At 53.0% G+C, this 70,156-nt stretch overlaps 3 protein-coding genes across 4 annotated transcripts in view; 1 reads left to right on the top strand and 2 right to left on the bottom strand.

The window, feature by feature from the left end:
- Nucleotides 1-10,923: 10,923 nt before the first annotated feature.
- Nucleotides 10,924-11,420, bottom strand: UBL4B (ubiquitin like 4B). Its single transcript, XM_055402108.2, is given in 2 exon segments — nt 10,924-10,952; nt 10,955-11,420. Coding segments are annotated over 2 exon segments (495 nt in total).
- A 43,323-nt stretch (nt 11,421-54,743) lies between these two features.
- On the top strand, nt 54,744-64,952 carry ALX3 (ALX homeobox 3). The gene is made up of 4 exons (XM_055402684.2): nt 54,744-55,020; nt 60,090-60,406; nt 63,237-63,365; nt 63,742-64,952. Exons 1-4 carry the CDS (start codon nt 54,744-54,746, stop codon nt 64,048-64,050), a joined length of 1,032 nt encoding a protein of 343 aa, XP_055258659.1. The 3' UTR covers nt 64,051-64,952.
- Nucleotides 64,953-68,680: 3,728 nt separating this feature from the next.
- STRIP1 (striatin interacting protein 1) overlaps nt 68,681-70,156 on the bottom strand; it is a 17,692-nt gene continuing 16,216 nt past the window's right edge. For both annotated transcript variants that reach the window (XM_088835558.1, XM_055403766.2), the window contains one exon: nt 68,681-69,621. In XM_088835558.1, the coding sequence (XP_088691684.1) occupies nt 69,374-69,621 (248 nt within the window). In that variant the 3' untranslated portion in view covers nt 68,681-69,373. The remainder of the gene's footprint in view (nt 69,622-70,156) is intronic.

Here is a 70,156-nt window from a genome sequence, read left to right as displayed (position 1 = left end):
GAAGGCAGGGGAGCAAACTCATCACCCTTCTCCCAGAGCTCTGACTCCAGCACTGGGACCTGACCCCAGCGAGGCACATGACCCACTCAAGCAGTTCCAAAGGCAACAAGCAAAATGGGCAGTGCTTCTGAGTGGGTCCTTGGGACCATCCACTCGCTTCTGCCACTCATTGGCTGAGTCACTTTCATTCTCTGAGTGCTGATTCTGATTCTTTATCTCAAAGGTGAGAATAACAATGCCTGCCTAACCCACTGTTTAAAGGTCCTGATGTGACCCTGTGTTTACAGCTAGAGACTTGCAGAAGCTCCACAAATCCTGCAGCCTTGCAGGCAGAGGCAGAGCTCCCCCAACACACCCACCTGACACCCTGGGACCACCAAACACACCTCCCCACTCTCTCACCCATGCCTCCTGCCCTGCTGTGTGCCAGCAGGAGCACCCTATGTCAACCAATGAGTCAGACCCAATAGGAGATGTGTATGGGTTTGTGACAGGAAGGAGCTTACGTGAGCGTGGAGCTGGCCAAGAGGGTCCAAGATCTGTGGGGCAGGCAGCAGGAAGGGAAGATCATGGGTAGACTGAAATCCATAGGCACTAGCTGAAGCTGCTGGCCACAGGCCTGAGTCCCTCTCAGGAAAGACCCGAGTCGTCTCTTTTTAAAAAAATATTTATTTATGTATTCATTTATTTGGCTGCTCTGGGTTTTAATTGCAACATGCTGGATCTTTAGTTGGGTCATGTCGGGTTTAGTTCGCTGACCAGGGATTGAATCCGAGCCCCCTGCATTGGGAGTTCAGAGTCTTTAGCCACTGGACCACCAGGGAAGTCCCCCAAGCAGGGTTTCCCAACCTCTGGGATTCAATGCCTGGTGATATAAAGTGGAGTTAATTAATAATAGAAATAAAGTGCACAATACATGCAATGTGCTTGAATCAACCTGAAACCATTCTCCACCACCCCAGTTCTTGGACAAATTGTCTTCCACGAAACTGGTCTCTGGTGCCAAAAAGGGCTTCCAACAGAGTGAGCCAGACCCACCAGCATTTTCTCCATAATTTAAAGTCAACTGATTAGGGGCTTGAATCACCTGTGTAAAAGCCCTTTAAAGCAGCACCTGAGTTAGTGTTTGATTTAGTAACTGGTAGATGGGAAGTGCGGAGAAGGCAATGGCATCCCACTCCAGTACTCTTGCCTGGAAAATCCCATGGACAGAGGAGCCTGGTAGGCTGCAGTCCCATGGACTAGGTCCATGGGGGGGCGGTCGCTAGGAGTCGGACACAGCTAAGTGACTTCACTTTCACTTTTCACTTTCATGCATTGGAGAAGGCAATGGCAACCCACTCCAGGGTTCTTGCCTGGAGAATCCCAGGGACGGGTAAGCCTGGTGGGCTGCTGTCTATGGGGTCACACAGAGTTGGACATGACTGAAGTGACTTAGCAGCAGCAGCAGCAGCAGATGGGAAGTGTATGCTACAAAATAGCTGCTGATTCCTTTCTGTTGTCCAACTCCCTGAAAGACTAGCACACGGGGATTCTAGCCAAGCCAGGCTACCAGGAAGCCATCACATATCCCACTTGCTTAAATCTGTATAAAGACACTTCTTGTCAACATACAGTCATGGTTTACAAAGCACATTTAAATTCCATTGTCTCATGTAATCCTCATGACAGCTCTTCGAAGGGAATTTATTTTATTGTTGACTTACCTAACCTCACACACAGCTGCTAAGTGACAGAGTTGGGACTTGAGCTTGTGTTGACCTGATTCATTCACATCCTCACCAGAGAGTGAGTTTGATAAGCGAAGGGAGGAGAGAAAAATTCTTCAGTTTCTGGCTGCATTTTAGAAAAGGGCAAAGGAATAGAGACCCAGATTTGTGAAACAATCTTTGCCTAAATGTTGGTTTTGCTGGGGGCCATTCTGGATGACAACAAGATAAGAAGTCACAAACAGGGGATTTTACTCTCCTGCATATGGTACTTAAAAAGTCCCATTTCTTTCCCCCAGTTAAATTTAATCTGTCCCAAGCCTCTATCCTACCAGTCCAGAGGGAATTCAAGGGGTTGTTATTGGAGCTTCCTTGTCCACTATCCATTAGAGGTGAGCAAAGATTCTGGAGTCTCCCACATCACAGCACATTCAGGGAAGGGCCCGCTGGCCTCTGTGCGCACTGGCCACACAGCTCTGCTCATGACCAGTCCTCATCTGGTCTCTGCCGAGAGTCGACTTTCTCAGGCCACCCTGCTGCCATTGTCCTCCGGCTCCTCCCAACCTCCTGGGGAGCCCCATTCCTTGCCTTTAGCCTGTTTTCCTCCAAACTTCCCTTCCACCATCTCCTTCAGCATAATCCCCTCAATGAACCTGTATTTCTTTTTTTGTTTGTTTGTTTTGGCTATGATTTTTTGCTTATTTGTTTTAATTGAAGGATAATTGCTTTACAGAATTTTGTTTTCTGTCAAACCTCAACATGAATCAGCCATATGAACCTGTATTTTTACAAAACAAAATCCAGAAAAAGGTAAGAGTGGTCTTCTAGGTGCCCTGACAACAAACTGTTGTAGCGACAATAACAAACTTACTGAATATTTATTGTCTACGAATCACTTATGTTGCCTCATTTAATCCTAAGATGCTATTATTATTAACCACTTTTATATACGAGGGAAACAGAGGCCTGAAGTCACATGTCCAAAGTCAGCTCAGCTCACAAGCATCTCCCAGCTTTCTGACTCCAGAACCTGTGCTCCAACCTCTGCTCTGTGCCATCTTTCCCTAAAACTGGTGTAAGGAAAGGTGGCGCAAAAGCCTGCCTGTGTGACCTCGGGATAGAGGAAGGACAATTAGCCACAGAAGCAAAATCAAGTCACAAAAGAGTTGCAATAAATTATCTCATGCAGGTGGGTGGGCAGTGGGGAAGGGGAGTAAAGGACTCAGATTCTGGATCTGCTGTCTACCAGCTCCCTGACTTATCCTGTCAGTCTCCTCCCTTCCAAAATGAGGTTGGTAAGCCCAACCTTCCAAGCTTGATGAAAGGATCAAAAGACAAAAAGTATGTAAGAGCTCTTTGTAAACTCTGAATTCTGTAGATGTTTCATGTTAAGGGTATGGGCAGAACATATGCCTTGCCAGTGCTGGGCTTAATAACATCAGTCGTGATAGCCCTAAACAAAAGATAGCCCAGTGCCAAGGTTAGGTCACTGTTCTGGGAGCTAGGGAGCCAGGCAAAAAATTCTCTTAAAGACTGAAACAGAGAGTTTACTTTCCTGTGCTAAAGATGCTGGAAAACATAGAACTACATTTCCTAGACTTCTTTGCAGCTAGGGCCCATGAGTGACCGAGTTCCACCAGGAAAATTCCTACATGAGACTTGGAAGGACTGGGGAAGATAGGTGTGGAGGCAGAAAGAAATGTAAGGCAGAAGCGGGGTCAGGGGAGATGAAGCCTCTTGGGTGAACGGTGGAGGTTTCCAGTGCCTGCTCCCTGGGTACAGGCAGCAGAGCTGTGTCTCCACCAGGGCAGCCCCTTGGGATGCTCGTGGAATTCTCCTGGCTCCGTGATGTCTTGGCCCTCTCCAAGGTTCTATAAACTACCTAATATCCTCTAATAAATTCCTTTCTGCTTAAATCAGCCAGAGTGGAATCTGTTCTCCCAGACTGGTATTGGAAGAGATTCCAAGCAAGAAACCCTTGAGGATATGAGAATCTGGGACTGGTTTCCGAACACGTTGCATTTCCAGACAACAGAGAGTCAATCAGCACCAGAAGACAGGATTTCAGTGGTGGTCAGCGCATCACGATGAAAGAGCTACTGCTGTCACTCTAAGGGCCCCACAGTAAGGAGTCCGTGAGAGGCAAGTCTTCAGCAACCTAGCTGCTGCTGAAGTAAACCTCTAAAATAAACTTTTATTATAAACAATTTCAAACCAACACAAAAATAGAGTAGTGTGCTCAACCCTCGTGTGCCCACTTTCTACAGTCACCCTATCACTCTGTCACTGCAGGAACTCCCTCTGTCCCAGTTCACTGGATTGTTCTGAGAAAAATCTAATGTAACGTTTCACCCCGAAGTTCTTCAGCGTTCTTCTCTAAAAGGTGACTTTTAAAAATATAACCATGGCAACATCTCACAGCCTAGAAATTGACACTAATTCCTTAATACCATCAAATATCCAGTCAGTGTTTATATTCCCCCATGGTCTTGCCTTCTTAAAAATATTTTTTCATATGGACCATTTTTTAATGTCTTTATCAAATGTATTACAATACTGCTTCTATTTTATGTTTTAGGTTTTTTGGCCACAAGGCATGAAGGATCTTAGCTCCCTGACCAGGGATCGAACCTTCATCCCCTGCATTGGAAAGTGAAGTCTTAATCCCTGGACCACCGAAGGCAAGGAAGTCCCTTGTCTTTCACTTTTTAACAGTTTGTTTGTTCAAATCAGGATCTAACTAACTCTATACATTGCGATTAGTTGATACACCTCTTAAATTTCTTTTCATCTATAAATTTCTCTCCCTCTTTCTTGCTCATTTTTTTCTTCCTGTTGAAGAAATTGGGTCATTTGTTCCATAAAATTTCCCATAGATCAACCTTCCCAACTAACTTCTTGGAAAGTTAAAATCCACGTGTCCAAGACTCTCTTTCAACTAAGGTTTCGTCACAACCTGGCTTCTTCCAGGCAGACCACTCACCTGGTATTTGTAGGTGGAATTGGACCAGCTCAGAAGAGGCAGCTCTTCAGAGTGGGGCTGGAGATAGCAGAGTCCCAGGCACACCTGTCATGGAGACTCTGGATCATCCCTGGAACCCAAAGAGCCAAGTGGTAGGTGAGACGGCAGTCTGGGTGTCCCTCCTGGTTAAGTGTCCAAACCTGGTCGCTTGGCCCTCCCAGGGATCCTATATACCATAACCCCTCCACACAATACACCCTTTTAGGTGTGAACTGGTTGGAGTGCATTCTGCTAACTGTAGTAGAAATCAATGTGGGTGGAGGGCAGGGGTAGAATAAGCCTTAATTCTGCAGAGCACTTCAGGGTTCATAAAACACTTTCACATCCATTGGGTGCTCTTAACTACCCCAAAAGAGGGCATTGAACAGATGAGTCAGACCGAGCAACCAAACCTCCCACTTAAGGAGTATCTCAAGCTCAATCTCAAATCTTCAGATTCCAGGCCTCACACTGTTCTCACCATCTGCCTCCATCTCCTCACGGGCTGCCAAACTCACAGCACAGATGAGGGGTGTCTGGGGCTATGATGGCCCAGGAAATAAGCCAATAAGAGAGATGCAGAGGCTGTAGAAAGACTCCTCCCTTTGGGTAAGACAAATGTGCATCCTCCCCTAAACTCTCTTCCCAGTGATGTCAGGGTCACGTGGACAAAGTGCTGGGGTCTGAGCACCCAAACACCCCTTCTTTCAGCCAGGCCGTGCTGGAGAGAAGGGCAGCAGTGGTCAGGAAAAACAGCCCTCCAGGCTAAAGCCCACTCTGTCGCCCCAGCTGTCACCAAAGCCTTTCAGAGTCTAGTGTGTAGACTCTGTTCCAGTGTGTGTGTTTTTAAGGGGGTGCACTGGGAATTGGTCAGGGAAATAAAGTGGAAGGGGGTTCAGGGGGCCCTGAGAGGACCAAGGCTTTCTCCAATGCACGTCACTCAAGTTTAAGCAGTGGCAGTGGCCTGAAATTATCTAGATGAGAGGAGAGGCTGAGGAGGGGGCTCCGAGGGCCTCCCTCCTGCCCTTTCTGATGGACAGCAGCTTTGATCCTGGAGTCTGAGGCTCATAAATAATATCCCAGGCATGGGTGCCCTGGGGCTTCTCCAAGGGCAGCTGGCTGACAAGACCGACTCTGCCAGGCCTTGCAGGCAGGCCTGGCCCCACTGCAGCCGGCCGTGACGGGTTTATGGCCAGCAACCGACAGTAGTTACCTCAGATTTATCACCCATCTACAAGGGCAGGGGGAGCCACTAAAGGCTGCCCGGGAGCTGTTGAATCACCGTGATGGGAAGTGCAATCAGAGGCGGCGAAGAGCAAGGAGGTAGGAGCATCCTGGGAACCTGGGCTTCCTGCTGGCTCCTTGGGTTACAGTCTGTTCCTGAGGGGGATTTACAGTCCTGGAGCCCACAGGAGTCAAACCACCCTCCGAGAGGGAGACGGAGCTGAAGGAGAATGAGGGTGCCAATACAGTTGGACTGGCCCAGACAGAGCCTTGAGGGGAAGCACGGGGGCCCAGCACCCAACCCGCTGGCCACAGTGCCTGTGACAGGCAGCTTGCCACCCTGGGCCAACACTGCCTGACCGCCTCCCTGGGCAGTTTTGCCTTCCTGGCAGCACGTCTGTCTTCGAGCAAGGCTGTTCGTGGCAACCCTGAATATGCAAATACCTGTGCCCTTTCTCTGGATGTGTGTCTCTTTGGGGGTTTACATCAGCAAGAAAGGTGCATGCATGCAATGAGGCCATTTCCCATCGTGCTCGCGCGCCGGCCTGGATGCTATGTCTATGAATTAGTATCACACCTATGCACAGGTAGGGTGGAGGGCAGGGACATCATCAAAGGCAGAGGGTTCTGGGTCCTCGTCCATGCCTGCTAATGGGTGAGTCAGTAGATACAAGAATACAAGAGAGAGGACACAGGAGGACAGGGAGAAGTGCTGGTGGGGTTTAATAGAAGGGTGAGTATGGACGAAACGGATGGGAGGAGAGAGAAGCTAGGCAGGGGTGGATGGAAAGAGACTTGAAGACTAGAGGGAGAGCCAAAAAGCGCCCAGATGTCCACACAATGCAGCCCAGCTCAGCCCCAAATGTGGTCACGAACAGGAGGGAAAGGGTGGAAAAGAGGTACAGGAAGAAAAGCAGAAAGGACAAGGGAGGAGGAAGGCAACCCGAGAGGGAGGGGCAGGGTGAGGCAGCCGGTGGGAACATCATCTGCTCCAGGAGCCCGGGACCTGGCTGGGAAACTTTAACACCTCAGCCATCCCCACCAGCTATAGCTGGCTCGGCAACTGGACCTGAGCGCAGGGCAGCCTGCCCTCTGGCCACGCCACAACCACCCAGACCCAGTCAGAGCCCAGAGAGAGTGATCCAGGCCTGGGCTGGGTAAGAAGCAAGCTTGCCACCTTGGAGAGTTCACGCAGGGAAAGGAGTCTCTGCCCTCATTCATGAGTGGGCTGATGTCAGTACAAGCATGGAGCACTGTTGCAAGTCTCAGCTGCTACCCAGCACACAAGTGTGTGCACCCACATGGTCACTGCCATGTTCCTACAAGTCCTATGAGCACTTGGGTCCTGACCATATAAGGCATCACTTGAATAGCGCGGAGTTTGTCCAGACCACCTCTTCCTGCAGCCCTAGGAATTCCTAGGTTCAGCTCTGCGAAGTCTTCTCTTTCTGTCCTTGCATTTGCTATGAGGGATCTTCTGGCTGGACTGCTTGGGCTCCAGCAGCCTGAACCCCAAAAGGCCAGGTGTGAACCCTGTCACTGCCGGTGGAACAGAGCCTAAAGCTCATTTCTGCAAACCTGGTTCTGCCACTACAGACCACAGTCTACAGGTGTGAGGTGTTGAGGGGGTGTCTGTGTGGTTGCCGGTGTGCTCCTTGGGTATGTCACATGACTCTGGGTATCATGGGGCACCCAGCAGGTCAGATGCTGGCTGTGCTGAGCCAAGCAACAGTTCTCCAAGTGTGCCGTGTAGAGCCCTGGGTGTCAGGAAAAGTCCTTGAGGTGCCCTTCAACTCTTTCCCTTTCCTATCCTCCACTGGTGTCCGGCCCTTTGTGAGATCCCCTTTCTCGGAATGTGGGCAAGACCTGTGACTTGGTTCTACTGTAGCATCAGGCATCCAGCGTCTCTGGAGCCGTAGGAACACTGTAAGCCCTCTCCTTCACCAACATCTACAAGAATGTTCATCCTGACAGACTGTTCCCTGCCCTACCACTCAGGGCTAAGGGTAAAAATCATTCAGCCAGTTACACACACATCCCCCACATCTCAATCCTGGGCTGTGTGGCAGGGCTTCCCTGAGACCCTCTGCTGCACCAAGCAACCATGGACAGCAGGGGGCGCACTTCTCTCTACACTGTCTTCTCAGGGAGGCCAACCTAGGTCCCCAGCACAAAGCATAGCCCATGCTAAGACCACCGTCAACCTGTATTCATCAAAGAATAAAGGACTTATGAAATAGCACATGAACCAGGGTGCTGTTCCTGTTTCCATCAGAAAGACGATTTCGCCAGGGACCAGAGGATAGAGGTGGCCTGTGGTGATGCAGGAAGGAGCTCGGAGGAGAAGGCAGATTTCTATGTGGCTGAGAACACAAAGCTGGAAACCTAGACACCGTGGCTGCCCTGAGATGACTCCTACTTGAGCAAAGCTGTTACCTCTAAAGGGATCTGTGTGTCCTTTTGTAGCAGGAGAGAGATGCTGTGGGGAAGTGGCAGAGCTACATGCCCAGGGCTGCAGTTTAAGAAGAGTGCCCCCTCCCATTCCCATGGTCCCTCAGATGGTGAGAGCAGAGGAGGGAGCCTTCAGTGGGTTTGCTGGCACAGGTTCCAATTCACCTTTGAAATGAGTTGAAACTGAGACAAGGAAGACCTCCAGGGCAGGATAGAAGCCAAGTTTCTCCATACAGGGGAGGATTCTAACCCACTGCAGGAGTGTGAGTGGCCACCCTGCCCCCAGCCTCCCAATATTCCCTAATACCTGTAAGTTCATCCATTAGGGGACAAACCCCACAGTGAGAAGCGCAGCATTGAATAAAATATCCCTGGGAGAGAGAACAGAGGCAAGTTCTTGCTCAGTTCCACGAGGCAGTGCATTCTCCCCTGGGCTCAGCTGTGTGGGGAGGGCTGGGAGCAGGGCCCCCCGGGAAGGGTGGAGTCAGAAATGGGAGACCATCACAGGCACTCGAGAGCAGAACAACTCTCATTCCTTCCATCTGGGACCTGGAGTCCCTCCCCCGCAGCGCTGGGGACTAGCAGCAGAGGTGGCTGCTCCCAGCCAGCCCTGACACTCCCACTAACCAGGGAGACAACAAAACTGTCCCCCATCCCCTCATCCCAGTTCCTCTTGGCAAAAGGAATAAAACGGCCCACTTATTTTTATCACTCACAGATTTCCCAGGAAATGGGCTGTTAGTTCCCCTAATGTAATGATAACAGGCTTGTCCCCCTCCATACGTGGCACAGCCTGGCATGAACATACTTGAAGCTCCATCAGGAGGTCTCTCCGGCAGAGGATGGGGTGCCTGGGAGCAGGACCTAGAAAGGAGCCAGAAGCTGGGGTTCCCCCACCCCCAATGGCAGAGACACAGTTTCAGGAGTCTCTCCCTGCCCTGTAGCTGACTCCACCCTACTCTCAATTATAATCTTCATGTTTTACCCTCACAAACACCTATGGGGTCAGTAAACACTACTATAACACACCCCAACAAATAGGATGTGGGTGCCCCATAGGCCAAGGACAGGACGCTCCCCAGGGACCTGTAATGCCTGTGTGTGCTAAGTCTCTCCAGTTGTGTCCAACTCTTTGTGACCCAGTGGACTGTAGCCCACCAGGCTCCTCTATCCAGGGGATTCTCCAGGCAAGAATACTGGAGTGGGTTGCCATGCCCTCCTCCACATGATCTTCCCGACCCAGGGGTTGAACTCGTGTCTCTTATGTCTCCTGCACTGGTAAAGACTCCAGGTTCTTTACCACTAGCGCCACCTGGGACGCCCTGGAACTTGGGTGCCGCCAGTTCCTTTCTAGATTGTACTTCATCCATGTCCCTTCCTCTCCACAGACCCACTGCGGTAACAGCCCTGCCAGGACTTCAGAGCACTAGGCTCTCAGTGAGTTCCCTGCGCTCTCACACACGGGCTGTGGGAGCTCCTCAGCCCTTGATGAGGGCCATTCTCACACAAGAACAGAGAAGGGTGCCTGGCTTTCCTGTAGTCTGTGAGGACTGCACCCTGCAAGGTGGTGGCCGGCGCCTGGGCAGGTAGTTACACGGGCTGCACTCTGCTTTTATGCTGATGCTTTACTTGTCACACGGATGACCTCTCTTTCCACCGAAGCTGCACGCTCTGTGAGAGCAAGGGCCCTGACTGGTACTCTCTCTGCTCCCAGGAAGCCTGGGCAGTGATGGGCAGGAAATGGGAGCTCAGTGAACCCCAGTGATTGATGAGATTTGGGGCAGGGCACAGGGGGGCGTGGCCCTGGGCTGCTAATGCTGACCACAGTGAGTGTGCAATGATGCAAACTGTCTTTTCAGCCTAAGCCTCAGCTTCCTGCTCTCCTGGTGGGGGGGTGTCCCTGAGAACACCAGGCCTGCACTCAGTAGATGCCCTCCCCCTACTCCTACCTCTGCTGCCCCTGCCCCTTATGCTGTGGAAGCACAAGCAGGCAGAAAGTAAGGACAGCCTCTCCTAGAGGGCAACGGCCAGCTACTGGGCACTCCTTTCCCCTTGGCCGTTGGAGGTCTGGGGGTGGGCGCCATGGCCTGGGGATGCAAGAAATGAACTCACATTTATCTGTCTTTCTGCCCCCAAGGAGAAAGACAGTCTGTCTAGAGACATGGAGACTCTGAGCCAGGAAGTGTGCTGGCAGCCTGGGCTGTTGCCGGACAAGCAGGGGCAAAGCCGCCCAGCCCAGGAGGAGCTGTCCCACCAGAGGGGCAGAGGGTGGGGGCAGCCTGTGACCACCCCTTTTGGGCTGCCCATGGAGCGACCAGAGCCACTTCTAGTGATGGGGAGGGAATCCCTCTGGGTTTCAGAGGGGAATCCACAGGCCCAAGAGAGGAGAAAAAGGTCCAAAATCCCTCCAGTTGCTTTGAAATTTCAAAAAGGGGTGAAGATACATCTATGCCAGCAGGAATTTGTGGGGAGTCACTGGGGAAAACTGAAGGATGAGGCGGGGCGAATTTGAGTGTGCAAACAAGTAGGATGGCCGATTTACTGAACAGCCTCCTTTTCCTCCTCCTATGGGGACTCAGAGCCTCAGGCTCCCTCTCCCCAGCGAACTCTGCGAGCTACTCCTTGGTCAGAAGGTACCGCACCAGCTGCTCCAGGTCCCCCAGGCTTATCCTCTGCAGGCACTCCTCATGCTCCCGCCTCAGCAGCTGCAGCACTGCCTCGGTGTCCTGGGGCCCAAAGTGTTTAGCCAGGACCTGGCCCAGATGGTGCCACAGGGGCTGGGGCTGGCGGGCGTCCTCAGGTGCCGGCTTCTTCAGGGGCCACATGATCACACTGATGGAGGCGCTGGGCCCGATGCAGTAGTCCGAGAGCCGCTTGTCATCTGCCAGCAGCTGGCCACAGAAGAGCGGGTGCTACTGCTCCTCCAGCACATGCAGCCGCTCGGACACCAGCTTCTTCAGCATGGTCACGTTCTCCTGTCCTGACACCTTCAGGCTACATCTCCGGCCCAGGAGCAGCTTGACTGTGAGGAACATCAGGCTGCCAGCAGATTCAGAAGGGATCCATGCTCTGGAGGCTGCCCTGAGGGTGAAGGGGTTCTGGAGGAGAAGGTTTATGTGTGTGGCTTCTCCTTATCAATGGAGGGCAGTGGTCCCAGAAGGCCGAGGGCCGGACCCAAGAGGACAGCCATTGGCTGATGCGTGGTGATGTCACAATGCCCCTTATCAGAGGGCTCATTCCCAGAGTGGGACTTTAGGGAAATGAGAGGGGCGTTTGGGACACAGAACATCCCTTTCTCCTTTAGGGGAGAAATGAGGGGAGAAGAGGGGAAAAAAAGGAGGGTAGGGAAAGCAAGCATGGGACTAGGAGAAAGGAGAGCAGGAGGGCCCAAAAGACAGGGTGGCGGAAGGAAATACGTCCATGTTGCCTCATGCAGCACTATTTCACGCCCTTTCTGCCCGGACCCATCCCCGAGGAGAGATCATATCATGATCGATACTTGCTGCTCTAATTTATCAAGGGTCCTCCTTCTGTCACACACTTGGATTGGGTTTCCCAGACACAGAGACAGGGATTCTCAAGCACATACCTAGTTGGGAGGTAACCCCAAGATGCTCCTGTAATCAGGAGCCAGAAAGAGAGGCAGATAAGGGTGGGCAGCCCACACTGCACCAGTGAGCAGGTGGCCTTTGTGGTCAACTAGGCACTCTTCGTCCCACCGGGCACCTTGGGAGGCCACATGGAATACACCAGCCGTGCTGCCGGGGAAGTAAAGAAGCTGGATCCGTGTGCTGTCAGTCCTGCCTTTGGTCAGTGGGGTGCTAACTTGGTACTTGTGGTCTGAATGCGTGCAGAGCAAGCTCCAGTGACCAAAGAAGACCCTTAGGCAGAGATTTGCGGGAGCTGGCAGTAACTTTAACTCTCTCCACTCCCATCTCACCCACATCCCCTGCTCACAAAGAATTCTCTCTCGTCGCAGTCAAAGCCCACTCAGCCAAGAGTGAGACACCCTGAGGGAGGCACCAGGACACGGACGTTGCTGTAAAACCTGGCGACGGTGGCTAGCCGCTCCCACCCCAGCGTCAGACCACCTGGAATGATACACTCTCCTCTCATGGGCTGAGACAAGATAAAACCCTAGAACCTAAAGAAATCCTTCGTGACCTTTGAATTCCCGAGCCAGCTAACCCCACCCAGGCCCCAGCCGCTTTTGCAGAAATGAATCTGCCGGAACCCATCTTAAGCAACGGGGAGCACAGAGGGGCTCAGGCTGGGCCGCCGGCAGCGTCTGCTGCAAGGCCCGAACTTAGTGAATCCTCCCGGCCTCTGGGGCAGGTACCGTCTACCCTCCACCTGCCAGAGGAGACGGTGGGGCTGCTTACTGTCACCGCCAGCAGGCAGCACACGAGTTTGGCCTCCTGTGACGTCTGCTCTGTACCCTCCGTGTGCCCGAGGGGGCCCGGGGCTCCGAAGCCAATTAGGAAGGAACATGCTGGGGCCTCTGGTGTCAGCAACTTTTGTGGCCTCGGTAGTTTTCTGCTCAACTTGAAGGTCTCCTGGGCTGAGCCCTGTGAATGTGCTAACACATTTAAGTCCATGAGGAAGGCAGTGGGTGCACTTTGGAAATGAGTGAGCATGGAGGCCTGGCTGACGTCCCACAGCTGGTGGGGAACATTGTCAGGGGTGCACTCACTTCTCCTGACACTTTGTGCTCCACGGCTGCTCTCGGCAAGAACCTGTTCTTTCCTCTCCTCCCTCCTCTTCCCCCTTTCCTTCCTCTCCCTGGGGCCTGGACTACACTTGATTGAGACTGTTGCCAACAGCCCTGGACTTTCCAGACCTCACCCTTCCACAGCGGGCTGATTCCCTACCCAGGTTGCGCCTGCCTCCACCCCTCTCCTCTTGACTCTGGCAGCTTTGGACAGCAGAAGAAAACACCCATGAAGGCCACAGACTCAGCTGCCCTCTTCCTTCCTCCGAACCCAAGTTCTCACCTCCAGCAGGTGACCAAATTCTAGTCCATCAAGAAACTGAGCTAAAAAGTCAGGAATATCAGCGCAAGAATGAATGGCCCCGCCGGGGTGGGGCTGGAAGGAGGAGATGCACTATGAATTCTGAGCCACCGGCTGGAAGAAAGTGAGGGTCTGAACTGGGCTGGGATTGGTGGAGATGCAAAGGAGGGGCAGATTTTGGATTTTGTTCCAAGGAAGAACAGAAATAATAAGAGGGCTCCTGTGGTCAGGAAAGGAGAGGAGGAGGGAGGTGGGGAAGGGGCAGCTGACTGGGCGGCACTCTTCTGAGTGACACCATCTGGTTTCACCCTTTTGCTTCTGGAATCAAACTGAGCTCCTCAGTCTGGCATCCAAGGGCATCACGACCTGGCTCTGCTTCCCCCCAGCCTTTCCCACTTGGCATCCTCCACTCCAGCCACACCCACCAGCCTTTTCCTCTATTTCCCAGTTTCATTACAATGCTTCAGCTCATCCTTCTGAATGCTGGTTAAAAACCACTTCCTCCGTGAAGCCTTCCCACTTTCCCCAGTCCTAGGTGAAGGTAAGCCTACCTGCCTCTGTGCAGTCATTCCCCTCCTTGAACATTACTTGTGTTGATGTACCTATACATGTCAGAGTCTCCCTCACGGACTCTCAGTGGCAGAGAATGGGTCTCATCTGTTTCTGTAACCCTGCCTCCAGCATACAAAGACTGGTACACAGAAGACCTCACATGCATGTTTGTTGAATGAAGATGACAAATTTCAACACGCTGAGCCAAGCAGGCGGATGCAGGGTCCAGAACAGCAGGCTGTGGAAGTGAATGAACCTGCCTGCAGCCTCTCCATCTCCCCCAGAGAAATGAAAATCCAAAATTACATAAAAAAATAAATCAGAAAGTGATTGCAGTCTTTGCCAAGGATCTTCCATAGTATTCTTTAAACAGCCACCTCCCTTGGTGCATTTGAAATAAGATAGAATTTGCAGATGTTCATACAGTGCAGGGGGCCCCGTGGACTCCATGATGGCAGGACGTCTGTCTTGCTGAGGGAGCTGAGGATGGATGAGGCTTCTCCTCGGCCATCTGAGAGTTCCCAGCCTCTGGAAGGAAGGACCCTGTGATGGACAAACCATGAGACGGACAAGGTTGTGGCAGGGGTAGCTACTGTGAAAGATGCCTAGAAAGGCTTCCTGGGGGCAAGGTTTAAGTCGTCTTCTGCTGGAGATGGAAGGAAAGTGAAACGGGGAGGGGAGTGGCCTGCAATCTCTCTCCCAGGCTATGGAATTTATGAGGAAAGAGTAGGGCCTCGAGTCCTGGGCTTGGAGGAAGAAGAGAACCAGCTACCTGCCTCAGCCAGACCTCCTAGACTTGCCCCAGCCACTGGGGAAGAAAGGTTGGGCCTGGGTTTCTAGAAATAGGTGAGGCCACAGCTCAGGCTCCGGCTCTGCAAAGCTAGTGGCCACTTGCAGCCTGGCACCTCTGTGACCAAGGCTTCAAGGGTCAGGGCTGCTGGGTCACACTTTTCAAATCCACTTCCTGATCTAGAGAGTCCCAGTGTGCTAGGGGGCCATAAGGACAGAGGCCTTAGAATTAGCGGTGTCCCCATTAGGAGAGATGGTCTCCACTGACCCCTGCCTCTGGGTTGGAGCCCCCATTGCCCTCCCCAGTGAGGGTAATGGAGGAACCTTGCTGGGCCCTCAAATCATATTTGGAGCTTAGAAATTTCATAATTTTTTCCCAGGCGATTGCTTGTCTTCATTATGCAATTAGCATGAGAAAATGCAGTTGTGTAATCAGAGCAGGCAATCAGACAACGATTGCCATAATTAGGGAGGAAGATTAGTGGAAATGAGTGGGTTTTGTGACTTGAGGGAAAGGAACAAATGTGTACAGAGAGAACGCTGGTCAGTGGTGGGTCCCAGCCCCTCTGACAAACAACTTTAAGTGCAATTGTGTCACAGGAAAAGCAGCATAAAGTCTTCAGGAGAGGAGGGGGAGGGAGAACACTTGGGTGCCCTTGGTGTAGGACTCTGGGACATTGGCACGCAAGGGCTTGAACTCCGTAGGATAAAAGCCAAGGGTCCAACGGCCAGCCTGGGGCCACCTTGAGCAGCCTGCTCCTTGAATCTCATTTGCTGCCTCTAATGCCTCCCCTCCCTTGTGAAGGTCTCAAGAGACAGGTCATGCTCCCAGGACCCAGGACAGTGCCTGACCCATAAAGACAGTCAGTGTGTGTTTATAAAAACTTGGAAATGTGAGTTGTTACCCTCAACTGTCAGGGGAAGACCCCATTGCATGAAGCTACATGCCCACGTGTGATGCCCCACAGGTGGGCTGAGCCCTCCTGCTGGCACAGGTAGGCAGCCCAGTAGCCTCTGCAGACCCAGCAGGCCAAGGGCAGGAAGGGGCCAGGAGATGCTGGCTGACAGCTGGCAGTGGCAGTGCCCTGAGCTTTGGCTAATCTATAACCACTGACTGGGGCTGCTCAAAAGGCTTATGAGCAAGGGGCATTATGCCTCTGCCCACCTCACTCTCTGGGTAAGTTATCAAGTTATTATTACACTTCAGAAATGTCAGGCTGGCCTTCCAGGGGAGGTGGGGCGGCGGAGGTGGGATGCTAGCTGGAGCGGGACTGAGAGATATTGAGAAGTGGGGGGATGGAGACAAAGCAAGCAGAAGAAAGGCAGGTGGAGCCATAGAAACAGTGGAGAGAGGAGCAGGTGGAGAACGCGAGGGCTGAGCATAGACCACGCTCAGAAAGGAGAGAAGTCCTGAGGGATAAGAGGAGTGAGGGGCGGCCAAAGGAGCCATACAGAGGCGGCAGGGAGAAGGGACAAAAGGACATTTGTGCCAGGAAAGGAAGGAAGGGGAGAAGGAGAAACAGGAAGGAATTCTTACTGCAAAAACAGGACCATGAATACCTCTGCAGGCCTCCCTCCTGAGAACAGTGTCCCTCTTCCCCTCTCCTTACAGTCTGGAAATGGTTCACGGGAAAAACTCTAGCAGAGAAAGTGGAGTCCAGACGTGGAGAGCCTGAAGTCCTGGTTCCAGCAGCCCCTGCCTCCTCCATCCCAGGCAGCCCCACCTTCAGCACTTCCTGAGCACACATGCGGCGCTCTGCGAGGCCCGCAGGAGACAGAGCTGACCAGCAGGCAGGCAGAACACAGGCCAGTTCCCAGACACAGCCCCGCACTGGACCTGCCCTCAGGCCACCACTGTGGAGCCTGTGCCTCTGCCTGTAGCAGTGATCAGGGAACCCCTGCCCTTTGAGAAGGGGTCTCCCAGAGCTGCTCGGGCCAGGCTAGTGAGGGCTGGCCTGGGACCAAGCAGGCAGCTCTTTAGGTGGCCCCGGCCTTGGGTGCTCTCCAGGATGCCCAGCACGCAGGTGTTCAGTAGGTAAATGAGGCCCGTCATTCGTCCCTCATCCGCTGGGTGGCACTGGCTGTCTCAGCAGCCGTACCCAAGTGGTCTGTGGCTGCTCCAGTGGGGACCCAAAGCACCCTGACACTGTTTTAGGGGTTGAGACAGATAGGCCCACGCCTGGGCAGGCAGGGAGAGGGAGCTGGAGCAGATGGAGAGCGGGGATTGCAGCGGGCCTTGGGAGCCCAGGGGATGTGGCTGCCGCTTCTGTGCGCTGCCAAGCCTCTCTCCAGGCCTCTGTCCTCGCACCCCACAGCTTAGGTCCTGCCCTGCACTGCTGGCCCGCTGCCCTGGAGATGTCACACTGGCTGGGAGCCCCTCAGAAGCCCAGCGCAGTGCATACATCGTGCCACTCAGACTCACACTTTCTTGAAACCCTTGTGGGGCTGCAGCCTACTGTGACCACTAGATGTCACTGGTGACCTCCCTGGCCAGCTCCAGCAGTCCTAACCAACCAGACCTCGGGCCTCCACCCTCTCTGGGCCTGGGCACACAGTCCTGGGACAGGGTCCAGAGCCTCATGTGGAGATGAGCCCTGACCTCCTACAGATGGCAGTCACCTCCCCTCCACCCTCAGGGGTCATGCTCTGGGCAGCCGTGCTCCGGGCACAGACATCGGTGCCCACCCTGAGCTGGGCACTGTGCCAGGCGCTGAGGCAAGGAGAGAGGATAGGAAGACACGTCCCTGTGTAGGGGACACAGACACAGAAACCTGTCATTTTAGCACTGGGCATAAGCATGACCATGGAGAGGAAGGGACACCCCACTCCAGCAGGAGGGAGGTCTAGGTCAGAGAAGCTTCACCCGGGAGGGCGCTTGATGTGTCTGAAAGGGGAGCAGGAGCTTGACTGAAAGCCCGGCAGGCACAAGCCCGTGTGTAAGAGTGTGGGACTCACTCTAGCTGGAGCAGGTAGGGGTGGGGTAGGCAGGGGGCGAGAGACGGGGCAGGATAACTGGGCAGGGGCCAGTCACCTTCAGCAAGAATTCTTGACTGCAGCCAAAACTGAGTTATCCACGTCACACCCTAAATCCTTGCAGTGCGTGTAGGCGCCCCACAGGAGCAGCCCTCAGCCACTGTTCACTCTTACACACACACACACACACAGCCAACCTAAGCTGGGGTCCGCAAAGGGCTTTCTTTCCCACACCATCTCTGCTCTGCCAGGGCTGTAGGAGCGCCCAACCAGCACTGCTGCTGCGTGGGTGTTCTCTCCTTCCCAGGCCCTTCCCTGGTGGAGACCCAGTCTGCCATGTGGCTGGTGGCCTGTCATCGCAGTTGGGGGCGCTTCCACCATGAGCCACACCGGGCGTCCTCTCAGCCCATCTGCACCCCTGGCTGCGTGGTTTCAGATGATAAAAAACAGTCAGCTTCAGGCTGTAGCCATGGTACCTGACACTCATTTAAACGTACTAAATGTGCTCTGAACTTCAGAGGGGTGCATTACAAAGCCTCAGAAATCAGCAAAATGACTCCTCGGAGATGGAGCCATCAGCGGGTCCTGGGACTGAGGGTGGCGGGGGGCAGGGGGGTCAGCTGCTTGGAGCCAGGGCTGGTTATTCATGCTGCATCCACGCCTGCGTTCCACAAACATTCCTCACACACTAAATCTGTGCCAGACGTCTGCGCTAGACAGTGGGGAGGAACTCTGTGTTGCCAATTTGCCCGGAGCAAGAGGTGGGGCTCAGGCTGGACTCAGACCTGGCAGATGGGGCAACTAGAAGGGCAGGTGAGATGGGGAGAAGCAGTGTTCTTCTGTCCTAGAAAAAGGACAGATATGGGGCTCTGGGGAGAAAGCTCAGGCAGAAAAAGCCATTACCAGCTTCTCAGTGTCTGACAGGGCAGCATGCAGGGGCTAACCATGAAAAGCGTTGTCCCAGGCCAATGTTAAAGTCCTCTGGGAGGCTGTGGGCAGCACCCAATCAGATGGTGTCAGAGGCCTGGGGCGGGGTTGTTGTTGCTTAGTGGCTAAGCTGTGTCTGACTGCTTGTGACCCCATGGACTGTAGCCCACCTCCTCTCTCCATGGGATTTCCCAGGCAAGAATACTGGAGTGGGTTGCCATTTCCTTCTCCAGGGGATCTTCCCGACCCAGGGATCAAATCCACATCTCCTGCATTGCAGGCGGATTCTTTGCCGCTGAGCCACCAGGGAAGCCCTTAGATCAGGGTGGGGGAGAATGTGTGGGGCCCAGTAGGAATCTGCCTTCCTCATCTGGGGTCAGGGAGTAGGGAAAGCTACAGGGTCCTGGTGGCTGAGGTGGGGGCTGATATGCCAGGCCAAGTACAGTGTTACGGGGCAGATTCTGGTTCCACTAGGACTGAAGCTCTGTAACCCATTATGTGTCTTCCAGTTCCTGAGCCCCATTCACCCCCTTAGCTTCCTAAAACAAAACAAAATTATAGTATTGTCTTGGCTGCAACAATAAATAAAAGATTTCTCCACATCTAAGCCAGATTAAGTGGAGAAGCAAAAGGGCTCCAGGATCAGGCAGAATGGTGGCAGCTACAGAGACCTGGCTGAGGGACAGAGGGGTCCCGGAGGGCCTAAAATTGGTGGATACCCTCCTGGGAACAGCTTTGATTAATCTTCCCTCCCTCTAGGGATGACAGCTCCTTTGAAGATCTGTGTCATCAATCAGAGTGACAGGAACCCTCCACTACGCAGCGAAGATCAAACATGATGTGTTAAAAGTGAAGACAGAGGAGGTGCTCACAGAGTCCTGCCCTGAACCCCGCCTGTTCTTGCTGGTTTCATGACTCTTCCATGGGGTCAGGGTGGAGAAGTCTGTAGGCATCACTAAAGATGCTGCCGCACCCATTCTGCAGGACCAAAGGGGCCCCTTGTTGCTCCCGGGGAGATGCCAAGGCTGGTCCTCCAACAGGGCAGCTTGTGCCACCCTCTCAGCCTGGCTGTTGACCTGAGGATGCTCAGGCCAGCCGTGAGTTGAGATTCTTGCCCACCTACCCATTGTCTGAGTTGAATTATAGGCAGGCTTTTGCCAGGGAGGATGGCATATAACCACCCATGTGACTGTTGCTCCAAAAATGCTGGGACCAAAATGGAGGTCCAGAGAGAAAAGAAGAAAGGAAGCTGGGAACAGACCAGGTGAGCTTGGGCTTGGGGGAACCAAATGACTCAGCAGGCAGGCCTCTGTCAGGAAGAGAGGTGTTCAACTACAGCCGACAAAGCAGCTGGTCAACTTGGATTTGATTTGGGCTTGGATGACTCTGAGGAGTTTCAACTGGCAGGTGGGGCATTGGGCTGGGCAGACTGCTGATCTTGTAGTGGGTGACTTCTTGCTCCTCTAGCTGACAGCACTAACCACATGCAGCTGGTCATTAGAAAAGGCAGGAGCCAAAAGAAAGAGGGAAATTTTCTAATCCAACCCACAGCTGGTTGGATGTTCCAGGGAACAGCATGGGGGTATATCAACCATTGGAAGAACTCAGGCCCAATCAGGGGCTGCCTCACCTCCTAGGAGATGATCAGAACTGAGTCAGCCTGGGTATCGAAACCCAGGAGACCAGCTGCTGGACTGGCGGCCTGAACTCCCAGGTGATAGCCTTCCCGAGGTCACCAACAAGGGCTCAAGAGCTTCTCAGCTGTAAAAATACCATGCTGGACATTAAGTTCATTCACTAACAAGTGATCCTGGGGCTCCTAGACAAGGCAACCCATTATTCTCACTCACAGGGACCTGATTAAGAGTTAAGTGTCTCGAATGGCAGGGTTAGGGTTAGGGCAGGGGCTCTTTGTCTTGAAGAGAACTAGAGAATACCCAGGGGGCCACGAGCAAGCTGTCAGACCTGTCCTTCCCTTGGCCTCTCCAAAATACTGCCCTCCATTGACACTCAGTATATTAATATCCATGTATTCCCGCTTAGCAGAACCCTGCACCTCAGATTCAGTAACTGAATCTGAAAATTGGCATTTTCAGTTGGTCTGGACACAGGTGCTTCAAAGAGGCCTGGGAGGCAGTGGGCAGTGTCCAGGAGATGGAAGAGTCAGGCTGATTGGAGGCTGAGAGCTGGTCTTACAGCCCGAGAGCTGGTCTTACAGCCCGAGAGCTGGTCTTGTAGCCCTAACTCTGGACACTGGCTTGCAGATGCCCATCAGATGCCAGTGTCTATAGGAGTGGTGTGTCTGCAGTGACAGCCCGGGACCAGGAAGCAGGGTGTAGGAGCCAAGAGGAGAAAAGGAAGCCTCCAGCCTGGAGAGTTGTGGGGAAATGGAATCGAGGCCCTGGCTTCTGACAAAGTTTATGTGCTGAGATCTGGTCTTCAGCCCTGAGACCCTCTGGCCCCTTGGCCAGACAGAAGTAACCAGGCTGGGTTCTTTGCCAGACAGAAACCAGTAGCCCAAGAATGGGGTCTGGTGGGAATCTCATGGGTTGGCAGAGAGGTTCTTTTCCCCTCAATTGCTTCAGGGGTCACAGAGTGGTCAGCACAGGAATCTCCTGAGTTGTCCAAAACCACAGAGCATCCTCTCTAACTCATGACTGGAGAGAAGGGTAAAAGGGGATCTTGGTGCATAAGAATTTAGGGTAACAATTAGGGAAATTTCTGATGTAAAGCTGGTATGCTGCTTCCTGTTAACTTTTAGCAATAAAGAGAATGTGCATGTGTGCATGCTAAGTCACTTCAGTCATGTCTGACTCTTTGCAACCCTATGGATTTTGCAACCCTATGGACTGTAGACAGGCTCCTCTGTCCATGGGATTCTCCAGGCAAGAATACTAGAGTGGGTTGCCATGCTGGCCTCCAGGAGATCTTCCCGACCCAGGGATCGAAACTGCGTCTCTTATGTCTCCTGCACTGGAAGCCAGATTCTTTACCACTAGTGTCCCCTGGAAAGCCCAATAAAGAGAAAAAGCCTTGTTTAATTGAACCAGTTAGCCAGAAGCAGGAGGATAGGCAAAATGACCTTGACACATGGATGCTTTTCATAAGCCTTTGTGGTAAACTCAAGCAGAGGTGCCTAGACAGAACCCTGAGCTCCCAGTCCACCAGGCCTCACAACAATGCAACAGGAAGAGGACAACTGAGGTGTAACCCTCCTGTTCTACTCAACGGAAGAGGTGATGAGACGGTCCTACTGGGGCCTAGCCTGTGGACCCCAGGGTGGTAGACTCATAGATTACCAGAGGAAAGGGAACTCAGAGAGCAAGACCTGCTACTCCCAACAAGAAACTGGGGCCAGAGAGGTAGCTTGCTGCTTTCAGCCCTCTTCTGGAGGATCTCCACGGCTGTGGACCCCTGGGAGAATGCCTTTCAGGAGAATAGCCGGCGCCTAGCCCAAGGAAGTCAGGGGGGACAGCCATGGGGAGCCGGGTGTGGGGAATGGTCCCCATGGCCCTAGCCAAGCTTCTGGGCCCCAGATGAAGAGTGCATTGCTGGTTCCCCCTGGAGGGGAGTAGTCAGTCACCCTGTAAAAGTTTATTTTTATACATGTCTGATCTATTTCACATCCGCTCAGATATTTTGACACATATACAGGAAATGTAACTCTCTCCCATATGGCAGTGTGTGTTTGGCCAGACCTGGGGAAACTCAATAGGGTCACAGAGGAGCAGAGGGGAGCTGCAGCGTCAGGGAAGAATGCCAGAGGCCTGAGGCCACAATGGGCACCTGGGGCCAGCAGGCTGGGGACAGGGGTCAGAGCAAGGTCAATGCGGAAATCCCCCTGCCTGGGTACAGGGCCCCAGGGTCTCACGCCCAGGGGGCTGAGAGTGCTGTGGCTGCTGCTCCCCAGGAGGGATGAAGTGATCCAGGAGAGGGCAGCTAGAGCAAGGGGATGGGACTGTTAGAAAAACAAAGACAAGTCAGGCCTGAGGGCCAAAAGCTGAGACTCCTCAGACATCAGCAGAGGAGTGGGGCTCTTCTCTCCACTCCCACATGCTGGCATCTGAGCACAAGCATAGCGGGAGACCCACAGCTCAAGTGAAACAAAGGGAGGGGTAAGGCACTCTGGGCTGGGTGCTACCCACCTGGACTTTCCCTCCTGTGGGCCTCCATTTCCGCATAACCAAATCAGGGTTGATATTACTTAGCTGGAAGGTCGGGAGGATGAAAGGGGAGAATGCACATATTGTTTCTCGAATGGGTCTGATGCAGGAGAAGGGGTTGGCACTTGCTAGTTCTCTGTTCTGAACTATAAAATGGGGAGGATGCTGGTGTCTCCCTCACAGATCAGTGGGAGATTGAAATGGGACAATATGGGCCGATGTGAGTGAATCACCAGGCACAATGCCTGGCTCCAGGGGTGTGCTTTCCAGGTGGCACAGTGGTGAAGAATCCACCTGCCAATGCAGGAGACACAGGAGAGGTGGCTTAGATCCCTGGGTTGGGAAGATCCTCTGGAATAGGAACGGTAACCCACTCCAGTATTCTTGCCTGGAGAATCCCATGGACAGAGGAGCCTGGCAGGCTGCAGTCCATGGAATCACAAAGAGTCAGACATAACTGAGTACACACATGCACAGCAGTGGGTTTTTGGTTCTTTCCTTCGGAACAGGCTGGGTCTTCACATGATGTTGGCAGGCCCCATGTGGGTGTGAGCACAGCATGCTCTGGAAGAACACAGAGGGGCACCTTGTCCCTCCACACAGGTCAGGGAGGGTCCTTCTCAGCTCTTGTAGAGAGGAAAGAAAACTCATTTTTCCATGACGGATGGTAGCCAGAATAGTACACTAACTGGATTGGGCTTTTCCCTTTTTATTTTTTGAAGTTTAAATTCATTGACATAGCATTCCTACAGGGTGCCCCATGGAGGCAGGTTGATGAACAGGCATCCATAACTCACAGAGTCGAGATGGGAGTGGATGCCTGGCTCTCTCCCCGTGATCCCTTAATGCTGGCATCAGACACAGGGCACGGTGAGACTGGTCATGGGACAATCTCTCCAAACAAAGCCATTTAGACTCTCCTACTCCTATGTGCTTGAACACCACACGGGTAGCCTGGCCTCTGCCTCTGTTTCCAGGGACTCTTTCCCTACAGCTATGGGCGCTGCTGGCTTGGAATACGTCCCTGCCTTGGTCATCACTGCCCCAGCGAGCTGGTTCAGGATCTCAAAGAGCCAAGGAGGAGCCTCACAGTCCCTGCTTGGGAAATGGAGTGTGACAGCCAAGAAGTCGCTAAGCCCTCCCCTTCCTCCTTTCTCCTCTGGGACCCAGAAGATTGAAGCTCCGAAAAGCCCAGGGAGTGTCAGTAGGTGGAGGCTGCACTTGGCCTCACCTCACCCCACTCCCCCACCCACATCCCTGTAAATCCTGGCGACACAACAGGAAGGCCCTTTAACTAGCACATAAAAGTGCTTTGGGCTTTCAAAGGCCTGCTCTGCATTTATGGGGAGTCTGAGGCTTTTACGGGCCATTTCTAGTCCCCCTCCCCCTGACCTACTGATACATAGTGGCTTCTAGCTGTAGTGTGGGGAATTATCACAGCCCAAGCCTAGTGACCAGTGGGGCAGGGAAGGAGAACGAGGGAGCCTTGCACCAGGGAGGTAAAGGCCCGGCCGGTCACCCAGCCTCCATGGGCCAGGCAGTCTTCTGAGGTGTCCCTCTGACTGGCCCCTCTGTCCTTTGATAGGGCTCAGAATAAGGCCTCACCAAGTTGGTGCTGACGGATTGACTGATCTAAAGCCACAGTAGCCACGGATCAGCCTCAGAAGGGGTTCAGCAAATGCTCCTGAAGGGCAGGGAGGGTCTTGTCCTAAGAGATATTCAGCCCGTTCTGGAGCTAGCCAGGCAGGTGAGCCAGTCAGACTAGTGTTCAAACAATGAATTTTTTTCTTAATTTATTTATTTTTAATTGAAGAATAATTACAATATTGTGTTGGTTTCTGTCATACATCAACAGGGATCAGTTCAGTTCAGTTCAGTTCAGTCGCTCAGTCGTGTCTGACTCTCCGCAACCCCATGAATCACAGCACGCCAGGCCTCCCTGTCCATCACCAACTCCCGGAGTTCACTCAAACTCATGTCCACAGAGTCGGTGATGCCATCCAGCCATCTCATTCTCCATCGTCCCCTTCTCCTCCCGCCCCCAACCTTTCCCAGCATCAGAGTCTTTTCCAGTGAGTCAACTCGTCGCATGAGGTGGCCAAAGTATTGCAGTTTCAGCTTCAGCATCAGTCCCTCCAATGAACACCCAGGATTGATCTCCCTCAGAATGGACTGGTTGGATCTCCTTGCAGTATAAGGGACTCTCAAGAGTCTTCTCCAGCACCACAGTTCAAAAGCATCAATTCTTCGGCGATCAGCCTTCTTCACATATGTCCCTTCCCTTGTGAGCCTCCCTCGTACCTCCCACCCCATCCCACCCCTTGAGGTTGTCACAGAGCCCTGGTTTGAGTTCCCTGAATCATACAGCAAATTCCCACTGGCTATCTGTTTTACGCTTGTTAGTGTATATCGAGCAATGGGTTTTGAAGATCTTGTTTGGCCCTGAAAGACTGAGCCTATGGGCTTCTAAGGATGTGGCACGGGGGGTGGGGGTGGGGTGCAGATTGTTAAGCATCTCTTAACGTAGAGCTGGAACTTCATCCCAGCAGCCTCACAGGAGCATTTTCCCCACCTGGGCCTCTGATCCTCCTCAGTACAGAGAATGCTCTGGCTCTGAGTGTGTGGGCAGTGGGAATAGGGCAGGGGGTGTGGTCCCCAGCTTGGGAGATGGGAAGGCTGGTGGAAAGGAAGAAGCGGCCAGAGTCTCCACCTGCTCCCATATTCTCCTGCCTCCAGGCTCCCAAAGTAGACCCCAAGACCTCTCACTGAGGTCTTCCAGGACCCCCGCTCCATCCCGCTCACTGCCCCTCCCTTCTTGATTGTCTTCTTTATCAAGCTCCTTCTCTGCTATTTTTCTAGTTTTTCCTCTCCCTTCTCATTCTTTCCTCTTCCTCTTCATTAGTCTCCCTCCTATTCTTATCCTGTGGACCATTTCACTTTGTTTTTACCTTTTCTTTCTCCTCTTTCCATCTTTATTTGATTTAACCATCTTCTTCCCTCCTCTCTTGTACAAGAGTGTCCCTTAAGGTCTCATTTAACAGTGAGATCACATAATTTTTTAAGATTCCATAAACATAGGCCATGCACAGTGTCAGGCACTTCCATGGTTACTATTATGTTTAAACCTCACCATCATTCTCTGAGGTTGAGGCTGCTCGCATTTTGCAAGTGCAAAACTGGGGCACAGAGAACAGGCATGATTGCCAAGGACCACACAGCTATCAGATGATGGACCTAGTATTACCTCCACCTGCCTTCGATAACAACAATAATCAAGATTTCTTATAGCAGTGGCATACAGTACGGCTCCAGAATATAGTACAGTGCATGCCAAATAGAGACAGAATATTTAGTGCAGTTTACAATACAGGGCCACATACTGTTCTGTTTGTGTTCTCAGCTCACACTCCAATGAGGCAGGTACTGCTGCTTCTACCCTCATTTTCCAGATGATGAAACTGAAGTGTAAGAGATGAAATCACTTGCCACACTATAACTAGTAGGTGGCAGAGGAAGATTCAAGCCCAGGCCCCTGGACTCTGTATACACTATCGCTGGGCCCTCCCTCCTTCTGTGGCAGGCGGTCCTTTCATGGGGAATTTCCAGGTGATGGAGGCATCACCTCTGACTCAGACAGTAACAGAGTCCTCGGGGGCCTATGGGCCAAACCTACCAAGGGAAGGTGTCCACAGCACATGTCTGGGGCTGTTTGTCCTAAGGAACGCCAAGGCCAAGTGCTAAGCATGGATGTCACAGGCAGGGGTTGGCTGAGACAAGAGGATCTTGTCTCGTTTCCAGACTAGAGAGAATAAAGGCCTCTATTTGGAGCCCCTGCCCCCCAGCTGGCTCCTCTGCTCCCAGAAGGGCCTCTCATTCCCCTCCTGGGCAGGCCTGGAGAACGTGCCCTTCCTCCTGACCTGCTCTGGGAGCAGCAGCTGATTCCTGCTCAGGGAGGGGCCCTCTGCTAAGGTCAAGAAGTACCCCATTTGGGCCCATGGCCGCCCCAGCCGCTGGAGAGTTCTTGGCGGGTACCTGGTCTGGTTCTCCCTCACCCTGGCATGGCGAGGAATGTGCTTCTGTCATCCTATCCTCCCTCCCCAACCCTAGCCCAGCGCAGAATTGGATTAAGAACAAAAATATGAGCTGTGTTTGTTTTAATCAGCTTCAAGACATGGGGGCTTTTAAAGGGAAGGAGAGCAGGCTGGAGCTGGCCCCGGGGCAGGCAGGCTGGGCGGTGATGCCATCCCAGGGTCAGGAGCACGCCGAGCCATGAGTGCATCTGCAGGTCAGATCCTGGGGTAGATAAGGGCTGAGAGGGAGAGGACCTGGGGGGCCAGGGGGCTGGAGGAAGGATGAAAAGGATAGGAAGGAGGGAAGGAAAGACAGGGGTTTCCCTAAGAGTGCAGAGGGCCAGCAGCCGGCAGTCCCTGTGCTGGCATGACAAGAGGCAGGAGGGGAGGATGCTGCGAGGCTGGGGGAAGCCCCTGGAGCCCAGAAGAGCCAACACAGAATCATTTTTTTTCCAGAAAAGGGCTTCCTCTTGGCCTCTGGAATGAGGGATAATGGGAAGGAGTCGAGGGAGAGTCAACTGCGGTCTCCACCACCCAATGGCAGGAAGAGCCCCTGCCTGGGGTCACCACAGAGTCCAAGCAAGGGCATCTGGGCTTGAGCTGGCACCAGAGGGGACAGGTGCTGACTTGAGTCAACCACAGAGAACCCAGTGGAAATATCGAGGTGTCAGGGTCATGGCGAGGGAATCAAGGCCTGAAGGGGCAAGAGGCTGGGAAAACAATGATCTCCCCGGGTAGATCTCAGGTTACATGAAGACCTGGGGGCCATGGGGTACGGGGAAGGGTTCTGAAGAGGGAGCCAGTGGGTGCTCTGCGATCTTGGAGCAACTGCTTTTTAAAAAGCCCCTGTGGCCATACGACTGTGCACTTGCTGTACGAGAGGTTATCCTTACACGTGCCCTGTGAACCAAGGAAAGCTGCCCAGAGAGATTCAGGGGATAGTCCAAGGTCACACAGCCAAGGAGAGAAGTTGGCACAATCACCTCAGGCTCAGGTTTTCTGGCCAGTGCTCCAATCTCCATGGAAGGGATAGCCTCGACTAATTCTCAGACAAAAGCCTCCATATGGAAACGATAACGTCAGACAGCTCAGGGCAGAGCTCCCAGAGGCCTTCCCCAGAACTCTCCTATTCCCCAGCCTCTGGGCATCAGGAGAAAGGCCTGGACTGGTTCCGTCCATGTGCCAATCACACTCCAACACTGTGGGCCATCCTCGCCCAGAGGGGACTGTAAGGTGATAGCTGGATGTCTGAGCCAATCTCCAGTCCCCCTCAGATCAAACATGAGCTCCTCGGGACATAACCGGGTCTTCTAATTCAGGTTCACAGATGGGTTTCAGTCCATGATGACACTTTTGCCAGTCAGAGGTGAAAGAGAAAAATCAATAATCCTAATATGGTAACATTTGGACTTCCCTGGTAGCTCAGTGGTAAAGAATCCACCTGCTAATATAGGAGACAAGAGTACTATTCCTGGGTGGAGAAGATCCCCTGGAGAAGGAAATGGCAACCCACTCCAGTATTCTTGCCTGGGGAATCCCATGTTCAAAGGAAACCTGACAGGCTCAGTCCATGGGGTCACAAAAGATTTGGACACAACTTAGCAACTAAAAACAATAAAATACGGGAACATTTGGTCAGCTTTTAAATTTGAAATATCATTCCGGTTCTGATTTAAAATGTTCTTTCTTTCTTGTTACAAAACATGAAAGTAGGACTTCTGGAAAACCTATTCTTGGAAAAATTATAATTGTCAAACCTATGTCCATTCCCTTAATTTTTAACTGGTCCATAAAATCCACAAGTTTGAGAACAACTGTAATATTTTATTTGGAGACATTCTTACCTAACCTGAGGCACAGGCTCCCCAGGTGGCTCTAGTGGTAAAGAATGCACCCGCCAGAGCAGGAGACGCAAGAGATGCGGGTTCAGTCCCGGGTCGGGGAGATCCCCTGGAGGAGGGAGTGGCAACCCACTCCAGTATTCTTGCCTGGAGAATCCCATGGACAGAGGAGCCTGGTGCGCAACAGTCCATGGCTGCAAAGAGTCAGACACGACTGAGCATGTACACACACACACACACACGCCGAGGCATAGTGCAGAGCTCTGCACACTACAAGTACTCAGCACATGTGAAGCCAGGGATGTCTTACAGTCCAGGTCAGCAGGGACTTGGATGTGGAGACCTGGGCTGTAGAATCTCCAATGGCTGGGGAGGCCTGAGCAAATTCCTGCCACTTTCAGCCTCAGTTTTCTCTTCTGGAGGAAGAGACAGGAGGAGACAGGACTTTCAGGCAAACTCTAAGATGAATCCAGGGGCAATATTCCACGGCTCCCAGAAAAGAGACCCGCCTGCCTCAAGCACTGAGTCTGCAGCTGCGCCACAGGCAGAAGACTGACTGACAGGGTGCAGGGGGCACTTGAACAGATGGCCCATGTGACAGAAGTTCTAGTAGCAACAACAAAGATCTGATGGCCCTGAGAAAAGAGCTTAACTGGACAGTAGCCAAGACTTAGGCCCAAAGCAAATGAACGTCCATTGGCCCACTGGCCCATGCCTCTGGATGCGTCTAGCTGCCCTTTCATTGTGAGTCTTGCCACCCTTCTGTAGGTCAAGTGGATCTAGTCCAAAGCAGCCAAACTGGACTGTGCCCCTGCTCTGTGCCAAAGGCAGGGGATGCACACATTATTCAGGAAAATGTGCATACAGTGGTGCCACATTAATCAACTTTCAAATAGAAGTATTCCTCTATTCATGAGGAGGGCATGCGACCCACTCCAGTATTCTTGCCTGAAGAACCCTCATGGACAGAGGAGCCTGGCGGGCGACAGTCCATAGAGTTACAAAGAGTCAGACATGAAGCGACTTAGCTTGCACACATGTGTAAGTATCCCAGTGTGTTAAGTGGCAATTGGACTAAACAAAATAAGACCAGCCTCCACTCTCAGGGACCAGTCCTTGGCAAATACCCTACTGACCCGAGGGGGATACAGAGGGGAGGAGACCCAGTCTTTCCATAACGAGCATTCTGGACCACAGAAAAGGTGGGTGTCATGCACAGACCCAGCTACAAGGTAAAAGCAGGGGCAGAAAGTATGGACTGTTGACTGTCAGTGGGATCTGGAATGAAGCCATCTCTCTGAATGCTGGAGCGAGATCAGAAAGGGCGTGTGCTGATTCAGAGCCGGGCGCCGGTACCCCAGGTGCTATCTTCAGTGTGTGGGTGACTTTTTAGCTTTGGTCCAGCTGTGAAGAGGAAAGAATTGTCTTTGCCAGGGTCCTCGGGTGCAGGCGGAGTGGGCACAGCTGTCCACACTGAGTATGGAAGGAACAGGGAGCGTGGGGGCAGGGTGATCACAACCCTTCCACCCGCTGGGGCAGCTTAGCTCTGCACAGTCTCAGCCCCATTCCCCAGACACCAAGGGACACCCGCTGCTGACACCATGGCATTGGGTTTCCCCTGGGCCGGCTCAGGCTACTGTCACCGGGTCTGCCAGGAAATTGCTGCTGACACTCGGGGAAGGGCCCGGGGAGTGGGGAGGCTGGGGATTGTGAAGTCGGTGAGTTCTGAGCAGGCACTAGATGGGGCTGGAGCAGGGGAGACAGCTCTGGGTCTGAGTCTCTACCCCACTCCTGCCCCTTCTGGGCCACTGCAGAAGTCCAGGGAACCTGGCAGCCTGTGGCTAGCCTGGCCACGTGGAGTGCCATGGAGGGGAAGAACAGGACTCCCCTCATACCCCCAAACCCAAGGTTATACAAATCTGTCCCTCAGCATCCCTCCAGGAGGAACGCCACACCTGCGCCATCCTCATCTGGCCATGTGCCTAGTACACGAAGGGCCCACCGCATGCCTTAATCTGGAGAAAGATCATGTTCCTTCATTGTGAGTCTCACCAGGCCCCAGGAAGTTCGCCCGGCAGCCTCGCCTGTGCCTGTACACAATCTCTTTCTCACTCTCTCTGCTGGGCTTACTAAAATAAAAACATGCAGTGGCTCCCAGGTGCTCCTGACTATTTCAAAAGTTTGGGAAGAAAATCAGAACAAGGCCAGGGGTAAGTGGCAGAAGGGGAAGGGACATTCAGACTGGGAGTTGGGATCCTCCGACTGTCACTGCCCCTTCTGTTGTCTAACAGGAAGTGCATGCTCATGTATGATCATGTGCGCGTGTGCGTGTGCCTGTGTGTGTGTATGCATGTGTTGGGGCTGTTGGGGATGGAATGACCATCAGGGCCACAGAGCACTCTGGGCTTCCAAGGGCAATAGTTGCAGGATTTTGGGGCCCAAGCCACTTGCAGAGAAACACCTGAACAGCACCACTCTCCCCGCTCCCCCATGAAAGCCCTCAGTCCTAGAATGTGCCATCCACCCCGGCTTTGATCCTAGATTGCCGCACCCTAGTCCCCGGCCAGGCAGGGGGAAGAGGAAGGCTAGAGGTGGCAGCAGACACCATGGAAGTTCTGAAAGGGGCTGGGCCTTCTGGGAGAGAACCAGGGAGTGCTGGCAAGGGTGGTGAGCATCCTGTGAGTATGGGGTGGGGTTGTGGGTGTCCAGCCAGGGGACTCCAGAAGGTGATGGACAGTTCCTGGTACCAGGCTGGAAGCCACTGATCTCACCAGCCAGCAGCTTGGAGCCTTCAACCCAGACAAAGACAGGCTTCTCCCTGGGAGCCCCTTAAGGGCAGGGATAGGGCACCTCAGAGGAGGACCAGTCAGTCTATCTGCCCATCCACCAGCAGGTGTTTCAAATACCTCCCGAGGCCTGACGCTGTGACAAACATGCAGCATTTTCTCAAAAAGGCCCACCTCTCCCTCAATCTGGGAGACTCAGGAAGGCACCTGACAGCAGGGCTGGGCAAGGGAGAGCAGTGCCTAACTTCCTTGAAATTATTACCTACTGTTCTTACTCTTCATTTAATCAAGTAAGGACATTAAAGACAGATAAAAGTATTTTAACACTTTTTTTTTAAATAAAGAGGATAAAAGGCAGTTCTTCCCAAGATCAATTAGTGACAGAGGTTAGACTAGAGGTTACTTTGCGGGGAAGTGACTCAAAGAGACAGCAGGAGGCCTGGGGGGCTCTAGGCAAGCTCTAGTTTCAGATCGGGAAGACATGGAAATTCGCTGGTCCGTACTCTCTGGTTAGGGCACTTTGTTCACCTAAGTTACACCTCAGTAAAAAAAACAAAGACAGACAGAAGTCAGTCATTAGCTCATGAAACCACATGGACTCGGGCAGTGCTTCCTGAATTCAAATTCTAGCTTCACCTCTTGGGGTCTCTGTGGCTCTGAACACATTACTTACCCTCTCTGTGCTTCAGCCACCTCACCTCCAAATAAGGATAATAATTTATACTTACCTCAGAGAGCTCCTGTGAGGATTAAATGGGTTAAAACATGTGAAGCCCATCCAACCATGTTTGCCATACAGTAATCACTCGGTACGTGCTAAGCATTGTCATTAATATTATTTCAAGAAAGTGCAGCTGCCAATTTCAAACTGAAATGCAAGAATAAATTTAAAAACTTCAAATTAAGAAAACATAAAATGACACTTTATAATGTGAATTACATGCTGTGACATTGCTTTCTTGCACAAACATAATTAGAGACTCTATATTTGATTACTCATTAATTATTCAACAAATACGTATTGAATGCCACTAGCTTCTAAAACTATTCCAAACAGTAAAATAAAGCAGTGAATCAGACAAAATCCCTGTCCTCATGAATTTACATGTGGGAGACAGTATAGAAATAAGCAAATAAATATGTAACACAAGGCTTCCCCGGTGGTCCCGTGGTTAAGAATCTGCCTTGCAATGCAAGGGACACTGGTTCAAACTCTGATCTGGGAAGATCCCACATGTCACAACGAAGCCCATGTGCCACAACTGCTGAGTCCACACACTGCAGCTACTGAGGCCCATACGTCTAGAACCTATGCCCACAGTAAGAGAAGCCACCGCAAGAAGAAGCCTGCACACCACAATGAAGAGTAGCCCCCGCCGGCCACAGCTAGAGAAAGCCTGCATGCAGCAACAAAGATCCAGCACAGTCAAAAAAGAAAAGAAAAAGAAATAAATCCTTAAAAATTGTTACTGTATATATTAAGCATCAACAGAGGACGTCAAGCAGGATAAATACCAAAAGATCAACACAAAGCCACACCACACTGAAATGGCAGAAAATCAAGACAAAGAACAAATCGCAAAAGAAGTCAGGAGGGAAAAAAACGCAAATGCTTTACTCACAGAGGAACAAGGTAAGAATTACATCAGACTTTTCCTCAGACACCAAGCAAGCAAGATGAAAGGGAAGTGGAATATTTGAACTGCTGAAATAATTCTGTATCCAGTGAAATCATCCCTCAAAAGTGAAAGAAATGGACTTTCTCGGGCAAACAAGGTCAATAGTGGTAAATACTGTGAGAAAAAAGAAAGCAGCGTAAAGGGTTAGAGAACGATGAGGAAGGTGCCGTCTCAGGGAGGTGAGGACATCTCCCGAAGGAGGTCCATTTCCATGGGGACCCGGACAAGGAGAAGGAGCGGAGCAGGAGCCGCATGGGGACCAGGGAGGGAGCACAAGCAGCGGGAACAGCAGGGACAGAGGCCTTGAGGTGGGTGGTGTGCTGGAGGAGTAGAAAGATGCCATCACAGCTGCAGTAGGATGAGCCCAGGTCATCCTGGGATATGAAGAAGGCAATGCCCGAGGCCTGGGTCACAGGAGGAGTTTGAGTTCAGTTCTGAGTGCCAGGAGAAGCCACAGGAGGAGTCTGAGCTGGGGGGTGAGACAGTCAGGCCTCTCTCTTCCAAAGATCACTCTTAGCCTTGGCGTGTGGGAATGGGGAGGAGCAAGGAGAACAGGTCAGGGCAGTGTCCAAGCGAGAGATGGTGGGGTCGTGGACCAGGATGGGGGGCGGAAGGGGGTGAGTGATTCCCTGGATTCTGGATACTTTGGAAGGTGGAGCAATCGGATGAGGGGCGGAATGGATATGGGGGGGTGAGGAAAGGAAAGGGACCATGTGGGTCTTTGGCCTGAGCAACTAGAGAGGGGCAGCGTCCGTGGCTGAGATGGTGCGCCTGTGAGAGGAGCTGATTTGTGGCAAAGTTGAGGGTTCTGCTTTGTTAGGTTGAGACGCCTTTTAGCCCTGCAATCAGAAAGGACATGCGGACAGCTGGACATACCAGTCTAGAACTCAGGGGAGCGGGCAGAGCGGAAAATACCACTGGGAGTCATCAGCAGCAGGAAGTCAAGCTCACATGCCCTGCCTGTTCTCACGCTTGGGGTTTTCTCATAATCATTATGGAAAATTCCCTGTAGCTCTGCTAAGAAAAGTGGAAACAGTCTTTCTAGGGTTGTCTCATTAAGGTTGGAATATTCTGGGCGACATCAGAGAAGGCGAGACCAGCACCCCTTGTCTCCAGTAACTCCATGGGTTCTCTCCCTGTGGATGGTGAGCAGGTGTCTGATGGCCGAAGACCCAGGGAAGGTGTGGTCAATGCTTTGTGCCAATGGCCAGAGAAAAATATCACCTCGGCAGGACCACTCAGTACCCTGGGTAGAGGAAACAATGTTAGATGGTGCTCTGAAGAGAATGAAATAATCATTCCCATCCACTTCTCTCTCAGACCTGATCACAGTATGCCCTTTGGATAATAGCTGCGTCAGGTCACTAAAACTATGGCTGATGGGACTTTAACAGCTTTTTACAGTGGCTGACATTCCTGTTTAACAAAAGAAAGCAAACTTTAGACTCAAAGCCTTCCAAAGGCAACTAGAGCTACAACGTAATCACATTCTATGCCTTAGTTTTATTTATTTTTCTGGCTACCCTCTGTTTAAGACAAGTGCTACTGGTGTTCCATTTATAGTAGGACTGTACAATGTCCTTTGAAAAGATATTCATGTGTATGTGGACGTGTGTGTGTGTGTGTGTAGTGAGTTAATTTAAAGAAAAATGTTAATAGTACAAGTGGCACTCAGATGTGGCCGAAATCATGAAGGTGCCACTCACATGATGAAAGCCTGAAAAAACATGACTATAAAAGATGAAGAAATGGAAACAAGAGCCTTGAGTCTCATATTTGTATACAAAGCCCGTAACCACCCAAATCACCCAGGATCAAGGGCAGGAGCATTTTACTTTTCCTTTATAGCCCCAGCAGGCTGCAGGTAGATAAATTTTCCACTTCCACCAAGAATGTTGTTTTTGGTGTTTGCTGTGGCTAGATTTCACCAAAGGGCTTCCCTGGTGGCACAGACTGTAAAGAATCTGTCTGTGATGAAGGAGACCCATGTTCAATCCCTGTATCGGGAAGATCCCCTGGAGAAGGAAATGGCAACCCGCTATAGTATTCTTGCCTGGAGAATCCCATGGACAGAGGAGCCTGGTGGGTTACAGTCCATGGGGTCACAGTCGGAGACCACTGAGCGATTAACACTTTCACTTTCACAGATTTCACCAAAGGCAAAAATTCTCTGAATATACAATTCTCAGCATCTCAAGGCCACAAATTTGATGTTATTAACACAAATGATATTTTCCCAAACACTGCAAACTTATGAAATGCTTCTGAATCAGCAACGACTACAATATGCCCTTTAAATAACAGCTGCATTCAATCATACTTCTAACTCATTGAGATGGACGTTCCGGACCATAATGTCCCCAAATGATGCCCTTATCAAAAACAAGGAGTGTGTTTGGGCATGACTCAGGGCTTTAAGCTGGAGAAGGCAATGGCGACCCACTCCAGTACTCTTGCCTGGAGAATCCCATGGATGGAGGAGCCTGGTAGGCTACAGTCCATGGGGTCGCTAAGAGTCAGACACGACTGAGCGACTTCACTTTCACTTTTCACTTTCATGAGTTGGAGAAGGAAATGGCAACCCACTCCAGTATTCTTGCCTGGAGAATCCCAGGGACAGAGAAGCCTATTGGGCTGCCATCTATGGGGTTGCACAGAGTCGGACACGACTGACGTGACTTAGCAGCAGCAGCAGGGCTTTAAGCGGCATCTGGCCTAGACCAGACCTCAGGCGTCTCTGTGTATCAAGTGGTCCCCACACAGGACTGCCTGCCCAAGTCAGGTGAGAGTGTTCATGTGGGGTTCCTAGACCCAGGCAGAGAACAGAGCTCAGGAAGAACAAGAACAGAAAATATTCAGACGTGAGTCTTGCTGTCCTCTTAGGACCCCAAAGAAGCCACCACATCCCTTCCCTGGAGACCTTCTGGCCTGCTGGTGTTATCCCAAAAGTAGGAATTATGGGTCCTGGTTTCTCAGCACCTCCAGCTGTGACCGGGCTGAAGGAGGCACAGCTGTCTTGCCCGAGGCTGTGTCTCTTGCGAAGGAGAAACATCCGGCCAATTCCACCAAGAATGTCAGTCAAAATGCAGGGCGGGACTTGGTCAGCTCAGCTATTCTGTCCAGCAGTTCTTGTGTCCTGGGAGCAGGCGCTTGGATAGGCCAGGATAGGACCTCATCCCCACAGTCCTCTCCCATCTAAAACCTGCAGCCTGGGAGGGCCGCAGGACGCGGAGGATGTGACCTAGGATGTGGGGACCCGCGGGCTCTGTGGAGAGATATGCAGAGGTGAAAGGGCAAACCTGCTTCTAGTCTCCTTATCAGGAATGGCCGAGGGAAAGGGAAGTGGGCAGCCCTGGAGGTCAGGCTGGGGGGTCATGGCTGGGGCACAGCGGGACCCAAGAGACCTAAGAGAAGAGCCTGCTGGGTGGGGGAGAAGGAGAAAGGGGTGGGGGTGTAGAGGGAGGGTCAAGGAGGAACCAGCTGCACGGCCCTTTCCCAAGGTGCTGGAGGGGGCAGGTTGGTGTAGAAGCTAGGGTGGCCAGCCCTCCAGGTTTGCCTGCAACTGTAGGGCTTCCTGAGAGACAAGACTTCCAAGCTTAAAATGAAGGTGTAGCTCTGGCTGGGGACTCACCACGCCACTATGCTAGAATGCCTTCTTACTTCTCCCCTCCCGTTCTCCACACAACAAATAATGACATGTCCCTTCTGTGCCGGGCCTGCTGCCAGACACAGGGGCTCAGCAGCAAAAGGACAAGCATGGCCGGGGCCCTGCAGACTGGGCATCCCTCCCACCACACGCAGGTGGACTCTGCACCGCACACCCGCCCGGCCAGCCCACCACAAGGTGACTCTGGGGCACACTTCTGGGAAGCTTTTTGTCTACTCCATCAAACCCCAAAGGTGGAGACTGGGTCTAGTTCACAGCTCTACCTCCCAGTGAGCCAGCCTAGGGCCCTGAGCAGCATGGGTGCTTAGTGCATGTCTTTAAGGGGCTTGAGGGGCTAAGGCACTCGGGACAGGCTGGAAGTGAGGACACCTGTGAATGACCCGTCCCTCGCCTGCACCAGCCCACAAGCGCACACACACACACGTATGCACATGGCACACCTAGACTTTGAGCAACATTATTCCTGACTCAGCACAGAAGGGAGCCCAACCCTCTCAGCTAGGAAGGGTGAGGAGGACACACCGGAGGCCTGTAGGCAGACCCCAGCCTAGGTTAGGGGAAGGTGGTCCCCTAGATGAGGGGGGGCAGAGCTGGCTTGTTCTCCCCTAGCTGTGAGGTCTCAGCCTAGGGCTCCATCATCCTATTTCCCTCAGGGATCCCACTTGCAAGGAGCTCACAATAGTCAATTTACCCCATATATGTCTGGGGTCATCATGGGGAATCAGAGCCACGCTGAGGCTCCCCTGACCTTGGTCCTTGCAGCCGGAGAAACCAGTGGGGACCCCGAGGGGAGGCTAGGCCTCTGGGGGCACATAAGGGACTGCAGGGGTGGAGCGCAGTGCTGGAAGAGGGTAGGGGTTCCAGCTGCAACTCTGACCAACTCCCCTGCCTGCTTAAAGAGTAGGGGACTATATCACTGAAGTCACCACGGGACTGTAAGCTTCCTGCAGACACAAAAGACTGTGTGCACTCATCTTAGTCTTCCCAGAAGGGCAGGGCTTAGATGGGCTCTGCACCCTTGCCCTTAGAGAGCAGCGCCCCACGTTTCTGTCCTGCCCCCTGCTGACGTTTTATCATATTGCAACTCACCAGCTAGACCGAAAAGCAAGGGGTGGGATTTCTGACCGGCTGTGTTCAGCCCGCATTTGGGAAGTCTGGTCTTGGGATATCATTAGGGTAAGACCCCTGAGTGTTCCAGGAATAGCTGTAACCTAGCCACTCCCAACCAACTGAGGAGTGGGAGAAAAGAGCAGGATGTGGCAAGACAACTTTAGAGAAAGCAGCAGCCTGCTGCACACTCTATCCACAGAACACAGACAGCAAAAGCACAAAAGGGACCTTGGGCTTTTTGAATCAAAACGTAGGTGTCCAGAGTTGGATTATCACAGTCTTTGGCAAATGCACACTCATGCTTTCCTTTAGTTAGTTATTCACTTAGCAATTTTTCATAATTCACAAACACACATGAACTAGGAATTTTTTTTAAAACAGTAGAGCACCCCTTTTTCTTCTAAAGGAAATTTCATAGGAATCCTGGTTAAAAAAAAAAGTGGAACCGCTCTGGCTGCAGTAGGGGTGGGGGCTGGCAGCTGCCTGCTTGGCCCCCCTTTCACTGATTCAACTGCCCTGAGAAGCCCCTTAGAATTCTGTGAAACATGATCTAAAGCAATATGATCTATGCCCAGAATGGCAGGAACCTGGCTCTTTCATTCCTATGTCCCAGCACCCAGCACATGCCCAGTTCAGTGCCTGGTTTCAACAAATGTTGGGTGAAATGAATTAAATAAGCAAAGCTTGCTCCAGTATATACCCAGGTCTGATCTGGGGAGAGGGCACTGAGAAGTGTCTCTGCCTCCAAACGTCTACCCCATCAGCCTACCACAGGGCCTACCATTCCCCATCCCCACGCAGTCTAACTCTGCCTGTTCCCGGGGATTCAGAGCAGATGCCACCTCCTCCATGAAGTTTTCCCAGATGTCCCCAGCCACAATCATCCTGCTGCCTTTGAACGCTGTGGCCACTTTATAACACCTCTTCGCTGCATTCTTCACACTCACTCAGCCCTCAGCCCAAGGTATTTGCATACATCTCATTTCCCCAACCGTGCAGATGCTGCCTCCTTATGGGTAGAACAGGTTTGACTGACTGCTTCCATCTCAGCGCCTTCAAACAGTAAAAATCAATCAATGTATTTGAGGTAGAAGGAAAGTCTCCTGATTTAAGGACACTGTGTCTCCAGGAAGGCCCGTTAAAGTTCTCAACAGGGGCACCTGGAATCAATCTGACTACTAAGACATGAGCGCGAAGTAGCTTCTCCACTCTGGCAACCATCACCAAGGAGAGAGCATGCAAGGAGATCCAAAATAGGGAACTCTGGGTGGAAAAGAGACACGCAGGGCTGCACTAGTGCCAAAACTGTGTGAAGAGGCTGGGTCCCTGGCTCTGAGAAGGATTTGGAAAATGTGGCCCAGGAAGAGCTGGCGGAAGGGGCGGAGGAGGGTCCTGGGGCACTTGAGTTTGCCGCCCCACGCGTGTCTCCAGTGCCTGGCAGGCTGGGACAGGGGGACTGGTTCCCTTTTCCTCCCCCAGAACATCTGGGGCCGCATCAGACTTAACGATCTGGTAAAGAAAATTGTTATGGAAATATGTAACCGTGAGACGTTATCAAAGGCGTCTTTAAAGTCCCTTTTCAACCTCCAGCCGGGTGGAGGGGATTGGAAATTGGAAAACTGGGAGACGATTACAGGACCATCAAAGTGGCAGAAATTCAATCCAACCTGAAGGTTTAAGGATGGCTAGCAGACCCCTGCCCCAGCCCAGAAGGCTGCAAACCCACTGTTTAAAAACCAAATCAACGGCATCATCAGATCCGGGTCTGGAGCAAACAAACGGCGCCCACAAAGGCTTCCCTGGATTTCCCTTGTGTTGAGGAAATCTGAGAAGTGAGGCCCTGGGGAGGCGCCTAGCCCTGGGAAGGCTCCCAGCTTCCAGGGCTTCTATCTTCTCCCCACCCCACCCCACCCCCATTCTGGGCTCCGCTCTTTGTCTCGTCATCCTTCCTGATGCCTTTCTTCTGCATCTCTTGGTGCCTACTCTTTCTCCTTCCGTCTGTCTCTCTCCTCCTTCCATCTTTCTTTACATATTTCTTGTCCCAACAGTGTTCTTCCTCTCCTTTTCCTGTTTCTCTCTCAGAGTCTGTCTTTTGTGACATTCCCATCCCTTTGTTGTCAATTCCCATCCATTTTGTCTTTCAGCACTGCATCTGTCTCTTTACATTTTGTCTTTTTTCTTTCTCTTTTTCTCCCTTTCTCTTCCTTTTTCTATCTTTCACAGCAGAAAAAACTTTTCTTCAGCCTCTATTGAATTTTCCTGCCTTTTTCTGCTTGAGGATTTCTTGTACTTTCAGGCTACGTGTGAAAGGAAATCCTCTTTGGCTGGTATATTTACCATTATGAATCCCAGGTATTTCTCTAAATATAAATAGCCCTCCATGCATGCCCATGGAAAGACACTAGTCTCAACCTCCATCACCATGAACTGTCCATAGCGTCAAGATTACTGTGCCCTGTGCCAGCATACACAGGCACTCAAAATGGACATGTGGTTTTACCTATGAGCAGGCTCTGCAGACATGGAAATTTATGTCCGGAGGGGTGGAATGCTACAGCACATAAAACTGATACAGGCAGAGAACCTCGGTAATTTACAATTCTTTTTTATGTGGAGTGAGAGAAAGAGACTATAATTTTGCTACTAATAAAGTTCTCCATATTTATTCTCGAGATGTGAGGGTTTATCTTCATTCATATTTCTTGCGGTCGTAACCTTGAAGGCTCTGTGAGATCGCAGGTTTGTAATTAGAAAAGAGCTCAATTCGCACGTCTCTTTGGAAACACCGAGGAGTTTCATTCCGCCCTGCAAAAGTTGTCGCTGACCAAGCACGAGAAGAAAGCTCCATTTAGTCATTCACCTTCTAAGAATCGTTTCGGGGGCGCAAAGGGAAACACATAGGTGTTTATGAAAGAACCGGATAGAGAAAGGGCAGAAGAAAACGAAAGCAAGCGCACGGTCCGCGCCGCAGGAACCCCGGGTCGGCGCGGGAGCCGGCGAGGCTTGTTGCGCACAACAGACGGGAAGCCGCAATTCGCGGCTGGGCTGCTCAGCACGGCCGGCGGCCCGGGTGAGAGCGGGACGGGCTCGGGGCAGGCGGCACCCACCCTCCGGCCCGCCCGCCGCCCGTCGTGCCGTCTGTCCGCCGCGGGCCCCCGTGCGCAGCGCTCCCGGCTCGCGCGTTTTCTTGGCCCGCCGCCTCCACCTACGCTCCCGGAGAGCCTGGCAGCGCTGCGGTCAAGCCGTTAGTTCGCCAGGCCCCAAGTTCACGGGCGCCGCGCGGGTTCCGCTGGCGTGCGCACCAGCTGGGCTCAGGCCCCAGGCTGCGGTGCTGGAATCCTCGGCCCCGGCTGGAGAGAAGAACGCGCCGGGCAACCGGAGGCTCAACCCCCGGCGAGGGGAGGGCGGGGGGCCCTGAGCCTCAAGGCCGCGGGTGATCCGGGAAGAAACCAAGCGCCCGTTCTCTTTGATCTGGTTTTATAGAGATTTGATGTTGACATTAAACTTTGAATGCTTTTATCTATTTCGATCTCTCTCTTATTCCCATTTTGGGCGGGGCCTCCTGTGCCAGAGCTAAGGGCTGGCGAGGGCACGCGGGCGGGACGGGCACCGGGGTCGGCAGGGCGAGCACCGGGGTCGGCGCCCAGAGGTGACATGGCGGTGCGAGGGCAACGCTGGACGAAGCCACCTACCCACATCCACATGCAATTCCTGATCGCCCCACGCATGCCTCCTTCCCCCACTCGCACGCCAGACCGCTCTCTCCGTCAGCAACGCCGGCGCGGGAGGCCGAGCAGAACTGAGGCGCCGCGGGGAGACCACGGCTCGGAGGGGCGCAGAGCGCGGAGACCGCGAGAAACGGGGAGCCGTCGCCGCAACTCCGCTCTCCCTCCGCAGCCCCTTGTACCCATGCCGAGAGGCTCAATTACTTTCAGGTGTGGACCACTTAATAAAATAAATCTTCTGGGGGCAGGAGGCAAGTTTTCAGGAGCCTAATTCAAATCAGCAGACTTCGCATTTGTAAAGAGGGGCTTCCCTCAAATCCTTGTGGTTGGGGGGCGCGAGGGAGTCAAGAATAGAGGCCTCTTTCTGGGATGATACTGTCAGCGGCTGGGTTGGAGGGCCCGGGGAGCCCCTCTCCGTCTCTCCTCGGCTGTGTCTTTTTCTGACTCTGTTCCTGTATATCAGAACGGAATCAACCATTTGGGGCCCGAATCACTCTGTTAAACCGACTACAGCCCTCTAGCCCAGACAGGAGACCCAGTAGAAATAAAAGGTTCTGTCTCTCTCCATGCCCTCCCCCCCACCTCTTTCTCTCTTTTCTCCTCCTTTGTCTCCATCATCCGTTACCCAATGTCCTCTAGAGCTGAGATTTCCAAACCTGGTTTTGCAACACTGGAGGGAAACTCCAATTATCTCCAGGGCTTTGTGAAATGCTCAAAATGAAATAAACCTTTAATTAACTTTAATTATTTAACTGCAGGTTATGGACCGCCCCCCCCCCGCCCCCCGCCAATTGGCAGGAAAAGCAGAAGAGAAGGCTGATGGATTAAATAAAACATCCCAGGGTGTCACAGCTCCCTGAAGGTGAGAAATGCCAGCTTTAGAGATTTCAGGGCTCCGGAAAGAATCCCAGGCTCAGAAAAAGAAAATTCCCAGGAGGACAGGGACTTCGTTTATTAAGGTCTGGGGCCAGAGACTCTGCTCTGCCCTAGGCATTCTCCCCTCACCCTCTTGCCAACTGTCGCCATCTAGGCCTTTAGAGGAGGGAGTGGGCTACTCTCTTCCTACCCCACCCTACTCCCATTTAAGATCCTTCAGTAAGGTCCAGTTTACGTCAGACAAAGCAAACTGGTTCCTTCCTCTTTTGCTAGGAAATTCAGACCACAACTGAATTCTTGTATGAATTTCCCAGGAATCGGGCTGATGTAAACATACTATCGTGGTTCTGCTCTTTCAGAAGAGTTACTTACCCCAAAGTCTTGTCCTCATACCACCAGATCTAGGAAACTGCCCTTCTCCTGGGCTCAGGGATGGGAGTCCCCGAGAGGTGACCAGATGGCTGAGGTGGAGGGCAACTCACTCCACGGCATCTGACAAGGGCCCACATGTTTCCCGTACAGAGAACAAATCTGCCCCATTAAAGCGTTACTCCGTTGGGGAAAACACTGATGCAATATTGGAAACATGCTGGGCCCACAGTGAGCGCCGGAAGGAGAGGCAGGTCTTCTCAGGAAGGCAGAGGCAGCCAGTGGGTGAAACTAATCCCGCCACGTCCACCCTAGCTTGGCCCAGCAAATTGAGGGAGGGATTATGGACCAAAACATCCAGACACAGAGGGAGCCTATGGGGCTGGTGGTGTATTTACAGAGAGAGCAACTGGGGAGAGACGGGTGAAGAAGGTGCTGCTGCCCCGAGGGCAGCAGCAGGAACAGGACTGGCTGCCTGGACTTGGGGCCGAACTGGAAGGAGAGTCCACTTCCCGGAGCCCAGGCTTTACAACCAATAACTCCATGGTTTGGGCCTCAGCGACACTGCTGATCTAAATAGTTTATTAACAAATGGAAAATACATAAACACATAACAATTGCCTCTAAGAAAAAAACTTATTAAAATCCCCCTGTGTTGTTTGTAAAATAAATAGCTGAGACCATATGGGTGAGGGGGAAAGTGGTCATGTCCTAATTGGCTCTCTGCTCCTGGCAAAGGTTCCCTCTTTAGGCCTCAGTTCCCTCCTGTGTAAATGAAGATGACAGCCTAGATGTAGACTGGTGATTCTCAAGCTTTAGATGACATCAATATCACCCGGAAAAAAAGAAAAAAAAATTAAAAATTGCTGGCCCTATCCCAAGAGTTTCTGACTTAGTAGGTCTCGGGGAACACCCACAATCTGCCTGTTTCCCAAGTTCCTAGATGTTACTGCTGTTGGCCTGAGACCCATACTTTGAGAACCTCTGGACTAGATGATATTTAAACTTCCATCCAGATCTAACACACTCTTCTATCTTCATGCTCCTGTGTCTGCCCCATCAAGCCCTGAGGAGTTTGGAGCCACATAGGAGAGGGGCTGATGTTTTTACACTCGAGCTTGTACCCCCTGTCATCAGTGCAGAATAAATCTTTCACTGGCCAATAGGGACTGATGCCCCTGCCCACTGAAGGATCCCAGCCCTCTCACTACACATATTCCAGTCTGAATTAACCCCAGCTGGCTGACTGTAGGGCCTGAATTTCCAGCAGTGGCTAACACTGCTTTCCCTTTGTACCAAGCAGGGCTGGGCCTAATCCTACTTAAATGTCAAGCAGGCCTGTTGTGTACAGGGCTGCCTTCAGAGGGGCTGGCAAGAGCCCAGGGTACATCTTCAGGCCCCTCGATGTAGCCTAGTGTCTGCCAAACATTTGGTCCGACACACACCGGCGCACACGCACACACTCTGTCACACACAGAACCTGGGTCGTCAGGAGAGCTAGTTTTACTTTGATGTACCTCTCCACTGCACATTTGTTTCAGCTCCCCTCCTGGAGCCACAGCCTTATTTATCTTCTTGGCATGGGTTCTTAGAATACTTCCATTCAGGCAGCAGCAAAATCACTCAGCTCCACTGTTTTACGAAGTTTATCAAACAGCAAAATATCCGGTCTCTTTGTCCAATGGATCTGGTGTGAATGTGCCTACAGAACTGCCTTTCCCAGACGCCCTGGGGTCTGTGTGTGGTTACATATACCCTCCCCTGAGAGGACCCCACAAAATTCAGGGCCTGCCTACTCATGCTGCAAGGGGCCCCCCAAAGCAGCTGCAGGGCTCAAAGGCATCTTCCTGAATCAGGAGACCCAGCCACATACACTCCTCACATTCATGAGCTATGCTCCTACTCCACTAGCAGAGCCTCAGAAGCCCACAGCAGACTAACAACCCCGTGCCCCACCCCAGTCGTCCCTTCCCCAGGCCTGCCATGGCACCCTCACCCTCAAAGGACAAAGCTTCTTCTAAAATCATTGCTGTCATCTCAACTCCAAAGTCTGGCAGCTCTATGGAAGGACCCACCTCCCCTGCAGCTGAGAACTCAGGCCCACTCCACCCACTTAAGGGGACCAAGGTTTCATACCCTCCACAGGCTGACTCAGAATGAGGTCTTGCTGCTCTCCCCACCCCACAGCCCACTCCAAGCATCCTGCTGGCTTCCCAGATATAATGCCAACTCTAGGGCTGGGCTCCCTACCTACAGCCCCCCACCTACCTGAGGCCTACCAGCCAGGGCTATCTGAAGAGCAAGAGGGCCCACTGAGCACCTGGTATGCCCTGTGCTGTCCCCAGGATGGCACTGATCATGGGGTTCCAGAGCCTGGAAGTTCACTCGGTGCCCTCCCTGCTCTACCTCTTAAGGAGATCCCCAAATTCCAACAGGAACTTTGTAGATGCCCTGGCTTTACAGTTGACAATGTGGGCTAAGTGAAGAACACCTTTCATGATGGAAATCTGACTCAGGGGTTCAAAATGCCCTCTGAAGCCATGTCTCTGTGCCTGGGCTCTGCAGCCCCCATTATCTGGGCTTCAGGTCATCCATACACCCCACCCTCAATGTGGCAATAAGTCTGGTCATTCCTTCCCACTAAATATTATACCTCTTCCCTTCAGCCGTTCCTCCGTGGTTCAGATGGTAAAGAATCTGCCTGCATTGCAGTAGACCTGAGTTCAGTCCTTTGGCTGGGAAGATCCCCTGGAGAAATTAATGGCTACCCACTCTAGTACTCTTTCCTGGAGAATCCCATGGACAGAGGAGCCAGGCACGCTATAGTCCAAGGGATCACATAAAGTCAGACACGACTGAGCAACTAACATTTTCACTTTTCACTTTCAGCCATCCCTCTTCATTTCCTCGGCCACATCCTGTCACACCTTTGACACCTTGAGCCTGGACCACTGTCCTATACACTGTCTTGTCCCCTTCTCCCATGTCCCTGGGGAAATAATGCTACATCCCTCACAAAGAATTAGATAATGTACTTAAAATAACTGGCCCAGGGCTTCCCCGGTGGTCCAGTGGTTAAGAATCTGCCTTACAATGCATGGGACACAGGTTCAATCCCTGGTCAGGGAACTAACATCCCACATGCCACAGAGCAACTAAGCCTGTGTGCCACAGCTATTGAGCCCATGCTCTGGAACCTAAGTGCCACAACTAGAGAGTCTGTGCACCTCAAACAAAGAGCCTGCATGCCACACCTAAGACCTGATGCAGCCAAATAAATAAATAAATAATTTTTTAAAAAAAGAAGTGGCCCATCATAAGTGCTTAATAAATTTTCGGTACTATCATTGTGCATGCGTGCTCAGTTGCTTCAGTCCGACTCTTTGTGACCCTATGGACTCTAACCTACCGGGCTTCTCTGCCCATGCGATTCTCCAGGCAAGAATACTGGAGTGGGTTTCCATTTCCTCCTCCAGGGGATCTTCCCAACCCAGGGATCGAACCTGCATCTCTTACGTCTACTGCACTGGCAAGTGGGTTCTTTACCACTAGAGCCACCTGGGGAGCCAGATACCATCATTATTAATTTTATTCTGCTCAAGCTACCAAAATTATATTCCTAAAGCACACTGCTCATTCTCCCACTAAATAACAACAACAACAATAATAATACTAACACATTGATCACTGATGATGGGTCAGGCCCTGCTCCAAGCGCCTCTCCATACTCTACCCGTTGCCCAAAAGAAAGCAGGCTCTGTATTCCACATATGCCACCTTTTGGTCCCACCCAGCCTAGGTGCTGACATGTCTACTATCCTTTACAAACCCCCTGCAGGGGGCAGCTGAGCTCCTTGTGCCTGGAAACGCCTACCCACTTGACTCAGACTCAGCAGCTAGCCGCCCCCTTCTCCATCAGCCTACAGTTTCCTGGCCCCTCACATTTTCTCAAGGTGCTCAGAGATCTCCCAGGATCCCCTGCAAGGCGGAATGGTCCTACGTGCTGGTTCTCAAGGTGTGCGGCTGGGAGTCCAGGGCTCAGTGCTGATGTGCTTAGGACTGCTCAGTGGCGTCCTTCTGCACCTGGAAGTGACCCCAGAGGGCACCAGCCCCTCCCTGCTACACCTGTTCCTCAACCTGTCTCACCCTGAGTGGCCATCTTAGAGGACTGAGTATTGTTCACGTGTCTAAATCTTGTCTCCTCAGGAGAAAAAATTCCATAAAAAGGATCTATGCAGGCTTGGAGTGCGGATGCCTCTGCACACCCACAATTCTGCCCAGCACAGTCTCTGCCTCACTGAACACTCAGATTCATTGAGTGTCTGGGGGCAGATGCAGCCCTTGCCTGTCTGCCAAGACTCAAGTAGCACACCTGTTGGCAATGGTGCAAGCTGACCAGGCTTCCTGCCTGGTTCTGTCATTTAGGGAGTATGTGACACCTTGGGCAACTTACTTCATTTCTCTGAGTTCTGTAGTCTCATCTGTGAAGTATAAATAATAATAGCTACCTCTGGAGAAGATTGTATGAAATTTTAAAATGTAGACCTCCCTGGTTCAGACCTGCCTCACAGGTGGCTCCCAACACCATCTTTCTCCCCGTCACTCAGTGCAAGCTGTAAGACCAGAGTTCCTCTGCCCAGCCGACAGCAAGGCAAATGGGGAAAGTGAATTCTCTTCTCATGTGAAAAGTGAGTCTGCTTCCTCCCTTCACCCGTGTGGACAAAGAGCCCCCGTGGAGCCTGAGATCAGCTCACTGTACTGAGGGAGCCCCTAGGAGTCTGCCTGTCGTGACAGGTGAACACTCAGGGTACACAGAACATGAACTGCCTCATTCGGGGACCTCCCCAGTCTCCCTCAGGACAGGCAGTGTGCTCTGACTGCCCAGTGGGCTTTGCCACTCACCTGCCAGGCACCGCATCGTGCCCCTTCAGGTCCCCTTCTTCTTTTTTTTAATTGGAAGATAATTGCTTTAGAACATTGTGTTGGTTTCTGCCATACAACAATGCTAATCAGCCATGAGTATATATATACCCCCACCCCTCATCAGGTCCCCTTTTCAACCCAGCAATGCAGCCACTCCCCCTGACCCAATGTGACCACTCCCCCTTGCCTTTGGGGTCATGCAACTTGGGTTTGAATCTAGCTGCGCTCATCAATGGTGGGATATGGGCAGCTATCCAAACCAGTTTTTGTAGTCACCAGCCCCGACAGTGCCCCAAGGAGCCACATGGTAGAATTCTCTCCTACACAAACTCAGGACTGACTTGTGTGCCCAGTAAAATATGGCAGCAGTAACGCTGTGTGAGTTCTGAGGCTGGGTCATAAACAGCACCTCAGTTTCCACCTTGGTCTCTTGGCTCATTCTCTGTGGGACAAGCCAGCTGCCAGGTTAGGAGGACATGCAAGCAGCCACATGAAAAGGCCCACATGGGGAAGAATTCAGGCCTTCCATGAACAGTCAACATCAACCTGCCAATGATGTGAGAGAGCCACCTTGGAAGCAAATCCTCCATAGAATGACCACTGTCTGATCTGGGGTCCTGAGGTACCCCCAAGACAGATCATTCAGCCAAGGTGCTCCTGAATCTCTGACCCATAATCACTGACTATTGCTATTTTAAGCCACTAAGTTTTGGGGTGATTTCTTATGCAGCCTTAGATAACTAATACACAAACCAATCTCAGCTTTTTCATTCTGTAAAATGGGAATATTAATATCCACCTTATAACATAATAAAGAAGATATGAGATGGTGCTTGACCAGCTCGTTGTAGGTGACCTATGAGTGGTGGATCCTACTATTATAACCCATCTCGCTCCCTCTCCTTCTCAAGAGACTTCAGAAGAGACTGGTAGAGCCCTTCCACCCTCTTCACTCGCTTTTCTCCCAGTCTCTTGTGAGGTTTAGGCCCAGTCTTCATATTCTTTTCCGCCAACACAGGAGCAGACCCTGGGCGGGAGTGTACTTCTGTGTGACATGGTGGTAAGCTCCATCCAGAACTCTGGGGTGGGTCCCACTCACGTTTCTAAGGGGGTTCAGTGGTGTGTGTTTGCATTTCCTTTGAAGGGCCCCAAATGTGATAATTACATACTTGTTAGCCCTGTAAAATAACAAATCTGGAATCTACACTCTGGAACCAATGGATTTCCTGCTGAAATGAGTTCAAGAGGTGCCCTGACCAGCATTCCTGGTAAGAGCCTGGCCCGGAGAGGCCTTGCAGACCACCCGCCCGCCCACATCCACAGCTCCTCTGCTCAGCTCGCCACGTCATGGCTCCCACGAGCAGATGTGCTTTTTGTTGCAGTTGTTTTCATGTTTTCTTCATATCCGCCCTCTGGGTGTGGCTTCCCACTTAGCATAGGAAGACTTCTCAGGCCTGAGGCTCCCTCCTCCACCGCTCCACTAGCAAATCCAGTGCTTGGAGCTGGGCTTGGCAGATGCTGGGGGTGGACAGCTGTGGAACCAGCCTGCCTTCCCCCTAGAGCTTCCCTTGACTCCTCTGGACTTCTCCACCTTTGTCTGTCTTCCTCCCACCCTGCCCCAAACTCTCTTTGTGCCTAGGCTCCAGCAGTATTCAACAAATCCAAGTTCCCCAAACTTGGCTTCCTCTTTCTCACCTCTGGGCTGTCTTTCTGGAATGCCCTCCCTCCCTGCCACTTCCATACACCTTCCTCTGGCTGACCCTCACTCAACTTTCGAGATTCATCCTGGAAGTGTTCCATGGCAGCTGCCCCCAGCCCAAAGCGGTGCCCACCTCATGGTCCCCACAGGCTGCTGTGCTCTCCTGCCTCAGAACATGCCCTGCTGGATACCTGCCTGTTGCTCTGTGTCTCTCCTGCTAGAGTGGAAAAGCCCTGAGAATAAATGGTCTGCATCTCTGACTCTATTCCCACTGCCTGGCCCCACTCTCTGGCACATGGCAGGCATTCAATAAATGCCTGATGAAGAAACAAATGAATAAAATCAACTGATCAAAGTCTGCCAAGAGGTCTAAACCTGCCCCCTTCTGTTTCACACCAAGAAAGAATTCATGAAAAACTCTCCCACAAAATGACTTCTCTTGGTCCGAGCCAGCACTTGCCACAGAACACATTTACTGTAACACCAAGGCAGTAAGGCAGATGTCAGAGCAAACCTGGCCTGCAGGGCACTGCCACATCCCAGATGAAGCTCTGCCTCTCTGGCCCCTGCCCCCATACCAACCTGACCCGAGGAGGGTGGGTGGACAAAATGAGCAGAGAAATACAAGTTCGGGGGTGGGGGGAGTCAGGCTCAAGAAACATCTCTGTGAACTCATTCATTCCAGAAAAGCTGAACTACAGACTCACTCCCCTCCTTCCAGGGAAGAAACTGACGTACACACAAGTTAACTGGTTCTCCCATTGAAAGAGATCAACAGAAGAGAAAAAAGTAGCTCCCTAACTTTCCAGAAATTTTACCCCAAAGCACAGACTTCAGCCTGGGTTGTCAGAATGACAGTCAAGGATCCTGGGTATACACAGCACAAAGCTGCTGCTTCCCCCACCCCCCCTTCTTTTCTTTCTTTTAAATATCATGGGTGAGGGGGAAGTACCAGATCTAAAGGTTTATTTACCATTCCTTAGTCTGACCTTCCAGGAAGAATGTCACTAATGAGAAACAATCTACGTGGGCTCCCCATCCCAGAATTTTCATAGGGATCAATTTAGGATTTCAAAGTCTAAACAGGACAAGAGTAATATTGACTGTCTTGCCTTCAAAGAAAAAAAAGAAAAAGAAACTGAGTTTTTCCTGTCTGGAAGGAAGTTTTGTATGTCAAAGAAATGTCAGATCTGAGGTTCCATCTTTTCCATTGTTCTGACTGCTCTTGGACATCCCCTGGGAGATAAAGGGGCACATTCACCTTTGTGTGGCACAGGCTGAGGGCAATCAAAAAGACAAGGAAAGCTGAAGTTGGGACCAATGTTCAAGAACCAACCTTAAAGTTGAGGCTAGAGGCCAGGAGTTCTGCTCTGGAGACTAGATTCCATTCTTATTCACATCCAAATGATGATTTTTTTTTTTCATTGTGGAGGAGACATTTCCATTCCACCAAAGTTGACATGTGGCAGGGGTCACATCTGTCTTGCTGTCTGCTGTATCCCACTGCCAGAAAATGCCTGTCACAGAGTAGGTCCTCCTATTACATGAATGAATGAAAGTCAGTGTAAAACAGTTACCTAGAAACAGCCAGTAAGCATCATTTCCATTTTAAAAGTAGTTTTTCTCAGCAGGTGGAGTGATTTTTCTTTTCTTCCTTTTTTAATGATAGGACCCAAAATTATCTGGATCATCGTTTCAGCTCATCTCACTGAGTCTCTGGACACTCCATCAGTGACAAAATGCTATTGTAATTCAACTGGTTATTAAACAGCATGAATGGTGAACTCACAAATTCTCTTAAAACTCTGCCCCACATCTGGCTGTGTTGGTGGGTCATAAAACCTCTCAGGTGTTAGATGCTGTTTCATTTGGTCTCAGCTTAGCAGAAACCCCCCTCCACCTACTGTCCCGACCACCACAACTGGGAGTGGCGAGTCTCAATAAACTGTCACTTGGTGATCAGAAAGGCAGCAATATGGTTCCATCTTGGACCAACTCTGTTCCCACCCACTTTGGCCTCAAATTGCATCAGCAAGAAGCTCTGAGACCTCCCTGGGGGTCCAGTGGTTAAGAATTCACTTTCCAATGCAAGGGATGCAGGTCTGACCTCTGGTGGGGGGAATTAAGATCCCACGTGCTGCAGGGCAACTAGCCCACATGTCACAGCTACAGAGCCTGAGTAGCACAACTAGAGAAGCCCATGTGCCACAAGAGAAGACTGTGAGCTGCAGCTGGAGAAAGCCTGTGTGCCGTGAAGAAGACCCAGCACAGCCAAAAAAATCCATTAAAAAGAAGAAGTCCTGACCTTCCCTTGGGAGAAGGAGATGTGCATCTAATGGTTCCAGTTTTGTTATGTTAGCTGAAGAACAACTGAGAGATAGCTGGTGGGAACCATGGACCTGAGCATAAATTTTCGATCTGCCACTGCTATCCACATCGGACAAATGGCACGCTTCTGTGGCCTCGGTCTCTCTCTGATAATATGGATAATAATTGTGTCTCCTTCCTGGGGTTGTTGTGAAGGTCAAGTAAATCAATAGATAGAGAATACGTTAGATAGTGCCCAGCACTACATAACACTACATGTGTTAGCTATTGTTTCTATTTGTAAAATGAGGTCCCCTATGATATTTCATGATTTCTCAGCCCTCCTAAGAAAGAAAACCTTGAAACTCTGAGGTTGCATTTTTGTTTTTTCTATGCTCCTGCCCCATCAAACTGCCCAAACCACATATGGATAAAGATGAGTGCACCAGTGGTGTCTGAGAGCGGGCAGGAAGGGCCCCTCTAAGAACTGTTTTGCATGGTCCTGGAAGAAAACCCTGTGAGAGGGGCAACCCCATCTACCTGACCCACCTTACATGGAATCTGGGATTTCCTGCCACCTTGGTTCAATTGGCAACACCATCTCAGCATGGAAACTGGTTCTGTTCAAAGAGGGGGAGAAAGGCAGAAGGAATTTCTGGGTTTGGAAAAGAGTGTGGGTCCCTAGGCCTCTCTGCTCAGCTCCCAATTCTGGAACCTTCCATCTGAGGTCATGGAGCCTTCCACCAATTCAGTGATGTAGCCCAGAAATCTGGCTGCAGTTTCTGAATCTCTTAATGATAATAAAAATCTCTTAAGTGAACACAGTTCATCACATCCATCAAATAAGTGTTCCTCAAATATTCCTTGTTCGTGGGTAGGGCCCATTTTTATGATGCGTAAACTGAGGTTCAGAAAGGTTATCATTGGAGGCAAAACACTTGGCACTTAAATTTGGCTGCCCTGTTTAGACTGTTGATGATGTTTTTCTGTCATACTTTCCTCTTCCACAGTAAGCTGCTTGATTGCTTTGTTGAACAGAAAAGGTGTCCTGAATTGACATTAACATGTTCCTGAAAAAAGTCAACAATATCTACATCCCTAATCCAATAACTATTATTTTCTAAATTGAGGTAAGTTGATTTACTAACTCAATATCTATTGAAAAACCCCTATGAAAGGGCAAAAGTGATCAATACAAGTTGGCTGCCCAGAGCTGGGATCCACTGGATCCTAGAGAATGGATGTGCCTGGTAAAGCCAGAGAGGAAGCTTAATTCCAAGCTAAGCCTCCCTCTTGGCTGGAAATAGCAGCTCCAGGTGCTCCCATCTCACTACCCCGGTCTGCAGTCTGTGATTAGGGGCCCTAATGGCCATAATGCCTCCAATGTGGTGTTTAAACCAATAAGGCTTCAGAGAAGTTACGGTATGTTTAATAATGGCTTAATGACTACTTGTGAGATGCAAGGCTTCTGGTTCCTGTTTGCCCTTGATTTACAGCCCAACTCTGGCTGAGGACAGCCAAGAAACCCCCTCTAAGCCCCCAGCGGAAGAGGGAGGTGTTCACACCAGGCCCCTTGGATTCCTTTAAAAATTGAGAATTCAAATGAAATACAAATGATGTTCGACTCCCCACCCTTCTTGCTAATCTCTGGAGGCAGTGAAAATAAAAAACTGTGTGACCCAGAACTAGGGACTCCTCAGTCCACAAAACTGAGCAGGGTCTTAGGTCCCACAGGTATTTCTTCCCAGATCTTAGGTAAGGTGGAGATTGTTTCACTTTTAAGAAATTCTAAGCTACTGCCCTAGTCCTGGGCTTCCTTTTGGCTAGGGAGACCCAGCTATTAGGTGACATGGTCCTACTTTGTCCTTCTAAAGTGGCAGGCCTGGGGCAACAGCACCCGAGGTCTGAGTCGCAGACAGTCCCTCTCCAGGCGGTCCCAAGGCACTTTCAGATCATTTGCCCATTAAAAGGCATTCACTCCATGCCTGCTGTTCAAACACAAAACGCTCTAGGAACTCCTCCACCTGCTCCTAAGGTAACCTCTGCTGGACTCTATTCAGTCCTGAGATGTCTCTGCAGCCCCGCTGTCTTCTCTGGCCCTGCCTCTTCTTCTGAAACTCACCAGAAATATATAAAGACTCAGAAGACTGACTGTCCAATGTCCACAGCCAGATGAGGACTCTAAGTGGCTAGTTCAAGGCCCCACAGCTAATTAATTATCACACCCAGCTCTCAGCCCCCAGCACCCATTACCAGATTAGAGCTGTTTTCACACAACAATGACTCCTCGCCCGGAGAAAAACAAGAGATCTCTATAACGGAGGTATTTTTGCTGAAGGCCAAGTTTTTCCAACTCCCAGTAAAGAGAGTAAACGTCCCAGCCCAGCCCCTACCTGTTCCCTGGCCGTTATCCCAGGCTAAAGTCAGGACACCGGAGCTAAAAGTATTTGTTGGGTCTGGAGTGGGTCTCTACCCTGAAGTGTCTCGCCCCTCCAGAGTCAAGAGCCTCCGGGCCAGATATCAGGGCCACTGCTGCTCTAAACAAGGGGCTCGCCAAGATGCACAGACAAAAGGGACTCTACCCTCGAGAGAGGGGGTGGCTTCCTCCCCGTCTCCCACTGCTTCTGATACCGGGACTGGAGGGAATCAAGGGGCTACCGGGCTCCGAGGGGTTAACCCGCGCGGGGCTGCACGTGACGTGGATGGTTCCAGCATTAAGTCAGAGTGCGGCCCCCTCCCCTGCCCCCCCCGCCCCCCACCCCCCGCGGCGCGCGCCGCTCCCGGGGGCTCCGCGCCCCCGCGCCCAGGTCCCTCCCCCTTGGCGGGCGCTCACAGGCCGCGCGGGCAGCGCGAGCCCCGGAGCCCCCGGCGGCCTGTGCCCCGAGCCGGCATGGACCCGGAGCGCTGCGCGCCTTTCGGCGTGGGGCCCGGGCCTGGCCCCTACGTGGCCGCCGGGGACGAGCCTCCGGGCCCCCAGGGAACCCCCGCCGGCGCGCCTCACCTGCACCCCGCGCCACCCCGCGGCCCGCGGCTGACCCGCTTTCCCGCCTGCGGGCCCCTGGAGCCCTACCTTCCGGAGCCGGCCAAGCCGCCCGCCAAGTACCTGCAGGACCTTGGGCCCGGCCCGGCGCTCAACGGCGGCCACTTCTACGAGGGCCCCGAGGAAGGTAAGGCGCTGCGCGGGGCGCTCTCCCTCTTCACACCCCGGGCCCGCCAGGGCCTCCCCGCTTCCCTTTCCCGCTCGCCTATTTGAGAAGTTTCTGCCTCTCTCGCCCCTCGGCACGGCTCTCTCTGCAGCCGGACCGGAGCTGGTCCGCACTGGGCGAAAGCCAGCGCCGCGCGGGGAGGCAGAGCCACGCGTGCCTCTGGCGGCGGGAAAAGGAGGCGGGAGGTCCAGGGAGGCTGGAGTGGCGACGGCCCGGGGCCCCGTTGGGCCGGAAGACGGCCGGAACCGGGAAGCAGAGATTGTGCCTTGCCGGAGTTGGGTGGGAACTGACACCGAGGCCCGGGAGCCAGGCTTAACTCTTGGCCCCAGTGCGGGGAGAGAAGCGCGGCTTTTGTGTCTGGCGTCCCTGAGGTTGGCCCCGATCTACAGTGGCCAAGCCGGACTCAACCGAGGGAGGTTGCGGCCTGGCCTCCCCCGGGAGAGGCGCTGCTGTCTGCGCCTTAAGGCGCTCGGTACAGTGGCCGCGGTTGGTGAGGCAGTCCCGGACCATTCTCAGAGCAGAATAACTGTGTTCTTATTTCCCAGATTAACCTGGCCTCTCCGTCGTATGCACGGCGATGGCCGCCCTTCTAGCAGTCTTGGCTTCCTCGCACTGGATGATCACCGCAGGGCCTTCCGGAGTGGGCCTAAGCCCTGGGCGCCTCCGGCTGCTCCTGGGCTGGTGCCCTGGGCGCTAACGCCAGTTGGACCGTGCGGTCTCCAAAGAGCGCGCCCGAGCGGGCCTGAACCCAACCCCGCGGCTACCACTGCACCGTCTGACCTGTGGAAGTGTCGGTGCCCGAGCCCGCCTCATCTTTGCTGCCACATCCCGAAGAAGCTTAGGCCCGGAGCTGAATCCTTCGAGATCGCCTCCCAACTCGCCTCCGCCCCGATGGCGCCTCGCGGGCCTCTGCGGAGTGGCCAGACAGCTCCGGCCTTCGCCCAGTCGGGGCGGTGAGAACGTGTAAGGGAGGGCAGGGAGGTGTGTGGGGGTCAGTGGAGGAAATGAGCGAGTCCGCGGAGCTTCGTGTCTGTGCCCTTTGAAAGAGGCTCTCCTGATAAAAACCACAGTTGGGACTTAATGAGAAGCAGTTGGCCTGGCTCCTCTGATCCCAGCCAGACGGCGGCGGCCGCGCCGCGCCGTGAGCACCGCCCGGGACACAGGTACCTGGCCTGGCTCGACGCGCCGCGTTCGGCAGGACGCACCCTGCGGCTCAGCGTCCCTGCTGGGCACGATGGATCACGGACGGACAGCCGGGATGGCGACCGACCCCGGCGCCGAGCAAACTGCTGAGAGCGCTGGAGCAGAAAGAGCGGCGAGGAGTCTAGCGGCCACGACGGCGTCAACAACGAAATGCGTGGGGGAGAAAAACCCAAAAAGTGTAAACAACCAAAAAGAGGGAAAAAGAAATTCAACAAAACAACAGTGGAGAGAGGAAAGAAGGAAAGGTAAGAAGCGGTCAGGAACTGGCAGAACGGGAAGAAATAAATGAAGAACGAACGAAAAAAAATGCGGAGGAGGATCGAAAGAAGAGGGTAAATGGAGAAGAAGGGAATGGAGGAAAAGAGAAGCAGCAGACAACATGAAGAAAAAGAGGCATCCTAAAAGTGCAGAAAATAGCAAAATGGGAACAAGTAGGAGAAGGAAATTAACCATGAGAGTTAAGCAGAGGGACAGACCAAACGAAAAGGAGGCGCAGCGAATGCGAGCCGAAACTGGGTAGAGCCCCCGGCGGCCAGTGGCCTCCCCAGTGCCCTAGCCTGAACTCGGCGGGTGGGCGGGTGGTTTGCGTCCCTGCTGCAGAGACGGGCTGCTAGGGAGGGACGGCCCGGGGGACGCGGGCCGTGCAGTCTGCTTCGTGGGAAATGTTGGTCAATGGGGAGAACCCGCCTAATTTCTCGGCTTTTAAAATAACGAGCTCAGAGCGTTTCCATTAGACCATGAGCGCGCAGCTGTGCCCCCTCTTGCGCGATCCCGGCGAGGCCCTTAGTTGAGCGCTCCAAAGCCGGAGCACCGCGCTCCTCTCCAGCCCGTGGCCGCTGCTGGAGGAGAGCGCGCAGCCCCGGTCTGGACCGCGGCAGTGTCCGGGCAGTGCCAGCAGCCTTCACGCCCGCAGCGCGTGGCTGCTCAGCGGGCCAGAGGAGTGCCTGGCCGTCCCCTCCTGTTTTGTCGGGGGCCTTCCAGTCTGTCCTCTAGTTTGGCTTCTTGATCTCAAAACGCGCTCGCCACCGCGGAAGCCCTGAGCCGGCTAACCCGGCTGGCCGCGCTTCCTGGGCGCCGGCTTCGGACTTTGAAAAGAGTACCTAGTTGTCAGCCCCGCTGAGACTAGGGCAAGGTTGGAAACCTCTCAGGAGAGCTCTAAGGCCCCACTGGATGTTTCCAAACGGCGTGTAGGTCTACACCGACTTCGGATCTTCAGCCGAGCTGGGGAACCTCAGGCTTCAGAGACCTCTGCGGGTCTCTTGGGCAGGGGCACGCGGGGAGTAAGCTTTCCTGCGAAAGCTGAAAGCCGGCTAGCTGGTCCTGCGGCATCGTGGACGCCATCCATGGGGGACAGAGCGGCTCCCTATAGGCAGCCCAAGTTGTGCGGCTTCCAAGCTGCGGTGGCTTCCAGGCAGTCGCTAGCAGGACCCGGGATGGGGGAATGCACTGGAGAGAAGGAAGTGAGGGACAGAGCTCTGCTGATGCTCTTCCTGACTCTTATCTTTCAGGCCGACAGACTGGCTGTGCAGGCCACCCAGCACCTGAGTGCTGGGCTCCAACAGGAGCACTATCCTCTTAATCGCCCAGTGGCCCCCGTAGGTACAAGTGACGCCTATACAGAGCCTGTGCACACTTTGAATGAACTCCGGGCTTACAGTGCATCGTTCCCATGGCAAGCTCAGATTCAGACGACTGGCCTCTGTTCCTGCTCTGCCTTTCCTTGACCATTGCCCTCCATTTAGCCCATCTCCCTCTCTTCTGGGCCTTGCTTTTCAGGAGGCTGCTTGGTGTTCTGTGATGCATGCCCCTGTCCCCAAAGAGGGACTTCTCTGGCTTCATGCTGGAGTCCTCCGGGCAGACGGAGATTTCAGGGCAACGGCACTGCGGAGGGGAGAAGTTCTGTGGTCCTCTGGGAGGGCTGCAGAATGGGCAGTCCCTAGAGGCCAGCAGAGGCCAGCCAGCTTGGCTCTTTTTTGGGTTAGCTATTCTGAGAAGGCTTGCTGCATTTTCATCCCTGGTAGCTGGTAGCTGGGTGGCTGAAGGTCAAGAAGGCAAGTCCTGGAGCTCCAGGTCTGATCCCTTCCAATCTGGGCATAACCTATCGAGACAGACACTGAGGGCCCGGTGACAGCTGAGCAAGCCCTGGAACTTTGGGGAGCCCTCTGCAGGGACATCAGAGCTCCTATGACCTCCATCTCTGAGCCACCCTCACCCTTTTCTGCCTGGAGTCCAACCATCCCTCCGTCTGAATCTGAGATACTAAGACCTCTCCCTCTCCAGCCTGCAGTGTGTATGGTGCCCCCTCCCAGTTTCCCTGGTCTTCCTGACCACTTAAAATTACTTGCTTCAAACTACCATTGAGGCTTCCTTCCTCTGGTCCTACCTGGTGGAACTACCACTAGAACCAAATGTATCGCCTGGGAATAGAAGTCAAGGACTGAAGCGACTTCCCGCCTGTGCTCCACCTGAATCATGAAGGAAGTGCTGGGCTGTCACTATTGCCGAGCCCAAGGGCAGGCCCTGCCTGACTCTCCCCAGCCTCCAGGACACATTCGTGAAGCATAGCTTTATTTTCACAGCCTGGGGAGTCCTGGGAGGTCACTCACCACCTTCCAGCTGTGGGGGGTGGGGGGAGGGGGTGAACCTCACCAAACTTCTCCGCAAGGAGGCAGGGACTCATCAGATCCGGAGCTCCAGAACCCATCTCTCTGATCCTATCTCTCAGTCTTTTCCCTCCTGCCCCTCCCCACTTCAGTGAGCCAACACCAAGTCCTGGGAAAGAAACTGCCTCTTGGTGCCAACTTCCTGGGCTTCCTGGGGGCCAAGCCCCCACTGGAGATGGGCCTGGGGCCAGGGAAGGGGCTGTGTGAATCAGTCGGGCGTCTGTGTGGCGTCGCTTCTGACATCCCAGAGGACTGTTGAGAAGAGATTTCATGGCGACGCTGCTGGGGGTCCTTGCCAGAGGGAGAGGGCGGGGTGATCAGGGTGGCCTATTTTTCACTATGCCCCGGTCGTGGTGGAATTCCACCAAGCTTCCCAAATGAGGACGAGCACGTCAGAGTGGGGCTGCTTGTTAATCATGGGCAATGGCGGAGCCAGAGACTCCCAGGAGTGGGGATAGACAATGACAAGAATGATGGGCTCTGAGGCTATGCTGCTCCACACTGTTCCCCACCTCTCCTTCTCCGAGTGTGGCCTGTCTCCCGCTCTCTAGTGCAGGAGCTTCAGTGCTTGCCCAAACATCAATATCTTATGAAGAATCTGACAATCCCTCTTGAAGATTCTTTGCCCCATCTTGCCCTTTCTACCCCAGGACAGGAGGACTTGACACTGTCACGAGACTGGGGGTTCAGAGAATAAGGCATCCTTGTCTGGTCCTGGAGCAGAGGCCTGGGCATCAGGGTACAGGAGCCAAGGCTTGCAGCCAGGGCTAAGGAGGCAGGGGCAGGAAGATGTCGACCACCTTATCCCTACCCTCTCCTCCCACCCCTGGGCTTGGCCCTGCTGTGGCATCAATCCTGGCACCTCCACACTCTGTGGGATGCGCCACCACAGAGCACTTCCCCGAAATGAACCCCTCTCTGGCCCCAGCAGATCCGCCCAGACCACAGAGCACATGGTTCCCCAGGGCCCCCTCCCCAGCTGTAGGCTCAACAGGCAGGCCTCCGAGTGCCAGGCTCCCTTGAAGGGTTGCTGCTGGGAGGACGGGAGGAAAAAGGAAGGGGGAGGCGGGGACTGAAGCGTCAACGTTCTTCCCCCTCCCTCCATTCCACCCACAAAACCCCCTGGTTCGGTTTCCATCCTCCTTTTTGTGTTTTCCATTGCAGCTGAGGAGAAGGCCTCCAAAGCTGCCAGCTTCCCCCAGCTGCCCTTGGACTGCCGAGGGGGCCCCCGAGACGGGACCTCTAACTTGCCAGGCTCCCCAGGCCCCTGCCTGGCCAGCCTGCGTGTCCCTCTGTCCCCGGGACTCCCCGACTCCATGGAGCTGGCCAAGAACAAGAGCAAGAAGCGCCGGAACCGCACGACCTTCAGCACGTTCCAGCTGGAGGAACTGGAGAAAGTCTTCCAGAAAACCCACTACCCTGATGTATATGCCCGGGAGCAGCTGGCTCTGCGCACGGACCTGACCGAGGCCCGAGTACAGGTGAGGGCACCTTGACCACAGGGCTCCCTGGCTGCCTTGACCACCCAGACTGTGAACCAGGCCACACGGGGGCCAGGAGAGGTGGATGCTGGCACCACAGCATTGCCCTTACCTGCGCCTGCCCCTTCAGCCCTCCCGGGCTCCCCTCCACGCCCAGCTCGGCTGCAGCCACAGGCTCACAGCCCAAGTTGAGGCTCCTGTATGGGATGAGGGTGACAGCCTCCTGGAGTCAAAAGACCTGTGTGGGTGTCCTAACTTTGCCACTTACTAGCTGACCAGGTGACTTGGGGCATGTCACAGTCTTGGTTTCCCAGTTTAGGAAGAGAATGATAGTACTACCACATGAGGAGTATCTTGGAGGGTCACAGGTATGACAGCATTTTAGAAGATGTGAAATGCTAAACACATCTCAGGGCCGACTCCCCGGGTAGCTGCCCAGAATGGGGAGGGTCCCTGCCGGGGGTCTCTGCTGGTGCTTAAAACCAGCCTGAGCCAGTGACCTCAGTCTTGCCAATTCCCAGACCATGGCTAGGATAGCCTGGCGGGAAGCCCCTGCCCACAACAACAAACTCTCCCCAACAGAGATCAGACCCTGGGGCTGGATGGAGCTGTCGCCAGCTTCACTTGGGTGGAGCCCAGCCTGTGTGGATGGGGTGGGAGGACAGAGGGATGCTGGGAAAGAGAGAAGGGAAGGGAATCCATGTCCAAGGCGTGCTGGAAGTGAGAAAGAACATGACGGTGGTAAGCGGGAGGTGGGGACAGAAACGGGGGCTTCAATAGGAGTCTGGCCCAAGAGGAAGATGGTCATTGCTGCCTTGCTCTGAACCTGCTTGATATGCAGCAGGCTCCCTGATGCCAAGCTGGAGGCCCCAGGAGAAGGGTTGGGTTTGGGCTTCTTGGGAAAGGCGAGGAGGTGACCTCTATGCAAAGGAGAGCCCCTGTCCCAGTAGACCCAGGGCAGAGCTCGTGCTTATCACAGCCTGGATGGGGGCCCCTCCAGAGGCTGTAAGGGCCTGAGGCAGGGAATGTGGGAACTAGCAGTCAGCCTATAAAGAGGCCAACTGCAGCCTAGCAGAAGAGTGCCCTTCAGTTGAATTCAACATAGGACTCTGCTGCGTCTTCCTGCTTCCATGTTCCTACCAGGCAGCCCCCATAACAGACTTTTAGAACTGTTCCCCAGGGCTCCTCAGGGCATGGGACCATCAGGGTAAGAGGCCCAGCTTTCGAGATAACCCCAGATCACGTAAGCCGTGGAAGTCCAAATGTCACATCTCCAGACAGCCCAGCAAGCCTCAGTGGGGATCGGGGCAGGCGGGTGCTCTGAATATCTGCCCCCCATGGAACTGCTTTGGGGAGGCAGAACACACTTTCCCCACTGACCTTCTAGGCCTTTTCAACCCTAAAGGGGTGGAGGGATGGTCACAGGCCCCCAGACAGTCCAGAAGCTTCCATGATGACTGAGGCCCAAGAGCAGTGATGCTTGACAGGAGCATGACACCACCCATAGACCCCACCTTGTTGGGAGGAGTAAGGGGACCACCCACGGGACAGCGCAGGGTGCAGATTCAGAGCTCAGAGGAGAGAGCGGGTGGTGACAGGGAAGAATTACAAGAAAAGTGATCAGCAAATCCAGGCTCCTCCATCTGTCTGCAGAGGTTGTTGCTGCTCAGTCACTCAGGCGTGTCCAACTCTTTGCAACCCCATGGACTGCAGCGGAGGGAAAGCAAATTAAGGAGCAAGGAGGAACCCATAGTGGGCCCTCCCTAGCCTTGACCCAGGCCTGCTCTGGGATCTGCAACCCTGGGTTAAGGGCCGAGAGTACGCCCAACTTCTTAACTAGCGGGCCTTCCCTTCCTGTGTGAGAGGGGGTGTGGGGAGTGAGGGACTCAGGTAGGGTTACTTATACACACATGCAGCTCCTTTTGTTGTGGCTCCCAGCTGAATCCCTGGAAAGCGGGGGAATTTGTTTGGTTTGGTTTGGATAGTGCCAGTATCTAGCCTACAGCGTGACACACGCACTGGTACACACAGCGTAACCAGATGACAAATCCACCCCCGGTATGTGGGGAGCACACAGACATGCCACCCTCACCTGCCAGCAGCTCAGAAACAAGTGGGAAAGAGCTTCCAAACCTGATAGTGGCAGTGGGATGAGATGAGCACCATGAGAGCTATGCTGGGCTTCTCAGGAAGTCCAGTAGAGGGTGCCCAGCTCAAATGGATGTGTGGGGGGATTGGTAGCGCAAGCTGGAAAAACCTAGGCAAAGGCAGGAGGAGCAAAATAGCAGTGTTTCAGACGGCAGCTGGGGTGAGAGGCAGCTAGGAAGAATTGTGTTGTTGCCTGACAGGAGATGAGGCTGTAGGGAGGGGCAGGGGTCCGTGCCAAGGGACCATGTTAAGGAGCTGGGCTTTAGGCCATGGTCTTCAGGTTACCTTACTGCATTTCTCAGATGCAGTCAGGTGCGAACACTGGGAAAGAGATAAGACTAGAAGCCCAACACTCACCCTAGGACTCTGAGGCCTCAGACCCCAACACTACCCTTACCAGACACAGCCAGACTGGAGAACCAGTATGACTCAGCCTGGGGAGCAGGCGAGGGCCCACAGGGCCAATAAACCCTCTCTGGGCTTGAGCTGCTTTTAGGCCCCATCCCAGACCCTGAGAATGATGTGAATTTATAAGTTCCTGCAATTCAGAGTCACCAGCCTGGAGCCAGCTCCTCACCACTCCACAGGAGGATACAGCCATCAACTCTCTCCCCAGAGGGCTCCACGCCTCATAGAGTGGGCTGCTTTGTCACCTCCTCAACCTCTCCCAACCTGTCCCCAGGTCTGGTTTCAGAACCGCAGAGCCAAGTGGCGGAAGCGTGAGCGTTATGGGAAGATCCAGGAGGGGCGGAACCCCTTCACGTCTGCCTATGACATCTCCATGCTACCCCGAACCGACAGCCATCCCCAGGTGAGACCCCTCCCCACCCAGACTCAGGGCCTGTCAGTTCCGTGGGAAAGCCAGCCAGAGTGTAAGCTGTGGCCCCAGGGAGACCAGGAGCAGCCTTAGGGCTCCGTGTGACTGTGGGTGAATCATTTCTTCCTCTGCAAGATGGGCTTTGAACAGTCTCATGAAGGATGTATGTAGAGTAGTTGGAAATCTCAGTTTGAGGACGGCAGGGGCCTTCTGAGATGTCACTCTGAGTGTTGGGGGGGTAGGTTCTAGACCTGGGCCAAGAGGAAGCTCTCTTCAAAGTTTCCGGAGCCCTAAGGGCAAGAGAGAGTCTCTAGGTTAGGGAGGCCCGTGGGCCTCCTGATTCATGGGCTTACTTCTTCTCTCTTTTCAGCTACAGAACTCCCTGTGGCCCAGTTCAGGGTCTGGGAGCCCCGGGGGTCCTTGCCTCGTGAGTCCAGAGGGCGTCCCCTCCCCATGCATGTCTCCATACTCCCACCCTCATGGGAATGTGGCTGGCTTCATGGGGGTGCCAACCTCTCCTGGAGCCCACCCTGGCATCTACTCCATCCATGGCTTCTCCCCCGCCCTAGGGGGCCACAGCTTTGAGCCTTCTCCGGATGGCGACTATAAGTCTCCAAGCCTCATCTCACTCAGGGTGAAGCCCAAGGAGCCGCCCAGCCTGCTGAACTGGACCACATGATCTGTCTCATGGACTTGCAGACTTGAGCTGCCCAGCCCCGTTTCTGCTCCCAGCTGCTCCTACCCCACCCCGGCCTGGATGCCAGAGAGGATGCACCTCTGCCTCCAAGCCCAGAAGGTTCCTGGAGGCCCCGGCAGAGCAGCTGGGACCCTCAGGCTTCCGCAGGGAACAAGCTACAGAATCTTTCCTGTTAGAATAAGGCGAGGCTGCCCAGGAGAAAGGAGGCTTCAAAGCAGGTAGGAGTCTTCCTACCACACACTGGGTCCCCTCCCCCAAACTCTGGGCAGGAGGGAAAAAGATACTGCCCTGCTTCCTTCAAACTGTCAACCATCCAGCTGAAACAACGGGCACCTCATTCAGGAAATGCAGGAAAATGGGAGGATGAAACAGGTGGAACTAGGCGTTCCTCACCACTTAGAGGAAACCAGAGTCTTATACAACCATGTAGACGGCCTGCTTCCCGCTTCCACCACAAGGGGGCGTGCACCCAGCGTCTGGTGTTGACAAAGGCCTGGAAACTGGAGGTCAGTGTAGAAGGTACCCCTTCTCCCCTGCTCCGCCATCTCTCCTTGTGTCCTGTGCCCCCTCCTGCAACATGCTATGGAATTCTCTTCCCCTTCCAAGGGGCAGAAATTCCACCAGAAAACACCAGTATTTGAATTCTCTTCCATGAGATCAGGACAGAGAAATGCCATGGAAACCATAGGCTCCTTTGGTTTACTCATTGAATGTTGGTAAGAATAAAAGATTTCTCCAGACTCAGCCCTTGAGATTCCAAACCCCACTTTTGTAAAGACACTTTTGTAAAAAAATGTGCTGCCCAGCATAATAATAAAGGTGGCAGTATTTTTTATACCAGGTGATTGTGTATTCTCAGGGTTTGGCACTTGGTTGCTCTAGGGCTGGTCTGTGCCTGGGGTCCAGGCAGGGAGCCTAGAGGCTAGGGGAAGATGAACCTGCAGCCAGTCCTCAAGGCCCATGCATGTCATGTCACCTGCCCAGGGTCCCTGTGGCTTCAGCTGGTACAGGAAAGCAAGGGGAAAAGCCTGGCTCTAGGGTTGCTGGGCTCATGTGGAAGGGAAAACCAGGGGTGGGAAGGGGAGTGAGCGAGCTGAAATAGCTTGTGGGTGAACTGACACTGGAGGGAGATGGAAGTCTGGGGAGCCCACTGAGGGCTCTGAGCTTCCCTGGGCAGGGACCCTGGAGTAGTGGGGGTGGGGCCATCCCCTGCTCCCAGACGCCCCAGGAGCGTGTCTGAGCTGTAGGGCAGAGACGAAAACCAGGACCCTTTCTTGTGGTTTCAGAGTATTACCCATTCTATCCTTCATCCCCGCTTTCTGCCTTATCTTCCTGGAAGGCAGGAAAAAAGCAGGCCCGGCCCTCCCACCCTCCCAGTAAACACAACCACATTGCTCAGAGCAGCTTGGCCTCAGCTAGCAGCCCAGCTCCCCCCATCCTGGGCCTCCTCCAGGCGCGGAGAAACCCAAGCACACAAAGACTCCAGTGGCCAGCGCCGTGCCTCTTCCCAAGGAGGGCGCAGATCCATCAGATGGGATAGTCGGTGACAAGGCTCAATCACGACCCCCCCACTCCCAAGGACGCCAGTGTCTTCCTTCTCTTCCCTTCACTTGGCCTGGCTTCTGGGGTCCAGGTGTCCTGAGCCCATGTCCATCAGGAAGGGAAGAGCCTGGGCAGTTAGGGAGAAGCAGTCCCAGCTACCACTGATGAACAGCACCACCTTCACCCAGCTGGTCAATAATGAACTGCGGAGCAAACCCACCCTTCTACTTGCAGGGCTGAGAGCACTGCACTATAAGCTTCTTCGCAAAATTCTGGACTGTCTCACAGAAGTCAGAGATGCAGAGAGAAAGATTAGTTCTGCAGATACTGAGTGCCCACGTGCGCCACGTCTCATGCTGGGTGCCAGATACAGAGCAGTGGTCAAGCGAAACCATGACCCCCTCTCGTTCACAGCTCAGAAAGAGGGAAGAGGAAGGCATCTGTGAAAGCAAAGGAAACAGAAGTGGGAAAGAGACAAGAGAAGAACTCAAAGTTGAGTCAGAGATCAAGGCAGCAAGGGCGGGAGAGGTGGGCAGGGGCCGGAGCGGGCCCTGTGCGGGAGGCAGGCCCTGGTGGGGGAGGGCACAGGGAGGCCAGAGACCGGCTACTGGCTCCCATCCAGGGGCATCTGCCCGCAGCTCATATTTTTCTGTCTAGTGACAGCCAAATGAAGAGAAAGCTAACTTTACAACCGCCCACTTCACACATAATGAATATGAATGGGCATCCCAGAGCCTGTTCCCTGGGATTATCTGTGAGTTGACGGCTTCTCCCACTGACTGGGCCATCCCAGCCGGCCTGTCCCCTGGCTGGGACTCGGGCAGCCCTTCCACCTGCTTCCCATTAGCCGTCCTCCCATCCTCCCCTCCTCCTCCTCCACACCCTAGGCGTCTCACCCCAAGACACAGCCCCCAGGTCTCCAGATGCCCCTGCCCCCAGCCTCACGCCAGAGGCAGCCTTACTCTTCAGCCTAGTCAAGGCCAGGTTGGGGGCTCTAGTTCACCCCTTTAGAAAAGGAAAAGGGAAGTGGCCCCCCCTTGGAATCTTGAGAGGAGCTAGGCTTGGTCTCCCTTTGCTAAGGCTCCTCTCCGCTCCTGTCGGTCCCACCTAGAGAAGCCCTAAATCTTGATCCTGGCAGGGGCCCAGACACCAGACCCGGAGAGGAGAGCCCTAGCTAGCATGCCCTTCAGTTTCAGCTTCCAGTCTCAATCCATCAGGAAATGCTTCTCATTAGAGCCATTCAATCTTCAGCCTCAGGCACTCCCAATCCTTTACACATCAGCCTGAATTATAACCCCAACGCACAGACCCTCTGCAGCCCCAGACAGGAACGGAGCCCAGTATCCTCAAGAACTGGGCATTTCCTGTATCCAGCAGGGGGAGAACAGCCTCGGCAACTGGCTCATCCCTGCTGTGAGCACAAAGCATGCTCTCTGGGAGCCCTTGTTCCTGATGCTGGAGCTCCCTGCTTCCCCTCAACACCTGAAGGCTTCCCTTGCCTTTCGCCTTCCCCAGTAGGAGGGCACTGGCTGGGAGCAACGGGCCCTGTGAGGCCCTCCGGATGTCTGTCTCTACCACATTACTGCTTCCACTTGCTTTTCTAGACAGCTCTCCATTGACTGTGAGCTTCTCAAGGAAAGTAAGAGTGTGGTGTCCTGTTCACCTGGACACTCAGGACACCCAGAACGGGCTCGGCCCAGACCTGGCTTCAAATGGCCAATCTGCCCAGAGCACTCTCTGTGGCCATGGTTAAGGCCCTTCCCCTCCTGCGCCAGCAGATGTAGGATTCACCTGCCCAAGCTTTACTGGCCCATTCAGCTTTGATATTCTGTGTTCATTCTGCATAGATATATAGAAAGATATTAACAGACCTTTGCAAACCAAGAGAGAAAATGGCACCTTTGCTAAGGTGAAGCTTCAGAGGAGAGATTGGGGAAATAAAAAACCGGGAAGGAGGTCAAAGCCTCAGCTAGGTGGTTTCAGAGAGCCAGGCTGCATGATGAAATAAGAATGTGAAAATTTATCTTACTCAAACTTCAGTCTCAAAATACACACTTGCCATTGATCCTAGTACTAAACAGCAGAGAATCCATCGTGTGCACAAAAATTGTGTTGAATCCCCTTGTCCTGTGCAAGTTACTTTGTGGTAAAGGACAACTGCAGGGACCTTCCATCTCCGAGGCCATGTGACTTACACACAGAGCACACTGCTGGCTCCACCAGGCTGCTCATAATCACGCTGGTGTGTTAAGGGCTATCCTGGGCCCGGACTGAGGCTCAATGGGCAGGTACTGCACGGAAGAGCCAACAAAGGGGAGAATTCCCCCAGAATACATTTCCTTTATGTCAAGACCCCTTGGAGACTTAGAAAAACCCCATACGTGGCCTACTGGTAAAATAAGGAAACTTGAAGCAGTTCTGAAAAGGGGACACCCTTTCCCAGCATCAGAACATAAAATCCTCGGAAGCGGAGCCTCAAAATCGAGGGAGGTGGAGGCAGATGTATCCAGGAATCCGAAGGCCGGAGGCAGGCTCCAGGGGGCCTCACGCTGACACTGAGCACAAAAGTGCGCCCTGCTTCTTCTTCAGCCACGCGGGCCTGCCGATCCTCTCTTTCCCAGGACTCCTGATGGTCTGCTTCCCCAGGCTCTGGGCACTTAAGTCTCCTCTCAGTCCCAGGCACCTGCCAGTGAGGGCCCAGGACAGTCCACCCCTTCTCTGACTTGGCTCCCCCCCCCCCCAGTACTGGAATTGGTTTGGCTGAGGCCAGCTCAAGAGTGTGAGCCAGAGAAACCTGGGGTTCCTAGTGCAATTATCTCTAACCTGGGGGGGGGTGGTGCAGACAACTTATCACTTCAGCAACCCCAAGCCCTGGAGCAAAACCAGACTGACTAGGGTGAGAACACTTGGGCTAAGTACCAACTCCCCCTCTGCATCCCCCTCAGATGGGAAAAGTGGGCAGTTTGGCAGGGACAAGGGAGTGATCTATCAATGCTGGCAAGAAAACCCACTTTCTAGACCTGGAGGAGATGTTCAGGGGCCATGTTTCCTGCAGACAAGGCAACAGGCATTGGTTTTGCTTCCTTTTAATGTAAACAGAATACACAAACATTAAAAACCTCAACATGACACAGGAAAATACACACAGGTTTATATATAGATATTTACAGACCTTGCACACCAAGAAAAAAGAAATGGCCCCTCTGATTAAGGGAAGCTTCTTCTCCTCCCCTAACCCCATCCAAAACTAAAGTGCTGAGGCAGCTGCAGGAGCCTCTGCAATTGCTTCTGGATGAAACCTATCAAGAGGCTGGAATGACATCAGAAACCCCCAGAGCAAGGCCAGGATTCTGCTCTAAACTCAAGCCCTCCTTCTTTGGCAAGCTGACATGCCAAGGATTTGTGTCTCAGAAGAGTGAGCATGACCCCTGAAATTCAGACACAATGCATTCCCAGCCCGTTCCAGCCTTGGGTGGAATGACAAAGGAGCTGCAACCAACTATGTCCAAGAGAGGAGGACAACAAAGAGTGAAGGAAAAGAGGATCTCAAGCAGAGAGATGACCACTCCTGAGCAGGACCCTGGGAATCAAAGAGAAGCCAGATCCAGACTTGCCCACCAGCCCAGCACTGGCTCAGAAGGGCACTGTAGGGATGTGCTGCCACCTGGAGGAGGAAGGGAGCACTGCAGCAAGGAACCAGGACAGCCCCTGGGGTACCTGGAGATCACCCCTTCTTCCATTTTCAGCCTCCCGCCCAGGAGCCTCACTGCAGCAGCTCTTCCCAGGAAATGGGTTTGGAGAAGACCTCCCTTTCTAGCCAGAGGTCATAGTTCATCTGGAAGTCCTCCGGGAGCTCCACCCGCTGGCCCAGGACACTTTGCAGGCAGTTGTCCACAGGCAGAAAGTCGGGGTTGCTGTGGGCCCGGTCATAGCGCCGGGCATTGAAGCGCTCGATGTTGGCACGGAGGGCACACTCCTCTGCCTGGAAGTCCCAAGGCCGGGCATCGAGATCTATGATGAAGCAGGAGGACATGTTATATTGGGAGCCAAAGCCTTGTGGCAACTCCCCTGGGGGTGTCTGCGGCTCAGGGCCTTGCAGGCCTGGGCTTGGACTGTTCAATGTCACCCAATAGCAGGAAACCTCCAATCCCAACTCTCTGGAAGACTGACAGGACTTCTTTCCTAGGTACACAGGAAAGTCAGGTCAAAGGGGAAACGCCAGAGCTACGGAGAAAGAGGCTATATAGCAGTTTATGTGGATCTGCTGGAGGAAAGCCAGGAGTACAACACACTTCTCTGAAAGGCACATTTCCCCTGGCTCTCCCAGATAAGAGGCAGGAACCTACAGATACCCCTGTTTGCTTATTCTCTCACTGCCCTGACCAGGTGCTGTGGGCCACCCTGGCTCTGTACAAATTCAGGGCGTTGGGAGTGCAAATGTGGTCGCGTGGCCCTGGTGCTGTGGTCAGGAATTCTAAGAGTGTGGCAGCATGCCTGGGGGTACCAGGAAGACCCACTCTGCCAGGGAGACCAAGGTGGGGAGGGG

The sequence above is a fragment of the Moschus berezovskii genome, chromosome 4 (assembly GCF_049115385.1).
Source record: "Moschus berezovskii isolate FMDL1 chromosome 4, NW_MosBer_1.0, whole genome shotgun sequence".
NCBI lineage: Eukaryota > Metazoa > Chordata > Mammalia > Artiodactyla > Moschidae > Moschus > Moschus berezovskii.
Note: the sequence above shows the minus strand (reverse complement) of the source record. Positions and strands in the feature narration are given on the sequence as shown.

What these genes read in the sequence shown, in the direction of transcription:
- ALX3 (XM_055402684.2), top strand. Translation starts at nt 54,744, where the DNA reads ATGGACCCGGAGCGCTGCGCGCCTTTCGGCGTGGGGCCCGGGCCTGGC. An exon ending in CTACGAGGGCCCCGAGGAAG is followed by an intron (nt 55,021 to 60,089) that starts GTAAGGCGCTGC and finishes TTTCCATTGCAG; the next exon opens with CTGAGGAGAAGGCCTCCAAA. An exon ending in TGACCGAGGCCCGAGTACAG is followed by an intron (nt 60,407 to 63,236) that starts GTGAGGGCACCT and finishes ACCTGTCCCCAG; the next exon opens with GTCTGGTTTCAGAACCGCAG.